General features: G+C 40.1%; 1 protein-coding gene across 1 annotated transcript; it reads right to left on the bottom strand.

The window, feature by feature from the left end:
• Window positions 1–23,009: 23,009 nt before the first annotated feature.
• On the bottom strand, window positions 23,010–26,326 carry LOC103285855 (inhibitor of growth protein 1-like). The gene is given in 4 exon segments (XM_054724263.1): window positions 23,010–23,265; window positions 23,267–23,832; window positions 23,876–23,946; window positions 26,188–26,326. Coding segments are annotated over 4 exon segments (1,032 nt in total).
• Window positions 26,327–72,089: the final 45,763 nt, after the last annotated feature.

Below are 72,089 nucleotides of genomic sequence, written 5' to 3'. Positions count from 1 at the left end.
CGTGTTTTTTGGAGGCCCCTACTCAGGTCTGCGGGAATAGGAGAAAGGAGAATGCTGTGGACAGGGGTGGGCAGCACTGGGTATTATCAGGCAGGCTCCCATTCACATCTTCTGTCAGCCTCACACTTTATTTTCTGATTTCAGAATGGGAAGGTACATTCTGGTGGCTATGGCCTTGGACCCTGGCAGGCATGGGATTGGGGCCCTAGAGTTCTGCTCCAGAAACTTGCAACCACCACCAGAGTCTTAAGTTCTCCTGGGAGGCTCTACATTTGCTGCCTGCTGTTCTGGCCTCCACAGTTCTGTCCTTGCAGAGGTTTTGGCCTAAACCCTTTTCTTGCATCTGGCTGTGCCCCCAGGACAGGTGCTATTGCACTAAGACTCTGAAGGTGGGGGGCAGTGAGGCAGCAATGAGTATTGATTGGGGTTTGGTTGATAAGTGGTGTAAGCTTGACTGTTTAAGGAGGAGTCCTGGAGAAAGGGCCTCGGGACTCAGGGTATCCAAGTGTTTCTCACCCCAGGGCTCCCCAGCCAACCCCTCAGATCTCCAGAGATCCTGCAAAAAGGAGCTTGGAGCATCCTTGGGGAAGAGTGGTCAGAGCACCCTCAGCCTTAAAATCACTGTACTTTGGGCCTCCTCTGACACTCAGCTCATCCCAGCCCATCCTCTCCATGCCCCTCCATCAGGACTGGTGATTACTACCCTCCCTGTCCCCCCACGTTAAGCCGCATAGCGCATCAGGGCTCCTGTTTGCCTTTCTGGAAGCCCCACTCTCCACGCTCCCTCTTCTCCGCCACACCAGGCCTTGGCCCAGCTCGGCAGTCACTCCCGGTGTTCAAAGAGGAGAACATTTCCTGAAGGAGGGGCTGGGTGAACCCCAGGTCATCTCCCATGGCCAGATGCTGGGTGGAAAGAGAGAGCAGCCCTTTCTGGACAGCGGTGCTCAGCATGGAAGCCCTTAGCACCAGCCAGAGCCTGTGTGCTCCTTAGGTGCCTTGTGTTCTGGGGGGAAGGGCCGGATTTTCTCTTGGATCCAAGTTTTGCGGAGAAAGACATTTCTTTGAATGGGAAAGGCACCCAGGTCTAGTTGTGAGAATTTCTACCGAGTCGTAGTTCCATAGTCTGGGGGCAGGGGACCTCAAGGCTTTGTTTTGGAATCTGGGTGTATACCCTGGAAATGTAGGTGCCCTGTGGGCTGTGTAGACTGAGTTTCAGTGAGCCTGTGTCTTGGGTGTGTGTGTTTGGTGGGGGTGGGGGGGGGGTGGGGACCGAAGAGGGCGGATTTCCGCCTATCCCCTGTGTGGGCCCAGACAATGGCAGCACTGAGTGCCCTGCTGCTTTAGCTATCCAAGGCAGAAGGCAGGGGAGATATACTGGAATCTTTATTTTCTTCCTTCCTTTTCCTACCTCACTTCTCTACCTCCTAGCAGTGTTTCCTGGCATTACCTCCCAACTAATCCCCTTGCATTTTTGAATCCTTTTTTCAGATTCCCCTTGTTTTGGGAAATCCAATCTCAGACAGTCCTCAATGAATGAATGAATAAATGCCCAAGTATTTATACGCAAATAATACTTACTGTCTGGAAGTCACCAGGAGTTTACCACCTTGATTTTTAGTGTCATAGTGTTTCTCCCTACATTACATAGCCCATCAGGATGCCTTTTATTTTATTCTATTCATCACAAGGAAAAGATAGAATAACATATATTGTATGTGGTGTTTAAATGATGATCACAGTAAGACTCATTGCATACTCGTTAATTCCAGCATTTGAGTAAGTTGTTGGAGGATGTTTTAGATATAGTCCTAAGCTCTGCTGAACAGGATGCTGATGGAGATATCTCTGGATGAAGGTCTACCATCAAAAGGAAATAGAAAGTACCATTAGATTCAGAATAGTTCAGAACCTTCCATAAACAAAGAACAAGGTCCTAAGCAAAGGGAAACCAGGAAGTGATATGAGGAGAAGGAATTTGTTTACCATCATTCCAACCACACAGGAATTTATTTTAATCAAAGCAAAACCATGGGTAAGTCAACATGGCTGGGCAAAGCCCCCAGAGTGTGAGGAATTAGATTCCTAACTAAGAGGCTATAAATCAGAGGAATTTGAGTACATTTTTTATCCTTGTAGAAGTTGTTTAATGTTTCTCAGAAGAGTCTGGGTTTCCCTTTACTATTCTTTTTAAAAATCAAAAGAACATTTTTTTGGGGGATGTAGCATATCAAATGGAATTTCACAAAACTCAGATTTAAACTTCAGCACCAAATTTCTGTTAGGTCACCCAGTGTATGAGCATGATCAACACCTAAGATATGAATGATCCCCATCATTTTGTTTCCTCTTGGTAACCTTGTGGTATAGAGAGAGCAGTGGGATTCAAGCCAGTCTCTTAATTTCCTTCCTGTTTAGAAAGGGGACTAAAAACCTAACATCTACAGTAGCCAGTGGTTCACAGTGGGACTGTGGACCACAAGGGTGTGTATGTTCTTGCTCTCTTGTGGGAGCAGTGAAGTAGGGTTTCTGACTTTTTATGAGAAACCAGGAATCTGTATTTTCATTGTGGCTATCCAATTGCAATATTTAAAAATTGCTCTGTGTGTGTGTGTGTGTGTGTGTGTGTGTGTGTGTGTGTAGGGGGGGGCAGAGGGGGAGGTCTTCCATCCTGGAGCCTGATTTCATACTTTAGTCACCAGTTTCAGACTTCTATTTTAGAGACTTTAATATCATAATAAAAGAAAGGAATCCTCTGTAATGGGAGCACCATCAGAGATCCTCTGCTGACCCCATGTGTCATAGGCTTGCTATTTAAAGGGTGGTCTCTGGCCCGCCGTATTAGCATCACCCTAGAGCTCCTTAGAGACAGATTCTAGGCCCCACCCAGACTCCCTCAATTAGAACCTGCTTCATAAAAAGTCCCTAGGTGATGTATATGCATGTTAAAGTTTGAGAAGTATTACTTGAGTTTGCCTCTTGAGGGGAAAAAAAAAAATCAGACTCTTCATGCTCGTAGCATCTGTGATTTAAAATCTGCTTATATGGAGAGGAAAGGGAATAGTCCAAATGTTATAGACACCCAATAGTAAGAGCCAGCAAAAAACTTTAAAGTGGCCTACTAGGTGTACCAGTTAATAATGCGGATTTTTTTCAATAGATGGAGTTACACATATGTTTATATATATGCGATTTGATATGTATGCTATTTTGTTGTATTGAAAGCAAGCTTCAAAACTTCATATGTCAAATTTGCTGAAGGTGTTAACATCATAGATATTTTTACACTTAAAGATGTCAAATTTCATGCCAAAAAAAGAGTATTTGCGGAAAGTTTTAATTCACTACTTTATTCTGAAGAAAAGTGCTGCTGAAAGTTATCGTATACTTCGAGAAGCTTATGGTGAACATGCTCCATCTCAAGATACTTGTGAACACTGGTTGAAATGCTTTAAAAGTGATGATTTTGATGTGAAAGACAAAGAACATCCAGGTCAACTGAAAACGTTTGAAGACCAACAATTACAAGCATTATTGGATGAAGATGCATGTCAAACTCAAAAGCAACTTGCAGAAATGTTTAATGTTGCTTAGCATACAATTTCTGATTGTTTACAAGCAATGGGAAAGATTTTAAAGGAAGGAAAATGGATGCCACATCAACTGAATGAAAGACAAATGGAAAACCAAAAAGTCATCAGTAAAATGTTGCTTCAACAGCACAAAAGAAAGTCTTTTTTTGCATTGAATTGTGACTGGCGATGAAAAGTGGATTTATTTTGAGAATCCCAAATGCACAAAATCGTGGGTTTATCCAGGTCAACCATCAATATCGACTGCAAGGCCAAATCGCTGGAAAGAAGACAATGCTCTGCGTTTGGTGGGATCAGGAAGGTGTCGTGTATTATGAGCTTCTAAAACCAGATGAAACTGTTAATACTGATCACTACCTACAACAAATAATCAATTTGAACCATGGTTTGATCATGAAATGACCAGAATGGGCCAGAAGACACGGCAATGTAATTTTGCTTCATGTTGATGCACCATCACACACTTCAAAACCAGTTAAAGACATGTTAAAAGATCTTGCCTGGGAAGTATTAACCCACCAGCCATATTCACCAGACCTTGCTCCGTCAGATTACCACTTGTTCCAATCAATGGCACATGCACTTTCTGAGCAGCACTTCAAAATGTATGAAGAAGTGGAAAATTTGGTCTCTGAATTTGCCTCAAAACAAGAAAAGTTCTGAGAGAAATCAAGATGGCGGCATAGGTAAACACCTAAACTGCTGCCTAGCACAACAATATCAAAACTACAACTAAAAGACAAAACGAACACCATCCAGAACCACAGGAAAGCTGGCTGAGTGGAAATTCTACAACTAGAAGGAAAGAGGAAAGCACATTGAGACTCAGAGGAGCTGCAAAAGGCTGAGGTACAGAAATGCGCACACGCGGAGAGGAGAGGACGGGCGGCTGAGTGCACAGGCGGCTGAGTGCGCGGCTGGCTTTCTAAAGCGGGAGGGAGACGGAAGCTCCCAACTGTGCTGAACTCCAGTCCCAGGCAAGACTCTGGGAACCCAAACTCATTTTGGGGGGAATCTGGACTGTCAGGAAATGAGAAAGCACACTGAGACTCAGGGGAGCTGCGGAAGGCAGAGGTCCAGAGGCGCGTGCGCAGAGAGGATTGACTGCTGAGTGCCTGGGTGGCTGAGTGTGCGGCTGGCTTTCTAAAGCGGGAGGGAGATGGAAGCTCCCAACTGCTCTTAACTCCAGTTCTGGGCGAGTTGTTGGGAAACCAGACTCATTCGGGGAGAAACTGGACTGTCTTGCAGCGGGAAAAACTCTAGGGTGGCTTTCTCTTAGAGGTGCTTGCAGCGATTACTGAGGGACACTGAGACCCAGGGGCCTCATAGGGCAGGGCTGACGGGAAGCCAAGGCTGTCTGCTCTGCCCTGAGACTCTGCCCCATCCAAGCTGAGCACAGAGGCTTTGCAAGTCTTCTCCCATAAGGGTGTCTCCAGCACAGAAGTTCTCCCAGCGTAGACACAGCTGATCCTCACAGCCAATTGGCCTGGAGGTCAATTCCTCCCAGTGATACCAACAACAATCAAGACTTAACTACAACAAGGCTGTGCACACAGTCCACAAAGGGGTGCACCAAAAGTGTCCACTTCAGGTAACTGGGGGAGGCTGAGCCACTGGGCCATATAGGACACCTACCACACAAAGCTACTCTACCAACTCAGGGAAGCAGTGAAAATGCGGAGACAAAGAAACAGATCACAAATGAAAGAAATGGAGGAAAGCAAACGACTGGATATAGAGTTCAAAACCACGGTTATAAGGTTTTTAAAGAATTTCCTAGAAAAGGCCGATAAATTTAGTGAGACCCTTGAGGATATGAAAAAGGACTAACTAGAAATGAAACATACACTGACTGAAATAAAAAAATATTATACAGAGACCTAACAGCAGACTAGAGAACTGCAAGAATCAAGTCAAAGATTTGAAATACAAAGAAGCAAAAAACACTCAACCGGAAAAGCAAAAAGATAAAAGAATCCAAAAATTTGAAGATAGTGTAAGAAGCCTCTGGGACAACCTCAAGCATACCAAAATCCAAATTATGGGGGTGCCAAAAGAAGAGAGAGAGCAAGATACTGAAAACCTATTTGAAGAAATAATGACCGAAAACTTCCCCCACCTGGTGAAAGAAATAGACTTACAAGCCCAGGAAGTGCACAGAACCCCAAACAAAAGGAATCTAAAGAGGACCACACCAAGACACATCATAATTAGAATGCCAAGAGCAAAAGACAAAGAGAGAATATTAAAAGCAGCAAGAGAAAAAAAGTTAATTACCTACAAGGGAGCACCCATATGATTGTCAGCTGATTTCTCAATAGAAACTATGCAGGCCAGACAGGAGTGGCAAGAAATATTCAAAGTGATGAATAGCAAGAACCTACAACCAAGATTACTCTACCCAGCAAAGCTATCATTCAGAATTGAAGGTCAGATAAAGAGCTTCACAGATAAGAAAAAGCTAAAGGAGTTCATCACCACCAAACCAGTATTATATGAAATGCCGAAAGGTATTCTTTAAGAAGAAGAAGAAGAAGAAAAAGGTAAAGATAAAAATTATGAACAACAAATACATGTCTATCAACAAGTGAATCTAAAAATCAAGTGAATAAAAAATCTGATGAACAGAATAAACTGGTGAATATAATAGAATCAGGGGCAGAGAAAGGGAGTGGACTGACAATTCTTGGGGGGAAAGGGGTGTGGGGCGTGCGGGAAGAGACTGGACAAAAATTGTACACCTATAGATGAGGACAGTGGTGGGGGAGGTAAGGGCAGAGGGTGGGGTGGGAACCGGGTGGAGGGGAGCTAAGGGGGGAAAAAAGAGGAACAATTGTAATAATCTGAACAATAAAGATTTATTAAATTAAAAACACACACACAAAAAAACAAGAAAAGTTATATTGGGACAGTATCCACAAATTACCTGAAAGATGGGGGAAATGTGTTGCTAGCGATGGACATTACTTTGAATAAAGCACTTTTTATGTTTCTCTTGAAATTTCTAGTAGCGTGTTTTCTTTGATTACAAAATCCGCCATTATTAACCAGTACACCTAGTAAAGTACTATTCTGTGTTTTGGTATGCATAGTCAATTAGCTGAGGCATGTAGTTCATGAAGGCAGATCATTTCACTATTTTCAGCCAGAGTTGTGTATTTCTGGTAATGATAGATATTTTTAAATTGGGTTAACTCAATAATGTATTATAAGAATCTATTATGTGTATACTGCTGTTGTGAGCACTGTACCCAGGATTGGATAAGGTACAGTTTCTACCCTCAAAGCACTTGGAGTCTTAATGACAAAATATGACAAAGGCAGTCAACAGAGGCATAAATAGAGTGGAAATTCATTATAAAAGGAAGACTTGGCTGAATGCCCAATAATTCATCTGTGTAATCATTCAACACAATATTGTACTTACATTTTTAATTTGTGTTTATTTGCTTAACATCTGTCTACACTTCTGCATTGAAAGCACTAGGCTTGCAGAGACTAATATTTATTGAATGATATGCCCATTGCTTACTTCCACATTTACATAAGCTCTGTTCCCAGGGAATGAGAATGTAAAAGAAATATTATAGGAAACAGCATGCTTGAGTCATTTCCTGTAATTTTGAGTCTCTCTTTCTCTAGAGAGAATATACATGAAGTAAAGTTGAATGTTTTAAATAACTGTATTGAGATTTAACACATATATCATACAATTCATTAATTTAAAGTATATAATTCAATGACTTTTAGCATATTCAGACTTGTACATCTGTCACTACAATCAATTTTAAAATCTTTTCATTACCCCCAAAAGAAACCCTGCACTTCTTAGCTTTCACATACTACCTCAACCCCCAACTCTTCTATCTCTTAACCTCAGCCTTCGACAACCACTAATCTACTTCCTAACTGCAGATGTGTCTATCCTGGACAGTTAATTAAACTGAGTCATACAATATGTGGCAATTTGTGATGGGCTTTTTAAATTTTAGCACAATGTTTGAAAACATCAGTAAAATTTATTTTCATTCTGCATTTCCTCAATTAGGAAAAAGAAACATAGGCAAGGGAAGATGTCAGAATATTATAGATACTATATAAGTATTAATGACCACCATAGTTTGAGCTGTATCAAGCTTTTATTTATAAACTTGGAAACACACACATTTGTTCTGTTTATCTTTCATTTGTTTTGAACTAAGTTTTTATTAGAGGTTTGGTGGGGCTTATGTGAGAACTAACTGGTTCTAGGAAAAATTGTGAAATGAATAAAGTTTACATGCCTCTTCTTTTTACTTTTAAATCTTTATCTTCCTCTTAGATGTCTGGTATTCACATGCTGCATCTTTATTCACCAAAAAGTGTTACATTTTAATAGTGAATGTCATAATTGGTTAACCTTGTCAAATAATATTTTCATTTCCATAGAGGCCTTCAATTTTCCCATTAAAGGAGAATAATGGTGGGTATTTCAGGAAGACAGGGAAAGGGGCAACTATTTTTGGTTAAGGTCAATTTTATAGACATTTGTTGGGAGTTTACCATATGCTTGGTGTTTGGCAAGTGCTCTATCAGAGAGGTTAAGTAACTTGCCCTAAGACAGCTATTAAATGGTGAAAGCAAAATTTGAATGCAGTTCTTCCTGATTGTAGAACCTTAATGCTTAATCATTGTGGTATAATGCCACTCCCCAATGCTCTCTAGTCATTCTGTAGTCTGCAGCCTGTATCCATTTCACCTCTTCCCCCTAAAACAGACACAGGGTGGACATATTATTTTTTTATTTATTCTGTCTTTTGGCTCTCTCTCTAGAGAGGAAGTTATCAGTTCTATCAGTTTTAGTTCCTACTAGTCATTCAAAAGTCGATTTTGTGTTCTGCAACTTTACTGAATTTGTTTATTAGTTCTAACAGATTTTTGGTGGCATGGTTAGAGTTTTCTACACATAAGATCATGTCCTCTGCAAAGATAATTTGTATGCCTTTTATTTCTTCTTTTGGCTCAATTGCTCTGGTGAGGACTATATTTCCTATGGCTGTACTTCACATCCCCATGACCCTTGTCACTACTAACCTGTATTTCTCAATCCCTTCACCTTTTTCACCCAGTCCCCCAAACCCTCTCCTCTGGCAATCGTCAATCTGTTTTCTGTATGAACGAGTCTGTTTCTGTTTTGTTTGTTCACTTATATTGTTCTTTGGATTCTACATATATAAGTGAAATCATATGGTATTTGTTTTTCTCTGACTGACTTATTTCACTTAGCATACTATCCTCTAGGTCCATCCATGCTGTTGCAGATGGTAAGATTTCATTTATTAAAAAATGTAACTTTATTGCTGAAAGTATTACAGATGTCCCCTTATTTTTCGCCTTCCTCCCTGCTACTGCCCCCCCCCCCTCCCTCAGGCCTTCACCACACTATGGTCTGTGTCCATGGATTATGCATATATGCATATATGTTCTTTGGTTAATCTCTTCCTGCCTCTTCCCCCCTGCTCTTCCCTCTGAGATTCATCAGTCTGTTGTATGCTTCCATGTCTCTGGATCTATTTTGTTCATTAGATTCCATATATAAGTGAGATCATGTGGTATTTGTCTTTCTCTGGCTTATTTCGCTTAGCATATTTTTTTAAAAGGCCAAATAATATTCCATTTCATATATGAAGATCTTACATCTATGTTCATCAGAGATACTGGCCTGCAGTTTTATTTACTTGTAATATCTTTTTCTGGGTTTGGTATGAAGGTAACGCTGACTTCACAAAATGAATTTAGAAGTGTTCCCTCTTCTTCAATTTTTGGAAAGAGTTTGTGAAGGATTAGCATTAATTCTTTAAATATTTGGTAGAATTTACCAGTGAAACCATCTAATAAATAAATTAAGTACAGTTGCAGGATACAAAATCAACATAGAAAAATCAGTTTTGTTTGATGAAAGAAATCAAAGAAGGCACAAATAAATGGAAAGGCATCCTGTGTTCATGCAGTGGAAGATCTAATATTGTTAAAATGTCCATACTACCCAAAGCTATATACGGATTCAATGTAATCCCTATCAAACATCTAATGACATTTTTTACAAAAAATAAAAAAAAGACCTTAAAATTCATTTGGAACCAAATAGCCAAAGCAGTCTTGAGCAAGATGAACAAAGCTGGAGTCATAATGCTACCTGATTTAAAAGTATGCTTCAAAGCTATAGTAATCAAAACAGTATGGTATTGGCATAAAAACAGATACATAAACCAATGCATCCCTCTTCCATTGTAGCACTTGGATGGTTGACAGAGTGTTCAGCAACTTCACTTTGTCCCATATATATTTGAAATCAGGGTGTTTTGAGAATGATGATAATGGTCCTAACCCAGCATGACATCCACCGGGTCTGATTCATGAAGACAAGCTCACCAGGCTGTAACATCGTACTAGGTTTCCTTCAACTTTTACTCTTCTCTCAGCCATTTTATCTATGTCACTGCTTGGAAAATGCTGTATTGTTTGTTTCTTATGTGTGTCCTGCTAAAAAATGTTTGAGTTACACGACACTGGAGACTTTTTTTTCTATGACCCAATGCTGGTAAATGAAGTATCCAAAGAACCTCATGAATTTGAGTAGTTCCTTTTATAGGAGACATAAAAGAAATATGAGCATATCAATGCAATAAATCCTAATGTTTTATTTAACCCATCTCCAGACACACATAATTTATTATTATTTTAGCCTTTATGTCCTCATACTCCTTTTTCATACCCTGGTTCTTACTCAATGCAGTGTCTCTTAACTGGTCTCCTCCTGCTTAATATTTTGAATCTTGTCCATCTTAAAAACTTATCTTCAATTATTTTTATAAATCCAAATTTAATTCCTGCACTAATGAATTAGCGAATATAAGGAAAAGAATGATCTCTTATTAGAGATTCTAAATTATGATGTAAATCCCTAAAATAAACCATAGATCTTAAAATGATTTTTGTAGAACCTATATTTTCTATATTACTTTATGTACAAATGTAAAACATTTTTTGTTGAAAAGGATTCTTGTAAAGTATATCATTTTTAAGATCAAGGTTTATAGTATTAATATTCTATACTTTAGCATAATTGTTCACCAAGCTTTTTATTTATTGTTGGCTGTTGTTATATATCAATTTCCCAGGCTGTAAATTTGGTTTAGAATATTTTAACAACCTCACATGAAAGTTTGTAAAATGAGTTATCCCATGTAAATCACTTAAAACAGTATCTGACATTGTTAGCCATATTTACTTTCTCTAGTATAGATGACCAATATCATATATAAGGTGTGGCCAGGTGTTACAATGGGATCATTATCAGAGCAGTCCCACTCTCAAATTTTATTCTTCTTGGACTTAATTCTCTTGCTCTCTAGCACACTCATAGTTCTCTTTATACAGTAGGTTTGAATTCACTACAATCCTTTAGAAAATTGGCTAATGTTCTAGGCCATTACAGTTGACCTGAATTTCGTAGTGTACTTGAGCCAATACTGATGACCTCCTGTTCTTTGGACAAGTATCGATAGTACTGCATATAACCCATATTTTATATTTGTCTTGATCACATCCAAGCCACAGCTGAACTTCTTTTTGATAGAAATGGGAGTTTATGATTCATGTTTTCATTAATTCATATATTCAACAAACTCTTATTAAGAATCTATGATGTAAAAAAAATACTTTTAAAACACTGTATAACATTTGGCTCCCTTCTTCAAGGTTGTTAAAAAAAGAATAGCCTTATAAAAAACTCACTTGAATACAAGGCAGAATGGAGTATTGTAGCTCTCTCAGGAAGATGGAAACTATGTGTTGTTGAAAATAGAAGGAACAATGTGGGAGAAGATGGAACCAGGAACTGGGGAGAACTTGGGGAGCAGACTCAGATGACAGAGGATCATCTGAAAAGGGACAGCAGAATGTCCCGAGGATGGCCAATAGCTGATTTTATTATGGTTAAACTCCGTGAAATCTCAAGAAATACAAGTGTATCTCATCAAGTGAGCAGGGAACAGAGCTGGGTTGACGAGGAGAAGATCTTCATCTGGGGTTCCAAGCAGGCAAAGTATCTGCTCACATCAAGGAGATGTAGCAGTACTTCTTTAAGAGATCTACCCAAAGAACTGAGTTTGGCTTCAGGTCTGTATGTCATGAACAAAACAGGAAAATCAAGCATGGACCCCAAGACACAGACCCAAGATTATGTCTTGATTGTAGGGACAAAACAGAAGATTAGTTATTAAACTTGAAGCAGCAAATTTTATCTGATATTTAATTCCAAGAGTTTGTATAGAGTATCATATTCCCACGAAGGTCCCAGAATCTGGAGTGGGACTAGCCTGTGGCTTGGGACCTGGTCAGCCTCAGCTAGGAGGGGAAAGGAGTGCTGGAGGGGTGGACCCTGGTAATTAGAATTAGTCTCTTTACTTGTTTCCAGTTCCCCGTCTGTTAGCTCTTATATTCACTGTCTGGCAAGTAGGTTGTACTTTTGGATTAAGTCCTTTTGAATCTTATCTGAATTCTCTTTACTCAGGTTTCCAAATTGCTCTGGGTGACATCTGCCTGTCACCAGTAAAACCAAAAGGACAGCAGGGTAGATTGCCTTGCACGGGGCAGACAGGTAATTGCAGCTTTAATTTTGTTTTATTTTTGGAAGGATCCAGGTGTCCAACCTCTTTATCTCACAAAAGAACCTTAATAAATGTGGGAGTGTTGGCAGACAAGATGGCCCAGTGGGCAGTCTGCCCATCAGATGTGTTAGCCTTCTTGCTATTGAAGTAGGACTTCTCATGGAAGTATCACACATCAGGAATTCTCTGCTGGTCCAAGCAGTTCAACAGCTTCCAAGCTAGGAGCACAATTAGAGACACGGAGACCTCCAAGCAGCCAAGAGATACATTTCACCTTGGAAATTCAGATCTCAACAGAGTGCTCATGCCATGTGAACATAAATCATTCGCCTGAAAAGCCTTTCTTGTGAAACCAAATTCTCTGGAACTGGAATCTCTTGGCTAGTTGGTGGGTATGTCTCTGACTTTGAAAAATTGATTGCTTAAGAAATTGTGCGTATATAGGATATAAGCTGGATTTTCTAGAATCTGGGCTTGTCTTCCCTTTCAAAACCTACCTGCTTTGCTGCCCATATGCACAGAATGGAGTCAGCTGTGGGAAAAGTAGGGCTTACTCATAACTCTAATAGGTCAAGGCTTGGGTCCAGGATGAGCAGCGGCCTCAGGAGCCTGGTGAGGTTCCACAGCACTTCGAAGTTCTAGTGGGTCTAAGAAAATCGATGATGAGTGAGAATGAGGGGCATTCGGCAGAAGGCAAAGCCCGAGGCCTCAGAAGTGGGAACTCAGAATAAGGAAATGGTATAGTATACTTTCTATGGGGACTGGATGGAGTATGTGGGCAGAACTATAGTTCCTAGAAACATGGGGGGATGTAAAATACAGGAGACACCAATCAACTCTGGAACTCAGATATGGGGCTAGAATTGAGGATCACAATGGAAGGGGGTAGACTAGAAAGAAATAAAGCCCAGCGACCAGTTCTGATTACAATTAGGGACCCAAGGATCTCAATATAACTGTTCTTCCATTCTGTAGGTCCCAGGGCAGTGTCACTTCAGCTGTCTTCTGAGTCGCCAGAAGGTACTATCTTTTACAGGCAAGAAGGAATTGTTAAAAAAAAAAAAGACCTCTTGAACTTAGAGGATGCAGCTAGATCCAATTATGGATTCTTGCAGAATAGCCTCAATCCTGGATTCTAGCAAGTGTGTTTATTTCCAGGACTTTGGAAACAAGTTGGCTCAGACCTACTGTCCTGAGATGTGGCAGAGTCGGGGGGAGAAGGGGCTCAGGGAAAATGACCTTAGAGAAAAACTTTCTTGGATTAGGAAGATTTCCCTTTTCCCTGGCCTCCTGCCTACTAGAATAAACAAGTGGAAGTTCCTTTGACAGAGTGGAAATGGTTGGCGGTGGGCCTGGTCTGGAAGGGACAACTGGATCTAGTCCTGGACAAGTCAGAGGACTCTCTGAAATTAGATACAACTGGTGAAGGAAAAGTTTCTAGAATGTGAGCTTCACCAAGGGCCTCCTAGTGCAGCCCCAGTGAGAACAAAAGAGGAGGAAGCCAAGAATGAAGACAACCAACTGGGGATCAGTCAGCAAGGGCTCTGAAAAGACAGTATTTTCTGGTTTGGAGGATATGGTTAGGCTTCAGAAAGGACTGGCACAGGATTTCAACACTCAGAGGAGGGAAACCTGCAAAAACTGGGGACAAAGCAAAGCTGATTTTCCATGTTTTTATGAAGGCAGGTCTCTGAAGGCTTTCTTGATTCTAGCAATATCTGCCTGTTGGCAATGTAGTACACATTATTGCATTGTTGGGTCTTGCTCCATTAGTGCATATGTTTATCAAACATTTATCTGGTCAGGTAGGCAAAATATAGCCTTCTTTGATAGTGAGGGCAGACAGCAGATATAATTTTGTGTACACTTTGTCCTAGAAGCTGAAACTAGATTACAGCTGGGGTTCTGTTGTGCTCTTCTGGCAAGTTCTTAGGCACTCCACTCCACTTCATTCAACTTGATTCCACTCCACTCCATGTCATGCCATTCCAATTTATTTAGCTTCTATTCAGGCTGCAGCAGTGCTAATGGAGTGGTGCAGAAGGAGTTCTATAAAGTCTGTTTCATGGGGGACCAATATTATGAACTCCCCTTCAAAAAAGCTCCATTTTATTCTCTCATGCAGAGTCATCATCTGTAAGTGTGTTGAGAGTTTGCAAAAATGGTTTAACCTGTGTTTCCCCAAGATATTTGGCTATAGAAAAGTTTTTTGCCTTTTACCTCCTTACTAAGAGCCCATTGAATTATTTGAGGGGAACCATAGGATTAACACAACCTTGGTGGCTGGTTGAGATCTAGGGATGGCACCAAAATGTAAGTGTCCAGATAGACCGAAAAGGGAAAGCACTTTGAGTATAAGCTGGTGCCTCTGGAGCTTTATGGATAGTGAAATGCTGGGGTAGGCCTTGACCGTGTAAGTGGGCTTTGGCTCCAGGACTTACTCAAGGAATGTCATTAAGGTTTTGGTCAGAAAACCTTGGAGGAAAAAGATGCATTTTTATTTTTTGGCTGTTGCTCAGCTTTAAATGTTGAGAATTACCAGTTGGCTAGTTTAATGGCTCTCAAAATTTTTTTTTAAATAAGAGAATCTATGTCAGAAGACATTCACACGAGAACTCATGTCCATGGTTATACTCAAAATTTTATACGAATCCTGCCTGTCTCCTATGCTCTGGACCAAATCCTTTGTCACTGAGTGTTTGAAGACACTGAAACACAAGATCGAAGGTTGGCTTGTAGGCCAGTGGCTCTACAAAGTGATTATAGGTGTCCTTCATAGGAATCTGGTTATTTCCATGCACAGTGTGTTGTCAGAGTCAGCAGTGATGGGCCTCTTTTGACATGACTGGGCACAGTGTTTCAGATAAACGTGCAGCGATGAGGAAGGTGATAGAGGAAATCAAAGCAGCAGTTGGCATGCAGGTGGCTTGTTGGGAGGGCAGCAGGTGGATCCCATGGCAGAGGGAGGCCTGGGTCTTCATGAGAGCAGAGCACTGACACTCCTTTTGCAGCTGGCCGTAGGGACTAGCAGAGAACCTGTCCTCCTCAGAATGACCTGGTGTCAGGTGATGAGGGACACACTGTGAAGACTGAGTCCCAAGCTTGGAATTCTAGTTCTTGGAAGTTACTGGGCAGACAGTGGAGGCAGGGATCCTGATCCTAGCATCATTGGGATTAAAACAGTGGCAAGTGCTCTCAGAACAAGTAAAAGCCAAGTAACAGATTATCAGACTTACTGTAGGTCTCTTGCTCAGAGGCCTGTGGCCAGGATTTGGCTCTGGGTACTAGTGCAAGGGCTCAACTTTGAGAGCGTTCCATGACTACAGCTGAGGAATTTGCAGAGTCATCATTATTTACACTAAATTAAGTGCCCAAGGGTCACCTCTTTAATTGATTATATTAGACACATTTAAAATTAAATAAGTGTGCTCAAATTATATTTCTGATTCTATTGATAGGTCTCATAAATATTCCAGTATTCCCAAGAACAATTTAACAAAAGCACCAGTAAATCTAAAACAGTATCAGTTTTATAGTGTGATATGATGCGATATTGTATGCAATATTTTTCATGTTTCTAAATGCACTACAACATTATGACCATTATTCTATTTCTCTTTCACTGACTTTTTCAAAATTTCCAATGTTTAGTAATTACAGAAAAAAATGTAAACTTCCTATTCTATCCTTTATGACTTTCTTATAAACAGAATACACTCATGTTATCATTCTTAGTCTATCTTGTGTTTCTCTCTCCTTTCCTTTCTTCCCTCCTTCCTTTTTCTCTTATCTTATTTTCTTCTTCTTAATTGTTTATTCTTCTGGAAGGGGCCTCAAAAATTGTTTTATTTAAGCTACTTAGTGTTTCTGCACCACAAGATTCTTATACCCCAAACAATGATTTCTTTTTCATTTTTTTTTTCTATTTTAAAAACAATTGTGTAAGATTTTTCCTGTTCTCCTATGAGGTATGTAAGGTGAGTGGTTTTATATCCATTTTACAGATAAAGAATTTAAGGGATAGAGATAAGTATTTATCTAGAAGCATGCCAGTGGATCCGGGTGAGGCCTCGCGCAACTAGGTCCGGATGAGGCCACGCGCCCCTGGGTCTGGGAGAGGCCACGCGCCCCCGGGTCCGGGTGAGGCCATGTGTCCCTGGATCCAGGTGAGGCCTCGCGCACCTAGGTCCGGGTGAGGCCATGCGCCACTGGGTCTGGGAGAGGCCACGCGCCCCTGGGTCCAGGTGAGGCCATGTGTCCCTGGATCTGGGTGAGGCCTCGCGCACCTAGGTCCTGGTGAGGCCACGCACCCCTGGGTCTGGGAGAGGCCACGCACCCCTGGGTCCGGGTGAGGCCACGCGCCCCTGGACCCGGGTGTGGCTGGGTCCCTGGGCCCGGGTGAGGCCACGCGCCCCTGGGTCCAGGTGAGGCCTTGTGCCCCTGGACCCGGGTGAGGCTGGGTCCCTGGGCCCGGGTGAGGCCACGCGCCCCTGGGTCCGGGTGAGACCACGCGCCACTGGACCCGGATGACGCTGGGTCCCTGGGCCCGGGTGAGGCCATGTGCCCCTGGGTCCGGGTGAGGCCTTGCGCCCCTGGGTACGGGTGAAGCCGGATCCTGGGTCCGGGTGAGGCTGTGTGCCCCTGGATCCATCCAGGTGAGGCTGGGTCCCGGGCCCGGGTGAGGCCACGCGCCCCTTGGGTCTGGGTGAGGCCACGTGCCCCTTAGTCCGGGTGAAGCCGTGCCCCTGGGTCCGGCCGAGACCAAACCAGAGGGAGTCGGACCTCCGTTACCACCATTTGTCCACCATCCAGAGCAGAGGGGTCAGTGCTGACATGTACACATAAGGAACTGGTGGACATTGAAATTGGGTCTCAAAAGAACTGTTGGTCCATAAAGAAACTCACTACAGACTGATTCATTTGCCTGTCAGCATAACTATTATTGCTCGTCTCACATTCAGTTCTTATAAGTATATATCTAGTAACATATGATCTCGCTCATCTAGGGGAAATGATGAACAACATAGACTGAGGAACAAGAACAGAACCAGAAACAAGGAGGCATCGATCGGACTGTCGGGCCTCAGAGGGAGGATAGGGGAGGTTGGGAGGAGGGGGGAGAGATCAACCAAAGGACTTGTGTGCATGCATATGAGCCTATCCAACGGTTAAGTTCAACAGGGGGTTGGGGCATCCATGGGGAGGGGTGTGGGATGGGAATGGGGGGATGAGAATAAATATGTGACACCTTAATCAATAAAGAAATTTTAAAAAAATAAAAAAAAATAAAAATAAATAGAAGCATGCCAGTGGTTTCTATGGGACTGAAGATTGCAGTGCAGTTAAATGGTCTCTTTTTCAGAGTTTTCTGCAGTATATGGAAGTTGCGATGCCTGAAGAATCTGCCATGGAGAATTTTCAAAATCTCAAAATCACAGGGTCAACCTGACACCCAGAGATTCTTCACTGTTGACCCTTGAGTGAAACTTGGACAACTGGGATTTTCTCTGTTTGCTGAGGGTTGAGAACCTTCTTCCCAAAGCATATCCCATTGAGCTAACTTTATTTATCACAGCGAGGCAGCACATTGTCAAATTCACCTTCTTAAGAGCACAGCACCAGTTTGGCCACACAGATAAGAATGATCCCGGAAGATAGAGCTGAAAATCGGTCTTGTGAGAAGCAGATGTTAACTGTCACCTGCCAAGGAAACAGGAGGACCCGACACTCTTTGATATATTTGGAGGTGACAAAAAAAATGACACTTTAAGTCAGTAGCTCTTCTAGGAAATATATCTAAATACCAGCCAGGAGATAGAGGCTATTGGCCTATAACAGACTGAGATTATGAGTACCTACTGCCATCCATATGTCATTGTTACAAAGTATAGTAAACATATCCACACTGTCTGAATGTTAACTGTATTATTTTATTCCACAATTTGGAGATAAAGAAGATAGGTCAAAGTCTGGTTAACACTTGCAGTTATTTAAATGATGTGAATACGCTAAAAAAACAATTTGTGTGTGTGTGTGTGTGTGTGTGTGTTTTCATTTTATGAGAAAGAGGGCATCAAGTTTCCATCTGTCATGTGGGTATTTTCCTTGGGCTGGAGCTACAGTTTGTATACTTGATTTTCAGGACAGCAGGGAAGCAAATGTCCTTGCTCTGGTTACCATCACCTATTTCCCTTTATTTTTGGTCACAGCTATGTGTTTTTTTAAATTTTTATTTTTTCCAGTTTTATTGAGATATGATTTATATATGACCTTATATAAATTTAAAGTATACCACATAATAACTTAATATATTTATAAACTCCAAAGTGGTTACCACAATACAATTAGTTAACAACCATTAGCTCAAATAGTAACAGTTTGTGTGTGTGTGATGAGAACTTTTACAATCTACTCCCTTAGCAATTTTCAAATACAAATCACAGTATTGTTAACTATAGTCGCCGTGTTGTACATTACATTCCCAGAACTTCCAGAAGAGGGACCACACTAGGAACCTCATCTTCTTCACATGAAAGATGACATGATTGTGAGGGAGTCAAGAAACTGTCCTCTCAGGAAAGAGGAGACCGTCAGGATTTTGCTGTGTCCTAGCCCGAGGAGAATCAGCAGTGAACATGTGATGCTGAGCGTTTGGGCCAGGGACAGGCTCAGGTGTTAAGTGCCTATCTCAGTTTTCATTTCTCAAAATAGACTCTGAGATAAGAATTTGGGTCCAAATAATGATTTGGGAGTTGATGCCAGGAAGGATGTATGGGAGAGGAAGACAGGAGAGCCAGTAAACGGTGTGTTCATGAATGCATTATGAGACTGGGCAATTGGGTGTGCTCCTGCTAGGGACCCTCTGACTTGCTCAACCAAGGGGCAAAGAAATTGGGTTATTTAAATCCTAAGTCTCATCTCTTATTTAACCCTAATGCAGAGATGCATGTGGGAACTTTAGGTGTCTTCTAGGGTAGGCGGAAGGCAGCTGCTAAGGATGTCTTTGGGAAGTCCTCAGGGCGCAGAATCTAATTCTAGATGTGCCTCTGATATGCTGGGCAGTCTGCTCAGCTGGTTTGCTCACTGCAGAGTTGAGGATTGTGGGAAAACCAGCTTGCAAATATCTGTACACTGCTGATAACTCCCATTATTATGATTTTGGCATAGGAGATTTTTATATGTTAATTTTAAAAACCCTTGAGCTTATTTAATATTTTAAAATTAGCAGTTACAATTAGTTAACAACCATCAGCTCAAATAGTTGGGAGACTATGAGGCATGCATTGAGTGTGTGCTTGCATACTCGTATGTTTAAGTCTAGTTAGTGAAGGTTAGTACATATCAATGCATCTATGTTATAACACACCCTGCCTATTATGAGCATGCAAACTTACAAGGAAATGGCAAAACATCTTGATTAGAAAATAGCCCTCTAGGCTGGCTGGCGTGGCTCAGTGGTTGAGTGTCAACCTATGAACCAGAAGGTCATGTTTGATTCCCAGTCAGGCCATATGCCCTGGTTGCGGGCTGAATCCCCAGTGTGGGTCATGCAGGAGGCAGCCGATCAATGATTCTCTCTCATCATTGATGTTTCTATCTCTCTCTTCCTTCCTCTGTGAAATCAACAAAAAATATATTAAAAAAAGAAAATAGCCCTCTATGCAATGTGATATGTTTAATATAAAATATTTTTTGAAATAAATCTGAGATCAATAGTTGCTGGATAGGAACCAAGAACTTTCCTTGGGCCTTTAAAAAAAACTCTATTTCTTACTGAGTGGTCCATGTATTAAAATTAGGAACAGCAAAGTTGACCACACCAAAGGCCTCCCTATACTGAAATTTGAGGCCATTAGTAATGGTCATGAGGCATGAGAGTTGATGTAGACAATCAAGTTGAAGTTAGTCTCTCTTCCTCATGACCAAGGAGAGGGTAGACAACCCAGTAAAGCATAATGTTGAAGGAAACAGTCCCATTAATCAGAGTGAGCATCTGAGAAATATTTTTGTGTCAAAACTGGGCAGAATTAAAAAAAAATATGGGTGGAATATCAGAATGAATTAGCTATCAAAACCACTTTTTTCAAATGACCCATAGACAAAAAATGAAATTATAATTTTTCACTATTTGTCATCAAAGTCTTTCTGGTTTGGCAGGTTGATGACCTAATGATTTTTAAATGGGGTTGGTATAAAGGCTACACATGTTTTCTTGCCACTTGGATGCATTTTCTGTGGGCTTGGATGGAGGTTAGCCTTGAAGAAATACGTAATTCCAATAACCAGTATTGTTTGAATATATTAAAATGTATGTGGCATCATTGTTATTTTAGACTTTTCTATTTCTCTTTATCTCTATGTTTCTGTGCAATTATATATATAAAATATATATGATCATTTATATAAAAATAAGAATATATATAGAGAGTAGACATTTAAAATGCATATACATACTGTGGCAAGTAAAGATCCAGTCAGGAAAACAGGAACCATTCCAGTTATTTTAACAGAGAAAATTTAATATATGGAATTTATTAAACAGATATCGGAAGACTAAATTTTGTTAAATAAATAACAGATGTTGTAAGCAGTTACTACTTCTTAGGCTAAGAAGGAGCTGGGGTTATCAGAAGCTTAGAGGGGGGACTCTGATCTGAGGGGATGCAGTGAGACTATTTCTTGGAGTATGGGGCAAAAATATGTATGTAAAACTATAGGATTGGAGATTGTACTCAAAAGCCAGTGGTAGGGGTAATGTTCACTGGAACAAGCCGATAGGAAGAGGCATGACTTTCTAGTCTCTTCCCACCTTTCAGTCTCCCTCTAGACTAGAGCCTCTTACTTTACAGTCTAGCAGAGATCAGGTGGCAACACAGAAACAAGGTCTGTAGAGTCCGAGCCCCAGCATCCAAATCAGTGTTTAGGGTGGACTTGGAGATGAAACAATAGTAGCTTAATGGCCACCATGCATGTGTATTGGATTGAATCATGTGATGTTGCTAATGTTCAATGAAAATATTTCTAATCTACAAAAAGGGCAGTTTCATATGGTTCATACTAATACAGGCATATACATACTATATTCTATATAATTAAAATATATTTCATGTGTTCATAAACTTCCACCACACCTTATAAATATATACATAAATACATACATACATAATCAAACAGATATTTAAGGTGCAAGGATCCATTTCCACACTTAGGTATGTCATAGGAAGCTGGTACCATTCTCTAAATGAGACAGAACATATATACATATATCCTACCTAATAAAAGAGTAATATGCAAATTAACCATCACTCTGCTACACCCACAAGCCACGCCCACCAACCACGCCCACCAGCCAATCAGTGCGAGTATACAAATTACCCCCAACCAAGATGGCTGCCGCCACAGAGAGCAGGAGGGAGGCTTGGGTTTCCTCAGCAATAGAGGAAGCCAAGCTTTCCACACACCCTGGCGGGCCCAGGCCTCCACTCAAGAATACAGAGTTTCAATTATAGAAGATAAATTCCCAAGAAAAATGGCGTCAGCCACGGAGCTGGGGAGAGCAGGCTAGGGTTGCCCCTGGCGACCAAGGAAGCCAAGCTTTCAACCTGCCCTGGCCGGCCCAGGCCTCTGCTTAAGGGTACAAAGTTTCAATTATAGGAGGTAAACAAATCCAAACAGAAATGGTGGTAGCCATGGAGTGAGCAGAAGGCTTGGCTTTGCTCCAGGCTACAAAGTTTCAATTGTAGAAGATAAATATATCCCAGATACCAGGGCCTCTGCTTGGGTCGCTGGGGGGCATGACTGGCCTGCAAACCACCACAGGCCCCTCGCCCAGGCTGCCCCACGCCCCAAGGGAACCCCCACCCTGATCTGGGACACCCTTCAGTGCAAACCAGCTCACCCCCACCCATGCACCAGGCCTCTATCCTATCTAATAAAAGAATAATATGCAGATTGACCATCACTCCAACACATAAGATCAAGATAGCTGCCCCCATGTGGTCAAAGATCCTGCCCCCATGTGGACACAAGATGGCCACCACAAGATGGCCAGCAGGGGAGGGCATTTGGGAGGGACCAGGCCTGCAAGGGAGGGCAGTTGGGGGCAATCAAGCCTGCAGGGGAGGGCAGTTAGGGGTGACCAGGTTGGCAGAGGAGGGAAGTTGGGGGCAAACAGGCTGGCAGGGGAGCAGTTAGACATTAATCAGGCTGGCAGGGCAGTGGTTAGGGGGTGATCAGGCTGGCAGGCAAAAGTGGTTAGGGGCAATCAGGAAGGCAGGCAGGTGAGCAGTTGGGAGCCAGCAGTCCTGGATTGTGAGAGGGATGTCCCACATTAGAGAGGGTGCAGGCTGGGCCGAGGGACAAGCTCCCCACCCCCACCCCCCGTGCACGAATTTCGTGCACCGGGCCTCTAGTATGTATGTGTGTGTGTGTATGTGTGTGTGTGTGTGTGTGTGTGTGTGTGTGTGTATGTATATATATATATTTTACAAGGAAATGTAACTCTTTTTTTTTTTCTGAGACTCACTAGAGTGTTTAATTCAAACCTATATTTGTAGTTTCTAAAATGTTGATCCATAGACCACTTTCTTGTTACACATGTGTACCAACAAAAACAGAAGGCAGAGAATCGCTGCCATCCCTGCAAAAGGAATGGCTCCTTTTATAACATTCTTTAAAACTATGCAGTGTACAGTTTTTGAGCCTCACCAAAGGTGGCAATGTAATAAATACGCTGGCTTAGTTCTCCCTGTTCAGCAAGGTCCACCAACTACCTGTTATAAGCCCTCTCCTTTTTGGATTTCTCCTGGGCTTTGTCCGTTGTTTTCTCATTCTCCCCTTGACATTTGGGACAGCACCACTTGCCCTTTGGTTTATGATTCAGTCCTACAGAGGAGAAGTGGAACCACTCGATGGGGCACTCGTCATTGTCACAGCCGATCATTTCTCCATAGGAGACCTGATTGCACAGACAGTACATGGGCTCGTTCGGGTGGATGGGAAGGTCTGCAGGGGATGCTTCCCTCTGCTTTGGCCGTGGAGCGTTTCTTCTTCTTTGAGGCCTTTGTTTTCTTCTCCTTAGGTGTTCCTGAGGTGATGTCATCGTGGTAGTGATTATTGCCTGCATTCTCCCGATTTTCATTGTTGTGCAGTCTCTGAGACCTCTTGTTATTGGGCTTTTCTGCCTGTGCGATTGTCTTGTTCTTAGACTTATCCTGGCCAGCTTTGCCACTGTGGCCAGTGGTGTCATTGATCTCTTGGTGTGTCCACCTGCCTGGTCCTGTTTCCACCAGCTCCACCATCTGACTCACAATCTGGATCTTCTTGTCGCCCAGCTCCTGGCTCCGGATCAGGGCTCTCTGAATGCAGTGCAGCACTCTCCTCTTCTGGTTGCTGTCCATCTCCCGTTTAAACTTCTCATAATACTCATCTAGTTCATTCAGGATTTGTTTCTCCTGTTCCTCGTTCCTCGCAGCCACTGGCCTGTCCTGCGGGCCTCTGGGGCCTGGGTGGGAGGCATAAGCTTCGTCCTCGGTGGAGGCAGGAACGCAGCTAACCAGCCTTGCCCCTGGCCCTGGGGCGCCACCATTACTCTACATGGTTGACTCTTGAACAACATGGCGCAGGTTCACTTACATGCAGATTTTTTTTTCGATAAATATACAGTTTGCCCTCCATATCTCCAGGTTTTGCATCCATGGATTTAACTAACAGCACATCAAAAACAGTATTTTCAATCCGTTATTGGGAATCCATGGATGTGGAAGGTCAACTATATGTGTTGATCTATGCCATTTTATCCAAAGGACTTGAGCATTTGTGGATTTTGTTATCTGTGGGATGTCCTAGAACCATTCCCCTGCAGATATTGAGGGATGACTGTAGTTAACATTTTTGAGGGTCAAAGGTTATACAGTGATTTTTTTTACTGTCCAGAGGCCGGCACCTCTAACCTCCACATTGTTCAAGGGTCAACTGTATATAAATTCTCAATCTATCAATAGGTGCATTTTTCCTGGGCCTCTATGATAATTGCACTGACATGATTTTGTATGATGGCTTTTGCCACTGCAGTGTTTTCTCATCATGGATACTTCATTGATTCATCATCCTGCTGCCTTGATCGTGACTCAAATCAAGAGTCCACAGTGAGCACGTTCCAGACACAGGCTTGACTGGAGACGCCTCGGTATCTAGATGAGAAACACAGACATTACATATGATTCCTTTAAGGGTTGGAATCCCCTTACAATTGCTGTTGTCATGTTTTAGTATAGAGGTTCTGTCTCTTAGAAAGGCAGCTGTGTGTTTGGTGAGCTGTACATTTTCGGGCTGGGCTCTCCTAGTCTAAAAGGAGTTTTCTTTATGGGGAGTGATTCAGAGGCTGTTGAGTAAGTCGTTAGTAAAGGCACATGGTGTGCTCATGACATGTGAAAGTTTCTTGAGCACTTGTCAATGGCTATTGTGCTTTTCCTGAGGGCCCTGGTGCAAACTCCTATCTTGTTTATTTGATTTCCATCACTTTAAATAGAATAAGAGGAGAGAGAGAGAGAGAGAGTGAGGCCTGGCAGAACTAGACAAGGGTATGGGGCCGGGAATCTAAAAGATCTCTGAAGTCTTTGTGTAGCTCCCATGTGCAATTCATTTCAGGGAATTCCGCAGACAGCTTTCCCAAAGTAGGCATTTCCTTTAGCACAGCCCACTATCCTTTTCTAGCCCCTGGGGCCCCGAAGTCCCCTCTTTTCTCTGACAAACCAATGCCACAATTTCAAAGTGATTCAGCTGGCGTCCCAGCAATGCCTTCTAATTCTGCCTCTTTCACAATAGCAGGGAATAGAGGAAACTGACAAATGGGCTATTTTTGAACCAGAAGCTGGCCCAACTGTCAGGCGTAATAGCAGCCGACTAATGTTTGTGGGATAGCCCGCTATGAAAGATGACTTTATAATTTCCCTCCAGATCCCAGGATAACAGTGGATGTTGAAATCGGCATAACCCTCTTAGGCTTTTCAAATCCGACCTCCAGAGGCCCAACAGACATGCTGGCAGTGCTTGCACCTGGCTGTTCAGATGGCCGCTATCTCCCCTGTTTGCCTCCATGTGTCCTGGGCATTTTGTTTACCCCTCACATTTTTTGTGTCCTATTAATATGTGGTGGCCTCTTAACAGAGGGATGTGCTATTGCCTTGACTGCTTATAAGATCCTTTTGTATCTAATCCTCTCAGCACTTTTCTTTTTTTCTTCCCATCTGTCAGTGGGCTTTTGTGCCCAGGGGTCAGCACATCAACACTTCACTCTTCCTCCCCTGAAGACAGCTCCTGTTTCTGAAGTCCCTTCACTGGGGAAGGCTGTTGGAACGATTTGCACAGGACAAGTAGGAGAGCTGAAGGAAAATAACCCCACAAAACCACTGCATTCAGTTTAATTGATACCCTAATGAGGCTTCGATTGAAATGGGGATCTTCCCTGGACCATAGTTTCACATTCTTATTTCAAGAGCACTTGCTATGGACTTGGACTTTGGTACAAAGTTAAGGTGAATTTTGGAAACCCATTTTTGCGGGGAAGATGGAATGTTCTGAATAAAATAATGGTGTCTTCTCACATTTATATCTTCTGTTAAACATGTGGGTATTGTGGGATGTTTCTAATCTGGAGGCAAAGTGCACTGAAAAAAATAGGTTCCTAGCTTTTTTTAAAAATAATTCTCAAACCCTTTCACTACCCCCATGCAGTTGAATTTCTTGCATTTTCTCAATCAGGTAGATACTAAGGAGGAGCTGGGGTAATGTTGGCATTGACTCCAGTCAGTAGGTGACTTATGGGAGTGACCTTCAATGACAAGAAGACCAAGTCCCTATTTGTGCTCTTGAACATTCCTTAGCTTAATGTCACAAACAATGGAACAAGGTTGATGTGCCTTGCAGTTTCCAAACTTTCATGTTACCTTCGGAATTGTTCAAGTCAGTGACATTGGGACTAAGAGTTAGCAGTTCAGCACCAGTGGAATGTGGGATGGAGTTATGGAGTCTCAGAGTGCAATCTCCAAGCTTCAGAATGACCTGGAATGTTTCACAGAAATGCATTTCCAAGGCCCACCCCAGACCTGCTTACTCAAAGTATCAGGATGAGGACATTGGAGTCCATAAGTTTAATAGGGCACCTCCAGTTATTCTAACTTCTACCAAAGTTTCAAAACCACTTTCCTAGCGGGGTGGGGTGGGGTAGAAGGGGTCAATGGGGAAAAAAAGGGACATATGTAATACTTTCAACAATAAAGCTCTAAAAATGATTTTAAAAAAGAAAGAGGAGGGAAAAGGATATAGGGGGAATAAATGGTAATGGGGGAAATTAAAATAAAATAAAATCACTTTCCTAAAGGAAATGGTAATTCTAAGTGGGATCAGCAGAGATAAACCATGTTCCCTTGCCATGATTAAAAGAATGCATTGCTTTAAATATGCCAGGAAGGATATTCTTGCTGATCTGTGAAAATTGTTTATCTGAAGGAATATAATGAAAAGATTTAGTTTTGGGAGGCTTTCCTTTCCTAAACTACTTTGAAAAGATCACTTCACCATATTCTCATTTCATGTGTTGTTCACTTTTGTCTCCAGACAGTTTTGCTCATTTAGTATTTTAGACACAACAGAGTAAAAATAATCATCTCTTTATTATCCAGGATGTTGTGTCAATGACGATATGAGAATTAACTAAACATTAGTCAGCAAGCCCTTCTTATTTAAACCCTAGTTATGAAGCATTTACCCAAAGCATTAATCTAGAAAACCTCAGTGAGGATGTTATGGGTCCTCTAGGCAATCTTTTGGATAATAAATTTTCATAAAATGCTAGGACTCAAGTTATAATTGAAGAAAATGTATGTGTTACCTCTTTTTTTTTTTTTTTCTCAGCTAAATTAAAGGTACAGCATGAAAAACAATTTGAAAAAGACAATTATCAAGTCTGGTGACTGGAGGCTTTAAGGTGTATTATTCTGTCACTCTGGCTGTTCTTGCATTTCATGTTGGCGAAAAACCACAGAAAGTAAAACAGGCTCCCAGGACACAGTTATTTCCATACCCTCCCACATAGTATTCTCTTTGGAGCAAGCAATTTGTCTGCACTCAACTTTTCCTTGTTGGTTCTCCGAAGTAGACAGGCTTTCCCCAAACCCCTGCAGCTATTCGTGCTGTTAATGTTTGCCTTTCACAAATGAATCTTTTGTGCTGCTTGTTACTGGACTTGGACTGCCGTCCGTCTTTCCTTCTCTTCCATTCTTTTTTTTTTTAAATGAACAATAAGAGCAAACAGCTTGGGATAAAAGGGTGGGGGGTGAGGAAGGATGACCTCTGGTTGGTCAATAATGATGACGCAGTTTATGGGTTTGGAGGAATCTCTTGTCAAGAGACACAGGGCAGAATCACCTCGTAAGTCAATAGTGTGTTCACATGACAAAGAACTAAGGATGAGAGAAACCCCGAGGTTTCTGCTGCTGAACAATGACCAAGTTCACTGGTGTTCTCAGGTGCATGGGAGAAAATAGGCCCTCATTGTTAAGGCGGCATCAGCACCTGCCTTTGTTTCTGTTTCCCTTGCTGCAGCATTAACACTATCTTGTCAATCTGGAGACAGGTTGGCATAGGACATAATCACTGGTGGATATTTAGCCAGTCAGTGTGCTAAATAGCTTGCCCTTGTTGATATGTATCTTTGTGCACTCTTGGACTAGGTATATAAGTAACTGAAACATTTACTAGACACCAATTATCACAAGGTTCAGTTAACCCTTCATTGAGTAGTTCTATCTGTCTTAATATCATGCTATGCTGAAACCTAAAGGCTTGGCAAACTAAACTTTGTAAGTTATGAATATTGAAATTTAAAATATTTATTTTTGCCTAATTCAAGTGAGATTTTCTTTTATAAAAATCTCTCTATATAAAAGGCTAATATGCTAAGTGTCCATCTGGGTAATAACATCATATAGCAATGCCCGGCTTCCTAGCCTCCTTGCAATTTCTTCAGCCCAGGGACACTACTTACTTTATAGCCAGGTGGAAACATTTCACACTTTAACAAAATGTCTGTGAAGCATTTTCCCATGCCTCATCTCATTTGATCCTCCTGAAGTAGGTACCTAGTAGATAGGAGACTCGGTGGGATTCTATTTTCTTTTCATTAGCCAGAAAACAGAGATTTACAAAGTTTAGAAACTTGACCTGTCTGAAAAGAAGTAAGAAATGGTGGACCTTGAAAATGACTTCAAGTTTTCTCACTGAACAGAATATAGTCAAACACTGCTGCAGTTAAATATTTTACCCTTTGTTCTCCCTGCGTGATCTACAATAATAATGTGCTTCATGTTGATATTTACTGCTGTGTTGCTGACAATGACCTGAAAGAGAAGTTGGGGTGCTTCACTGGGCTGGAAAAAGTTTAGCTACATCAGAAAGCACATCTAATTAAGCAAGTTTATTCTATATACTAGTATATAAAAGGCTAAGTTGACTCTCGCATGCGCAATACATATAAAGCTCTTGCTGGCTCCAATCGCACGTGTGTGTTTTGATCTGTCATTGTCTATTGTGAATTTGGTTGACATTTCTATTATAGAGAAAGGGTGAATAGTGATATTAAAATATTTATTCTAATTAATTTCCTTTCAATGTGCACAAATTTGTGCACCAGGCCACTAGTTGATATATGTATAATAGACATTCTTCATCTATTTATAGCCTATAGCTTAATGAATTTTTGTAATATATAGGGCTATGTAACCACCATCCAGGTTAAGATGTAGAACTTTCTAGCAGCCCAAAAGGCTTCATTCTACCACCTCCCAGTCAATATGTATCCCCACCCCAAGAAAGATTATTCTAGCTTCTACTCTCATATATAAATTTTGCCTCTTCTTGAACTTCACATAAATGGGATACTACAGAATTTATTCCTTTGTGTCTGGTCTTTTAAAAAAACCACCATAATTATGTCTATGAGATTCACCTTTGCTGTTGCACTCTGTTTCATGGTTGTATAATATTTTAACTATACTATGATTTATTTATCCATTGTATTATTGATAGACATTGGATTGTTTACAGTTTGGAGTTTCAGTGAGAATTCTTAGGCAAGTCTTTTGGTGAATATATACAATTATTTCCATTGGATATATCCAGGAGTTTTAGAAGTGGTGAGTTGTAGGGTGGGCATATATGTTTAGCTGTAAGAGATACTGCCTAATAGTTCAATATTCTTTTAAGAAGTTATTAATGTAAATTCAATCTCTATATAAGAAAGATAGATTTAAAACATTTAGATTAGTCCCAATATTAGGAGGAAAATTCCACTCTGGGTCAATATTTATTCCAAAACAATTTCAAAAATCATGGTTAGCAAATTAGATGATGACTGAATGCCATTTTTCATAAGTAGTTGTTCATCTGATTCAGAGCTTTATAGATAAAAGTTGTTTACAAATTAGAATTAGCTGGAACTCTTTCAGCTTCATTATCTCCATGCATTTTAAGCTGTGGGACAAGCCATGATTTATCACTATATCCTGAAACTGCAGGTTGAAACCCTACTAAGGATTATGCAACTCTGCATCTTTGGAAGGAACAAAAAAATGAGGGTGGGATAGACTGAAACAGAAGCCTTTTTCCAAGTTGGATATAATTATCATATTTCTGTGAAACTCACAGACCATGACCCCAAATAAGAACACAAAACTGGATGTTGGAACACCATAACAAAAAAGGGGGAAAGGTGATGTTCTGCAGTTTTGAGATTCAATTTCATGTCTGTTGTCCAAAGGAATAAATCTTAACTTCTCTTATAAATGAAACATTCATTTTTTTCAGACCTAGCTTTTAAAAATCCACACAGTAATAGAGTAATATCTGTTGACTTGATGTGAAAACCTTGACTGTATATCTTTCTTCATGTTAGAGATCATGGGAGGTACAGGGGTAAAGACAGCCCTTACCTGGAGGAACTGTCAGTTTTAGCCAGGAGGAGGAAAGAAATTCAATAAATCACTATGGAGTTAGCCTTAACTACATAGGGCTGATGACAAGAGCAGCAGATGTGTGGAGAAAGGGGAGGTCAGTGTGGGCTGGAGTAGTAAAGTCAGGTATATAAAGAAGTCACATGTAAGGCCAGGATTGAAGAATACAGGGGAATCTAGGTGATGGGAAAGAAGTGAAATCTATTTAGAAGAGGCCTGTGGAGAAAGGGGGGGGTAAAATAATCTGTGAGTAAAAGCATAGGAGAGGAAATTAAAAAACTCTTTAAAAAAAAATACTAGAGGCCCAGTGCATGAAATTTGTGCACTTGGAGGGGGGGGTGTCCCTCAGCCTGGCCTGCACCCTCTCGCAGTCTGGGAGCCCTTAGGGGATGTCCAACTGATGGCTTAGGCCTGCTCCCAGTGCTAAGGATGTCCCATGTCAGTCAGACATCCTCAGCTCTGCTGCAGAGGTGGGAGAGGCTCCTGCCACCACTGCTGCACTTGCCAGCTGAGAGCCTGGCTACTGGCTGAGCTGCGCTCCCCCTGTGGGAGTGCACTGACCACCAGGGGGCAGCTCCTGCATTGAGCGTCTGCCCCCTGGTGGTCAGTGAGTGTCATAGTGACCAGTCGTTCTGCTGTTTGGTCGATTTACCTATTAGCCTTTTATTATATAGGATAATTTTCCCACAAAGGCACCTAGCAGTCAATGAGAACCTTTCCAAGTTAAAATTCAGGTGGTACTTTAAAAGTGGTATGGCTCCTTCCATCACCATTTATCCCCTCTTTACCTTCTTTTTCCTCCCCCCATTACCCCTTTCTTCTGGCAATCACCATACTGTTTTCTGTGTCCATGTGTCTTTCTCTTTTTTTTCTTTGCTTATTCCCTTCATCCTTTTCACCCAGCCCCTAACCTCCTCCCCTCTGACAGCTGTCAGTTTGTTCTCTATCCATGAGTCTGTCTCCACTTTGTTTATTAGTTTATTTTGTTAATTGACTTAACATGTAAGTGAAATCATATGGTGCTTGTCTTTCTCTGACTGGCTTATTTCACTTAGCATAAAATAAATTCAATAAAAAAGTGGTATGGCTTTAGAACAGTAAGGGCATTGTAGTGGATCACAAATTCTATTATTGAGCATAACCTGGGAAATTTGGATTCCCAGGCCATACCTCAAAACTGGGCTGTGTCAGTCACCTATTGCTGTTCAACAAACAAGTCCCAAACTCAGTGGCGTACAATAAACATTTATTCACACATCCAGAGTTATGCAGATTTGACACAGGTGTGTTCATTCTGAGACACCCTCCCTCCCCCCCAGATCAAAGAGGCAGCAGTCACTGGGGGCATATTCTTCTCATGGCAGAAATTAGAAGTTCCCATAGGGGGTTCCTTTGAAGGCTTATGTGGAAATTTCTACCCACATTCCATTGGCCAAATAAACCACATGACCAAGCCAACATCAGTGGTAAGGGGAAATAAACTCTGCCTTTGGTGTGAGGAGTTGCCAAGTCATATGGGAAAAGATGTGGATATGGAAAAAGGTGAAGAATTAGGAATAATTAAAAGAACCGTGTATGCTAAACTTTTAACTTATTATCACACTTAATCCTCAGAAATGCCCTATGGAGTTGGCTCTATTATTACTTCAATAAACAGGCTCAAGAAGAAGACTTACCCAAGATAACCTTGTTAAGTGATCAAGATAGAGTTCAAATGTGTTTAAAGTTTAACTCAACCCCAATGACAAAATATTTACCTGTGTTCCTGGAAGAGGTTCTGAACAGTATTATAATGGATGTTACCTGAGCTGTATTCTCAAAATCCCCACTTGCACCTGAAACCTCTATTCCTGGTTGTTCCCAACCTCTTGTCTGGATCCCCATATCTACACACAAAACAAAACCGCTCTAGACCTTGCTTTCTATTCCCTCGATCCTTCCCTATTATGGATATCATTGCCTCACTATGAGGTGCTAAGCTAATCATTAAGAAGGTATATATTTCATTGTTCCTACAGTCTCTTGCTTCTTACCATGAACACCTGCTCTTTATTTCTCCATACTCTAGGATGGTGAAGAAAAGTTGTTGTTTTTTAAAAAAATTTTTTTAGTTTTTTTATTTCTTTTTTTAAAAAAATATATTTTATTGATTTTTTTACAGAGAGGAAGGGAGAGGGATAGAGAATGAGAAACATCGATGGGTGAGAAACATCGATTAGCCGCCTCCTGCACACCCCCTTCTGCGGATGTGCCCGCAACCAAGGTACATGCCCTTGACCGGAATCGAACCTGGGACCTTTCAGTCCGAAGGCCGACGCTCTATCCACTGAGCCAAACCGGTTTTGGCTAGTTTTTTTTTATTTTAAGAAAAACAATTTTAAATATAATAATGTTACATGCAGTAAACCTTAATATTTCAAGAAAAACAATCTTAAATATAATAATGTTACATGCAATAAACATTAATATCTCAAGAAAAACTATTTTAAATATGATGTTACATGCAATAAACACCAATTATTCAAGAAAAATGATCTTAAATATAATAATGTTACATGCAATAAACATTAATATTTCAAGAATAAAAGGATTTTAAGTATAATAATATTATCAGAACTGTACTAACATAGTATGATATCACAAAAGTTGTAGGAAATATTAAAAAATCTGCAAATAATAAGATTACTTCTATTCTAGAATAATTTTCCCCTCTGGCTCTATTTTTGTTCATCAGTTTATGTTGCTAATTATATTCCACAAATGAGTGAGATCATATGATATTCATCTTTCTCTGACTTGTTTATTTCACTTATCATGATGCTTTTAAAGTCTATTTTTTTGGATATGAGTATTGCTACTCCAGCTTTTTTTTTCTTTTCCATTTGCATGGAAAATTTTTTTTCATCCCTTTACTTTCATCCTGTGTGTGTCTTTTGTTTTGAGGTGGGTCTCTTGTAGACAGCATATAGTTGGGTCATGTTTTTGTATCCATTCAGCTATCCTACACCTTTTGATTGGAGCATTTAATCTATTTACATTTAGAGTTATTATTGAGAAGTACTTATTTATAGCCATTTTAATTCTGTATGGCTACATTTCTCTCTCTGTTTCTTCTTCTCAGCAATCCCTTATAGCAATCCCTTTAGCATTTCTTGTAATGCTGGCTTGGTGGTGTTGAACTCCTTTAGCCTTTTTTTTTGGTCTGGGAAGCTCTTTATTTGACTGTCTATTTTGAATGATAGCCTTGCTGGATATAGTAACCTTGGTCTCAGATCCTTGCTTTCCATTACCTTGAGTACTTCATGCCATTCCCTTCTGGCCTGTAGAGTTTTTGATGAGAAATCAGGTGTCAGCCTTATGGGAAGTCCTTTGTAGGTAACAGTTATCTTTTCTCTTGCTGCCTTTAAGAGTCTCTCTTTGTCTTTAATTTTTGGCATTTTAATTATGATGTGTCTGGGCGTGGGTCTGTTTGGGTTATTCTTGTTTGGAGTTCTCTGTGCCTTCTGAACTTGTGTGACTTTTTCCTTTACCAGGTTAGGGAAGTTTTCTATCATTATTTCTTCAAACACCTTCTCTATTCCTTTCTCCCTTTCTGCCTCTTCTGGCACACCTATTCTAATATTGTTACATTTCAAATTGTCCCACAGCTCTCTTAAGCTGTCCTCCTATTTTTTAATTGTTTTTTTCTTTTTGGTTCTCTAATTGAGTGATATTTTCAACTCTGTCTTCTAATTCACTGATTAGATCCTCAGCTTTCCCTAATCTGCTGTGTTTCCTTCCAATATGTTCTTTATTTGTGTTATGTCATTCTTTATTTCAGACTGTTCTTTTTTCATAGTTACTATATCTTTTTTTATACTATTGAGTATTTTTAACATCATTACTCTGAACTTTGTTTCAGATAAATTTCTTATCTCTGCTTCATTTATCTCTTCTTCTGGAGAATTTGCTGGTTCTTTCATTTGGGGGTTGTTTCCTCATTTTGGTTGTCTGTTTGGGTTTGTGACTATGTTTTAGGTAGATCCTCTACACCTCTCAATCTCTAGTGCAGGACAGTGTTAAAGACTGTTTCTGACTAATTGGATCAGGCAAAGACTTAAAACCTCCAGAGATTGCCTCTGTCTACAGACTAATAGGATTCTGACTTGAATTGCCCCCAGGCAATCATCCTCAGGTGTGGTGAGTTTTTTTAGGGGAGTTGGTTCTGCCTGGAGGCTAATTGTTACTTTTAATCTCTTAAGTGGCCTCAGGGCAAGGCATTTTCCAACAGGGTGTGTCAACTATCTTCCTCCCCAGGCAAGGCAGATGTCTATGTGGGAAAGATGTCCTCTGCTTTGTGAGAAAATGACTCAGCCCAGGAGACTTGGGATGACTGCCTTCTGAGGTTTATCCTCTGAGTCCCCAGTCCTGGGTTCTGTTCTCATAGCTCCAGTCCATTTCACTCTCCCTCTGCCAGAGCACAAAGTGGATGGCTCCAAAGCGAATTTTTGTGTGTTGGCCCTTTAAGAAGGTGCCCAAACTTTCAGCTGCCACTCCCTGGCAGACAGCACCCCACTGTTTTTCACAGCTAGATGTTATGTGGGTACCCTCCTCAGTTTGGTGCTCTCTGCTGGGGAGCCCAGCTTTGTTATTAGATCCCAGACTTCTCAGTGGCACCCCCCCACAGCTGTGATATCTTTCCAGGTCTTCAGTTGCTGTCTGTGGGTGCCTGGCCAGCTCTTTCATGCCTCTGCCCCTCCTACCAGTCTCTATGTGGTCTCCACCTTCGATCCTTGGGTATCAGGATTCTCTTCTGTGAGTTTTCCATTGATTATTCAGGAAGCCTTTCCATATTTCAGTTGTAATTCCAGCTTGTTCCTGGGAGCATGTCCATGCAGCATCCTCCTACTCTGCCACCATTTTTAATCTCTGGAGAAAAGTTTGACTCACTCATTTTGCTAAATGCTAATAGCTCGACTCTCACCCTGAATATTTGATCCTGTTTCTCTTCTATGCCTTTGACTCTGCTCTATCTCACTTTTACTTCTAAAGATAATCAGTTTTACAATCTGAACATATAGATCCTAAATATTCCCAAATATTAAAACATCTTTTGGGCAGCACATCAGGGTCAAAACCAAGAGAATTCACCAGCACTCCTCACCTATACATTCTCATTTGCAGAGGCCACTAACTCACTGACCCAACATGAGTTGGGATGTTTCAGAAGACATTGTTTTGTTTATTCAGTATCTTATGGTGATGCTTAACATTGTTCAATGATGTAGATTGCTTAGGTCTCAGAGTTCAAGGGAATGGTGATTAAGGACTAGTTTAGAAACTGCCTGATGATGTTTTCTGACACACAGCTCATTGAGGAGGGCATCTCAGCAGATAATGCTCAGCAGTGCCTTGCCCTTTGGGTCAACCTAGAAAGTGGCACTTTAAAGAGTGTTTGAAGGACCACTTGGCCTTTCTTTGCCCTCTGGGAGGTAATCCTGGATCTGGGCAGAGGCACCTGACCTTCTCAAGGGCCCATTTTCCTCTTCTACCCTCTGCTTTTCTCTCCCACCACTATTGCCCATTTTAATTTTGGTTGACTTGACCTTAATATTTGTCTGTTACCTTACATTTATGAACCATGAAATAATGGGACATTTGGTCCACCAACCATTATTAGTATAGTAAGCAACATTGGAAAATGTGAAACCAATAAAATTTTTTAGAACTTAGAGGAAACAATGGATCAGGGACATGAAAACTAAATTCTAGTTTTTATTTAGAAATTAATTTTTTATAGCATTCAAATTTTTGTTGATTTTTAAAGGCCTTTTAACTGAAATAAAATCTCATTTAGTAGTTCTTTTACATTAAATATATAGTTATTAACATTTCTAATTTCATAAATGTAAAGCAATTTTGTAAATAAATACATAGATTTCTCACTGGATGTTTCTCATTTGTTTTAATGAAGCAGCAATATATTGTTATTGCTGCTTCACTAAAACAAAAGAGAAACATCCAGTGAGAAATCTATGTATATGTTGCCATAGGTATAGTATATCTATATTTGCAAAAGATTACTTTAAAAAATGAAAAATACTTGCTCATTTATTAGCCCTTAATACAAACTCATTTTCCTTGGATAATTAATTTTATAGGTGAGTTGGTTAGATCTGTCTTGGAGCATTCTTTATCAGTCAACTGCAAGATGAACTAGTCTTGGCTTCTGGAAATACTTAAATCTTGTAGCAACTTATTGTAGGCCAAAAAAACACACTAAAAAAGTTCCCCAAAACTGGAACTCAGGGGAATTAAAACTTTTCATTTGTTTCAAAATGAAGAGCAGTAACTTTTTCCTATATTAAGCTTATAGAGATGTGGCTTATTTTTTATGTTAACCTTGTCACTCAAAATTACAAAAGAAGAACTTCTTTGGGGATCTTAGAATTTGTATAACAAGGAAATTTTTTCTTCAAATTACTCAAATTCTATAAATTTTGAGAGTCATTCACAATGGAAGTAAACAGGCAATCATTAGACCATCTATAAAATGATATCTACATTTTGCAATATATATCCTATATAATAAAAGACTAATATGCTAAGTGTCTGGTCATCCGGTGACTGGTTCACTGTTCAACCAATCAAAGCGTAATATGCTAATGATATGCTAAGGCTGCTCAACTGCTTGCTATGACGTGCACTGACCACCATAAAGTTTTGTTTAAGATTTGTGATTGTTCCTCTTTTTTTTTTTTTAAATATATATATGTTATTGATTTTTTTTACAGAGAAGAAGAGAGAGGGATAGAGAGTTAGAAACATCGATGAGAGAGAAACATCGATCAGCTGCCTCCTGCACACCCCCTACTGGGGATGTGCCCGCAACCAAGGTACATGCCCTTGACCGGAATCGAACCTGGGACCCTTGAGTCCGCAGGCCGACGCTCTATCCACTGAGCCAAACCGGTTTCAGCTGTTCCTCTTTGTTAAAGCAACATTGTCAGCTTCATTGCCCTTAAGCTGTTTCCAGGTGAAAAAAAGAGGCTGTTTTCAACCTGGTTTCCAGCCTGGTTTCATGATCATGCACTGGTGGGGTCCCTTGGCCTGGCCTGCACCCTCTAGCAATCCGGGACCCCTCAGAGGATGTCAGAGAGCTGGTTTCAGCCTGATCCTGCAGGCCACTCCCCTTGGGAGGGCACCAGATGCAGGGCTCATGGCTGGTGAGCACTGCTGTGGCAGCTTGAACCTCTCCCGATTGGGACTGATTGGGCGTGAGCTCACAGTAGGCACAGTGGTGCCAGGATGAGCAGGAGTGGGAGCAGCAGGTAGGAGCTGCAGGTGTTGTTGGACTACGGGATTTGGCCCGATCCCTGCAGGCCACCCAGAGGGATCCCACCTGTGCACAAATTTGTGCACCAGGCCTTGTGTGTGTGTGTGTGTGTGTGTGTGTGTGTGTATAAAATCACCCTGTTATACACCAGAAACTAATATAATGCTATATTTCAATTGTATCTCAATAGACTTTTTTAATGAAAAAAATGATATCCACTCTTAATGTGCTGTGCCCCAAATGTGCATGGTAATAAAATATTCACACACATTTCAGCCACTGTTTTAAAATTCCATGCCTATCAATCATAGAAAAATCAAATATCAATTTTGTTAGTGTACTTCCCAATGCCAACTCTATTTTTCCCAGAGGAATCACTACTCTGAAAACAGAAGATTCTGTGATATTGTTTTATGAAAGCTCTTTTGACTTCAATATTCTGGTCACATGTTAATATCATGACCTTTGTACAGCCTAGACTTATTACTAGTAAATAAGTTCTGGTCCTTGGTTGGACCTTAAATAAGTTCTGGTCCTATCTGGCTTCAGCCGTGACTTGGTAGAGAGGAAGACCAGGGTCAAGCGAGGCAAAAACAAAGATGCTGGTACCATCGGTTCTTGTTTTGGCTGCTGACATTGCCTTTACCTCTTACCAAACTTTCTATGTTTTCATGATGGTGGCAGAATCAGGCTATTCCTAGGAGCCTATATGCAGGACTTGGACAATCACACATTCCCCAGTGCTTTCCACCTCTTTTGAACTAGGAAAAGCTTCAGTACAAATACCAGAAAGAATTGCCCTGCTCGAAATGCAATCTGAAGACAACTCAGTCTCAAATTCAAAATGTCATCCCCTTCCTTTGAGAAGACTTTGTTGGCCTCTTCATCCATCAGTAATCTTCTGCTCCATTATTGTTTAGTTCATTCAACAAAAGATTACTGAACATTTTTAGCCAGGAAAATATAAAACTAAATGACCAAAATGTAAAATAACAACAACATCAAGTGATGCCCATGATGTGAAGCAACTAGAACTCTCATACAGTCCTGCTACTAATGCCTTATTTTGTTAATTGAGTTTGATTTGTGTATGTATTTACTTCTAAATTTGCCTTGATTCAGAATAAAATAATTCCAATTATTTTTGTCTTATTTATTTATATTATATCCCTTCCTACCTACTTCCAACTATATTTATAGTTTAGTAAATAAAATCCTAAATGTGCACACTGCTAAATAATAAAACCAGTTAGTGTATGGTGTATTTTAAGTAAGTGAAAGCCTTCATCTTTGAGCATAGCCTTCTAGGAACTTGATTTTTGAAGGCTGTATAAAGTTTTGTTTAAGATTTGTGATTGTTCCTCTTTGTTAAAGCAACATTGTCAGCTTCATTGCCCTTAAGCAGTTACCAGGTGAAAAAAAGTGGCTATTTTTCAGCCTGGTTCCCAGCATGAAGACAGTGCTGAACATAGCCCCCCAGCTTACCCATGATGCCAAGCAGCCTGAACACTAAATTAAACCTTTGATGTTCTAGGTCACAGAGTTTTCTTTGTTGTTTTTTTTGTTTTGTTTTGTTTTGTTACTGCAGCATAACCTAGTTTATTCTAAACTTTTCGGATGAGTCCAATAACTGGACAAATTTTATTAACATGCTCCAAACAACAGGGCTTCATACACCATAGAGCGCAGTCATTTTCAGGAGACCGATGGGCCTGGAAAGACACCTGATGATTCAGAGTCCTGGGGCACAGAGGGAAAAACATCCTTCCATGCTCTGCCATTCTTTGCCAAACTCCAGAGCACAAGTGAAGCATGGTTCAGTGATTCACAGTGTGAGTAAGATCACAGAAAATCAATAAACAATTGCACTTCATATTAGCAGTTCAACAGTCTTCCCAGCTGTCCATGAGTGAGGGTTTTGAGAGTTTAGTGGAATTTTCTGGTAAGTCATAGTTGTTTATTCTAATTTAGTCTTGAAACTATCTAGGTCCTTCCTAATGCATGATAAAGAATGGAACTTACTATGAAGGTAGTTGTGTAAGTGATAATATATAGATGCTCCTATTATGTATTCTGTAGCCCTGGTTAGTCCTTTTTAGGTCTTCCTACTCTGATCTGTCATTTTTAAAAATGCTTTTATTGATTCAGAGAGAGATAGAAACATCAATGATGAGAATCATCGGTTTGCTGCCTCCTGCATTTCCCCTTATGGGGATTGAGCCCACAACCTGGACATGTGCCTTCCTGGTTCATGGGTCGTTGCTCAAACACCTTGCCACACCAGCTGGGATGATCTGTTATTTTTAAGATTGAGAATCTAAGATCTAGACAAGTTAAGTGGACTGGTCTCAGCTGCATGGCAAATGAGTGGCAGATGGTGGCCTGGGACCCAAGGCCCCTGTCACCATTAGAAGATTCTACACACAGTAGGTTGTGTTTGCTTGAAATAAGAACAGAAAGAGAGAGTGGGCTCTTGCTCTTGTTTTTCATAACACCTAGGGAATAGGGCATGAGGGCCATTTACACGAGTGCTTGGTTAGGACCTGTAACCAATAGAAAGAAGATAGATAGTTTGGGGATCGGGGAGAGAAGGTGGATAAGAGAAGGGAAAGCAAAGGACCTTACGACTTAGACTTTACCAGCTGTAGAAGAAAGGAGTTATCTCAGTAACTGCTAGTTATCACTGGGAAATGGCTGGAATGGAGAGCAAGATGAGGTCAGGACCCTCCTGACAGATTACAAGCATGAGGTCAGCTCTCAGGTCTCAAGAGAACTGCTGTAAATAATGAGTGGCTCAGAGTCACTAGCTTGGATAAAAGGAAAATTGGCTGGCTTCCCTTCTGCTTATCAGTGAGCTTGTGTGTCAGAAACTGGCTAAAAGGAGAGTTACAGAGAGCATCTCTGAGGGTGATGCCCCAGGTAATCCAATGCCTCATAGGGTCTCTTCCTTTCCACCCCTCCAAAAGGTTTGGCCGATCACCAGAAATCTGATTTCTTTTCCACCCTATTTTTTCTCAGAGAGTAAGATGACAAAGTCAGTCATCAAAAGGAGAATGGATGAAAGGGTATGTACACATGATCATTTATCCCAACAAAACAGTTCTTGCCTGAAACATAGGATCTCCTGATTCGGACACAGATTTCATGTGTGTGTGTGTGTGTGTGTGTGTGTGTGTGTGTGTGTATGTGTGTGTGTATTGTGTTGTATCTACTTTGTACTTCACCTTAGTCCAGAATAAAATAATTGCAATGATTTTTTTATTTATCTATCTACTTATGTTAATTTGCTTTTTATATATACCTGCCGTTATATTTATGATTCAGTAAGTATAACCCAAAAAGTACACTCTCTGCTAAATGATGAAAGTGGTATAAGTTAATGTTTTGTATAGGCCTTGTATGTTCCTATTATTGGATTGCTTTTACTTGTTAAACTCAAGTCCCTCCCACATGAGTCTAATGATGGGAGATGCTTTAAGGCATTTGAACACCAAGGAAGTGCTGAAAGCATTGGTTGAAAACAGGGAACTTCCCAAGCAGTGAGAGTCAGCCTGCTTTCTCACATAGCCCCTCTGTCACACTTATCTCTGGAAGGCTTTGTAATAACATCTGTCACTTTAACCACAAACATCCTCCAGTTAAGAAGTCCAACTTTTCCCAGGGAAGGTGATTTGCTGGGATGTGCCAACCTGGTCTGTGACCTATTTTATAACCTAGACCCTTCAAAACCAAGTTCACAACCTCAGGCTTGCTCAAGATAGATTAGATTGAGACTGTAAGAACAAAATTGCACCATATAGTAAAAGGAATTTTTACAGTTTTTTACAGGCAGCCCAAGAGGGAAGGGGGGCAGTGTTCATGAAAGTGAGGGAAAGGTGGGGTGGTTAGAGGCCACTGGGGCCCCAAGGACAAACCAGATCCAATTATAAGATGTGATTATAGCTTATGCATTTTAAAAAACTCCACAGGCTTACACTAAAGTTAAGATGTTTTCTGCTCTGAGTTCTGTTTCCCCCTCTCTTACCATTGATTTTACTCTTCAATACAATTCTGCATAAATCCTGCCTTATATGGTGACATATTAAGGAAATTGATCAAGTAGATTTTAACATTTGGGTTAACACAAAATGGAAAGAGGTGAATGCCAGCCAGGGGCTATGAGATGAGAAAGTTTTCAGAATACATCAAAAGAAGAACATTGGAACAAAAGATGAGTAGGAGAAAGATAACTCGTCTCACCTCCTCCCCAATCCCATGTCTCCATGGAGGAATTCCCAAGTATATAGAAGATGAGGGTAAAGAAAATTGAATTTGGGACATCTTTTTAAATTTTGTGGACTTGGACATCTTTTTTAAATGTCATGATACAGGGTGACTCCTGCTATCTGGCAAAGAGTTGATATTCAAGAGGTAACACCTATTTTATTTTTGTGCTGAACTACCATTTTCTTTATTTTTAAAGAAACAGAATGCACACATATAGCACAATCTATACTAATAAAAGAGTAACATGCTAATAGACCATACCTTTGTGACGCACACCAGCCAATCAGGAGTGAGTATGCAAATCAACCCAACAAAGATGGTGGATTAATTTGCATACACAGGTGCCTAGCAGCCGGGGGCGGGCAGCGGGGACGGTGGAAAGACGGCTCCAGCCAGAGCGAAGGTCATGCCAGCAACCAGGGGAAGGAAGGCCCATTCTTGCATGAATCTTCATGTATCGGGCCTCTAGTAGAAAATAAACCCTATTGGCAATTCCTGCAAATTGCCATAAACGATTTTTGGTAATTTAGTTATTCTGTGTATTTCCAGCTCACCTTGATATTCTGCAAAATTTCAATTTAAGTTTTGATCCTGTGGCCTTCTGGCTTCTAAATATTTTATTTGCATTTTGTTTTTCTAGAGAGCATGAGAACCGACACATTGAGGTTTACAAACAACTTGTTTCACCCTTGGGGTTTGTGGATGAGTAATAAAAATGTCTGAACTGGTTAATCCCAGCCAAAGGACTCAGTCTTATCCTTCCAATTGATTGAGATACAAATCACTCACAGAAATTTAAACCATTTGGGGAGGTATCCTAAAATGAGGGGATGGAGAATTGGGGGAGCGTGGCAACAAGTATAGTCATTAAGGATATTGGCTTTGTAGTCAAGTAGATCTTGGTTCAAATCCTGGTTATTAATTGTGTTTATCATGTTGCTTAACCTCTGAGTCCCAGTTTCTTCATCTGTAAAGGGGGATAATAATGCCCAGATTGGTCTTGAGAATGTAATGACATTCATCTGGCACAGTTCCTGGCTAAAGGAAGCAGGCAACAATAGTAGCTGTTGTTTTATTATTATTGATAATGTAATTACTATTATTTAATTCATGTCCCTCATTTCAAGGTGAGAAAACTTAGGCTCATGGTGGCTTAACCAAGGACACAGAGTTAAGAGTTAGATCTGGCACGAGATATTCCAATTTGAAATCCAGCTTTCATTCAATTACTTCTTGAAATTTCTCACAGCTCCTGCCAAACTGTTCACTTCTACCTTGCATACCAATATTCTTACCTGGGAAACAAGATGATGCAGATAGATATGGTCCAATGGGTCTGTGGAGCAGTGGTTGAATGAGGACATGCTGTGTTGGTGAGCTCACTGTGGAAGCTTTCTGTCTACCTTTCCTATTCTGCCCTTCCCATCTAAACCAAACACACTCACCTGGAAACTATGCATCATTCTCGAACATGATGTTCCACCACCCTTCCGACCCTACCTATGGTTCGAGCAGCTGTTTACTTTCTTCAGACCTCTACCTAGCTTTTTTATTTTTTATAAATGAAGGAGAACAGTGTGATGTAGTGGAAAGAACAGTGAGATGAGAACTGAGAAATGTAGTTTCTAGTTCTGGTATAGACACAATGCAGTAGTTTTTTTTTTTTTTTTTTTAAATACGTGGGTATTGGATTAAGAAATCTCTCTTGAACAAGAACTATTGAATCTATGAAAAGAAAGAAGTGAAGACATGCTAAGTATACAATATGGATCTATTTAAACTGCTGTTTTATGTTTCATTGTTTTATGAAAATGGAGAAAAAGCAGTGTAGTGAATTTTTAAGACATAAAAACTTGCTATATTGGGAAAATTTTAAAAACCTCTTAAATATATGATTTTTGGTTAGCCTTTAAAACATAATAGTCATAAGTATATCTTTTTTCGGTGGTTTTTGTGTGTGTAGCAAGTAAATAATTTCCTGCATAAAATGAAAATGATAGCCCTATTCTTTAGGCCAAGATTTCTCAACCTCGGCACCATTGACATTTTGGGACAGCTAAATCTTTGTTGTGGATGCTGACCTGCACATTGTAGGATAGTTGGCAGTATTCCTCACCTCTACCCACTAAACACAAGTAGAACAGCTCCCTTATGCCTAGTTGTGACAACTAAAAATGTCTACAGACATTGCCAAATGTCCCTTGGAGAATGGGGGAAGGAGACAAATACCTCCCCTGGTTGAGAACCATTTCTTTAGGGACATGTATATGATAACTTGAATGGAAGCTTCTCTCTTGTCCAAGTCAATGTATTTTTCAGCTGTATTAGTCAGTATAGGATAGGTGGGGTTGCATTAACATACTCCACATGTCAGTGGCTTAATGGGATACATTTATTTCTTGTTCTGAGGCAGCTGTCCTCCATGTAGTGATTGAATGGCCCAGTCTGCTTCCATTTGGGTTCCACCATCACAATACCAGGCCTCAGAACTGTTGAGACATATTAAGAAAACACAGAGAACTCACACCAGCTCTTACTGCATTTGCCCAGAAGTGATATAATTCTCTTAGATCTGTAGACCATGATGTGATCTAGTCACTTGGCTCTTCTCAACTGTAAGGGGGCTAGATCTGGAGAACATCAGGGAGCATGTGGACAATTTGGTGAACATTACTATATTTACCTCACCAAACATTTACAACTTGGAGATTTGGATGCATATGGTGAAAGCCCAGTGGGAATATTCCATTTATCTATCATCTTTCAACTTGGGAGAGGCCAAGGTGAAAGGTGTATTTTTTTTGTTGTTAATCCTCACTGAGAATATTTTTTCCTTTTTTTTTTTTTTTTAGAGAGAGAGAGAGAGAAGGGAAGGGAGAAGGGAGAGAAAGAGAAACATTGATATGAGAGAGACACATGGATTGGTTGTCTCCAGACTGCGCCCCTACCAGGGCCAGGGATTGAACCTGCAACCTAGGTACATGTCCTTGACCAGGAATCGAAACGGTGACCCTTGGGTGTGCAGGCTGATGCTCTAACCACTGTGAAACACCTTCCAAGGCTGTGATTTACTTTTATTGTGTGCTTTGTGCTTTACTTTCTATTAAAATTATACTAATACAAATCATCGTGGTGATATTTTAGCTGCTTAACACTATTTTTTTTTAGAAGTCCCACTCCACCTTTTTTTCTTCAAATAAAAGTCTCCAGAGAAGCCCAGAGTAAAAGCAATTGGAAGGTGAGCTGGAGTCCTTGAAGTGGGGATGGTCCCTGGCTCTTCTAAGCCTCCTAAATCACAGTGCCTAGAGGAAGGGTGGGTGGGTGGGATCGACCAAAGGACTTGTATGCATATATGAATAACCCATGGACACAGACAATAGGGTGGTGAAGGCCTGGGGGTGGGCTGGGGGCGGTAAAAGAGGTCAATGGAGGAAAAAAGGGGACTTATGTAATACTTTCAACAATAAAGATTTAAAATAAATGAGCTCAAAATACAAAAACAAAATCACAGTGCCTAATGGGAGCATAGAGCACACTTTGCAAACCTGTGACCGATAGCATTTTAAACCACTTGCTCTGAATGAATACACCCTGTCTGATTTTGTGGTAATAGCTGTTACGCTGCTTGGAAAAAAGCAATGGGAGGATGTACTTAGTATCCCCGCTCATAGGCTAGGAAAGGTCTAATTCCTCCTTGAGTCCCTATTAGCAAAATTGTTGGGATCTCAACTGCCCTGGCAGTCAGTCACTTGTAGCTGACAAGACTGAGGAGCAGGTTACTGGTGATCCAGTCAGCACACTGGTGCTCTTGCCAACATTCTTACCTCAATGTCCCAAACCTCACCCTAGCCATTGTCACCTTCCCTGACTATACATTATCACTGTCCTTGGGAACATCTCTGTCTCTGAAGACGAGCAACACAGATTGGCATAGTCTCTTCCCCAGGCCTTGGCACACCAACAGACTCCCTCACAAACTCAGTCTCCCTCTACTTCTGGGGCTCGGAGGCCATATGGAAACTGTATTTCTCCCTAAATCTCCAGGGCAAATTTGCTTTTACCTTCCTGACCCCAATCCATTTTCAATCTTTATCTCCTCCCCCTGACTGGATTTTCTGGGTGACCTCTGTCTTTATGATCCTTCCCTTTTGGGGGAACGTTATCAACACATCATTTGATTTTATTTAGTTTAAAAAATTCCAAGCCACATCTTTGCTGTTGAAAATAGGTAGTTTCTTTATACTGATATGAAGTTAAAGCATCTTAGAATTGGAGAAGAAAGAATTTGTGCACTGTGAGGAGGTAGCATTTTATAATGGTTTAATAGTACACATTTCTGGAGCCAGACTGCTTTGGTCCAATGCATTGATCTTATAAGCTGCTTGAACTTGAATACATTACTCAAGTCCATTGCCTCCATTTCCTTATCTGTAAAATGGGAATAACAATAGTACCTACTTCATTTGATCATAATAATCTCTTAAAAGGGTTCATATTCGTAAAGCAATTAAAAGTCTGTCATATAGTATATGCTGCTTAAGTGTTGTTAAATTAAAACAAATAGATAGGTAGGGATATAAATATATTGGTATTCCCACTGTAACTCAACCCTGCTGTACAAAAGAAATCTGCTATGTCCTGGGGAATCCTCAACAAAAGGTCTAATTATGATTCTAGAAAAATCTCAGAGGCCAGCCAAAAAATCCTGACACAACAGGTTAGCTACTAAAACAGATGCCAGGTTGTTTGGCAACCCTAACATTGAAAAGTACATTTGCTAGTTGGCATTCTATTGTAAGGAAGGAGTTTCCCTTCTTTTGAAGGAGATTGGCAATCATAATTTTGTAAGACTTACCAATGGGTGCTTTAAAAAAAAAGGTGGAAGTTTGATGAGAAAGAGGACATTTATAAGCCTCAAATTATCTCCTAGATTTTACATATTAATTACAAAAATAACAGTTACTTGTAGTGGAAAAACTTGATAGACACCATGGTAGCTAAATGATTAAAGTTGACATCACTAGCAATGGAACAAGTTAACATTGTATGTCCTGATGGGATCTAATAATAAGAACACATCATTTGTGAACACAGAGCAACTCGAACTCAGAGTCAAGCTATAAAATGATAGTCCTCTACTCATCCAGGTTAAATCCTTGTGCAAAGAAGAGGCTAAAAAAATCTTATTTTTAATAATCTCTTCTGCCTTCTAAGGGTATGAGAGAGGAGGGAGGGTCTCTGTAGCTGAAAAAGCATTTATTTCCTGGGCCAGGGGTTGGGGACTTTATCCAATTTTAAAGATACTAGAGGCCCGGTGCATGAAATTTGTGCATGGGTGGGGTCCCTAGGCCTAGCCGGCAATCAGGGCCTATTGGGGCCATCTTGCCTAGTCCCAATTGGCAGCCAGCTGCCAGGGCTACTGGCTGCCAGGGCTGCGGGCTACTGGATGGGGCCTGCCAGGCAGGGCTGGAGGGATGGGGGGAGGGACCGTGGGAGGTTTACCGGCCGGGAGGAGAGACTGGGGGAGGTTGGCTGGCCATAGGAGGTTGGCTGTGGGAGTACACTGACCAGGTAGCTCCTACGTTGAGCGTTTGCCCCCTGGTGGTCAGTGCATGTCATAGCAACTGGCCGACCGGTTGTTCTGGTCATTCGGTCATAACGGTTGCTTAGGCTTTTATATATACAGATAGGCAATTTCTGTGCTTAAAAGAGGAAAGCCAATGGAATTGAGGGAGAAGGGAGTTCCTGGGGCAAAGAACTATCAGCTAGGAAGTTTGGGGAGGTCTATGTACAAGAGGGCTTTTTAGGGACACATTTCCCTCCCCCCCATACAGTGCTGACTGGTTCTCTCCCAGAGCTCTCAGGTGGCTGTTCAATATTTCTTTAGGGAAACGCAAATCCCTGGCCACTATCAGAGAAATAAACCAAAAGGTTTTATCTGTGGATAAAAGGCACTATCCTCCTAAAATAAATTATTCCTCCCAACACACCCTTTTAAGAGTTTTGTTATGAAAACAATTTCATGAAAACTTTTTAAGCAAATCCTCCTAAGCTTCCAGGGCATTTGCTGGATTTAGGGGCCACCCTTTTGGACTTTATCCATAAATTCACTTGTAAGAAAAAATATGTAATTATCTTCATATACAATTATCCTCACTGCCTCTGATTGGTCCACTCTCCACTTTATGACTGTCTTGACTTGTTCAACATTTGCAATCAACATTCACATGTTCCTTTCAGGTCTCCTGAACTGCTGATGCCATCCATTTAGAAATGATTGGACAATACTCCATGTCACTGCTAGACTACCGGTCAGAGGTACCAGGACTTATTAAGAGTCTTTGTCTGGCCAGGCTGGCATAGCTCAGTGGTTGAGCATCAACTTATGAACCAGGAGGTCATGGTTTGATTCCCGGTCAGGGCACATGCCCGTGTTGCGGGTTCTATCCCTAGTGGGAGACATGAAGGAGGCAGCCGATTAATCATTCTTCCTCATTGATATTTCCATCTCTCTCTCCCTCTCTGAAATCAATAAAAATATATTGTAAAAAAAAGAGTCTTTGTCTGGCCTCCAGTCTGTATAAGTGTCCCCACACAGACAGAATTAACTAGGTGTGCTTCCCCCAATATGTATTTAATCAAATCTCAGAGGGGCCCTGTCTGTCCCATCCCCACTTTAGCTAGCACAACATGAAGACTTCTCAAACCATCAGTATTTGAGCTGAAGAATTCTAACCCCATATCCTGTTAGAAAGAAGGTGATTATTTTGGTCTCCCAGTGAAGATAAAACTAATCATTTAATATCAAACTTTATCAACTTTTCAGTTTAGCTCAGCACCCAAGACTGTCTTGTCAGCATACTTTAATGTTAAGTATCTACTACTGGATGCATTTGTATCCAGTATAGAGGAGGAGCTATACTACTAGCACTGTGGCCTTGGCAGGGCACTTCCAAATGGTTAATTATGAAACATTTCATAGGCTCAGCCTTCCACTGAGGGGACATAGGCTTAGATTAGCTTAGATATTCAGCCAGGCAGCAATTTGGTATGGGTCTAAGAAAAGCAGCATTGTCTGAGAAGGAAATGACCCTAGCTTAGAAGTACTTTATCACAAAGTGTGTATGGATGTTTGAAAAATCCCTCATTAACACACATTCTTAAACTCCTTCCTCTTTCTTTTCTCTTAAACACCTTTTCCCTACCTCAAGTTGGAAAGGGCTTCTTAGCTGGTGAATGCCCTCCACAATCTGAAGCAATTTACTATTATAGACAATGTCAGTGGACTGATAAGTAAGCTGTTGTTAGGACTCTGCTGATAGCAGGCTCTAGCTATGCTTTTTTGGGACTGTTGATAACTTAACTTTGGATATGAGCAGTGAGTGAGTGAAGTCCTTTATGTTTGTTTTTTTTTAATCCCAAGGGCACTATTTTCTTATCTTTCCTACTGTTATTCAATATGTACTTATAATCACAGCTTTCCTTCCTTCCTTCCTTCCTTCCTTCCTTCCTTCCTTCCTTCCTTCCTTCCTTCCTTCCTTCCTTCCTTCCTTCCTCCCTCCCTCCCTCCCTCTTCCTCCCTCCCTCCCTCTCCCTTCCTCTCTCTCTCTCTCCCTTCTTCCTCCCTTACTTTTCCTCCATCCATCCATCCATCCATCCATCCATCCATCCATCCATCATCTGAGATACTGTAGAACTCCTAATATGTACCAGGTACTGTAATGCTTTAGAGTTTATGTAGAAATATAAAGCGACCACAGTGATAACATCCTATTATCAAGTATAGGAGATTCATAGTAGCCCTACTTTGATCCCCATTGTATCTTAGTCTTCTTGCTGCTACACTTTTACTTATAACATATAACTCTCACCAGGTAAGTAATTACCCACTAATGATTTTCCAAATGGCCAATGCTGGAGGCTAGGAACAGTAGTTAGCATAATAAATGCAGGAGGTCCATCAAATGTTGATGGACAGCTTCAGCAGGGCTGAAGATTTATTATTATTGCCTGCTGCCAGACAGCTGAGGGCAGTTCCCCCAATCTGATGGTCCTTTATTGTTTACCAGGCCTTACCTTTGATATGTATATCTGCTTTGCTAGAGGGCAAAATGTGTGAACAAAGAGAGCTGGGTGCAGAGATTCGAAGAACTTAATCACTAGAGCTAAGCTTCCTCTGGCTCCCCCTAAATGCCTTCCAAATTCATATTTCTTCTCTAGTCTCTTTAATCCATTTATGCACAGCCCCTTTTCCAGATTCCTGAACCTTCTAGATGCTGAGTAAGACCCCAGCAGGCCAAGTTTATCTTTTCCTCAAGGATGACTTTCCAGCTCACATTAAATTCTTGCTCCTGAATTGCAACCCTTATTTAATCATAATATATTCTGGGGGCAACTTGTCCTGATATCTTTGTTGGACTTTAAATTTCATGCCATTATTTATCATTTCATGTTTGTATTTTATCTTCCTAGTTAGACTGCAAGTTCCTTTAGAACAAAAACTTGTCATACCTCTCAGAATTGTATCATAGAGGAAGCACTGTTCTAGATTTCAGGAGTCTGAGTTATAGTCTCAGTTCTACAACTAATTGGCTTTGTGGCAATGAGCCAGCAATTTAATGTCTTGAGTTTTGAATATTCTAATATAAAAACGCAGTGTTCAGCCTGACCGGCATGGCTCAGTGGTTGAGTGTCAACCTATGAATCAGGAGGTCTCAGTTTGATTCCCAGTTAGGGCACATGCCTGGGTTGTGAGCTCGATCCCAAGTGTGGGGAGTGCAGGAGGCAGCCAATCAATGATTCTCTCTCATCATTGATGTTTCTATCTCTCTCTCCCTCTCCTTTCTTTTCTGAAATAAATAAAAATATATTTTTTAAAAATGTGATGTTCAGGCTTGATAATTTCCATAGTCCCTCTAAGTTCTAAAGTCTAGAGAGAATTCTACACAGTACTCAGTTCAGTGCCTAGAACAGTGCCTTAACTGTAGCAGGCACTCATACACATCTGGAAAATTTTTGAAATAATTGCTTACTGTCAAGGGCACTCAAATGCGGTTGACTTTGAATGAACCATCATTTTTCTAAAGGAACACTAAAATGTTGGGAATATTCTTTATACCAAGGTCTTTATTGAGAAGAACCAATGGTTCTCCTTCCAATGATGACCATAACTATGGAATTGAATTCTAGATCTGCTCCTAATTAGCTGTGTGACCCTGGGCAAGTTACTTAATGTCTCTAACCTTCAGTTGCTTTATATATATATTCATAAAAATATGAATAATTCTTAGCTGCTACCTTGAACTGAAGGAGATATGAAAGTTAGAAATATAAATTACTTGCATTTTAAATTTCTTATCTTTTTTCTTTTTTTAAATATTTTTATTGATTTCAGAGAGGAAGGGAAAGGGAGAGAGAGAGTGATAGAAACATCAGTGATGAGAGAGAATCATTGATCAGCTGTCTTCTGCAGGCCCCACACTGGGGATTGAGCCTATAACCTGGGCATGTGCTCCTGACCAGAATTGAACCTGGGACCCTTCAGTCTGCAGACCGGACACTCTATTCACTGAGCTAAACCAGCCAAGGCTAAACTTTTTATCTTTTAACTTGAAGCTTGGCATAATTTACCCAAAAGTCTTAAAGAAACTGTGGCAAAAGTCTTAGAGTAAATTCTGAATTTTTCAGGTGAGATTATTTCAAGATCCCAGAGCTTCATTAAGTCAAATGGCTGTCTTGACTTTCTTTGGGTGGGCCTGTCACTCCAGTAGCATCATTTCTTTGAAGGGTAGGTTGACAAATGGAAAGGCAGTGAAGTCTAATTGGGCAGTATTATTCTTTAGCAGAAATCTTTTATGGTATGTTGATGGACAAAAACACTGAAAATAATGACTATACAAAGATTGAAATATCTGGGAATGTACTGCTATTGCATTTGTGTTTCCTTCCCTGAACAGCATAATTAGTGGATTGGAATCTGGTTTCATTGCCTGGAATCCTCCTGAGATCTTTTACTTTCTATTTCTCCAAGGCCCGATTCTCAAGCAATCATAATCAGAGAGGCCAATTTACTTGAAATAAATATATAACTTGTTTCAAAACTAAATGTATTTGGTTATTGGATTGTCAGTCTCTTCCATTTGTGTGGCTGCAATTTTCACTATTAAGAGTCTACTGTTAAAATAGCTTTTGTCCACTTATATTAGAGTGTAAGGTTCACATTTAATAGCCTCGAGGGAGAATGCCTGGCACTTACTGAATTACCCAGTAGAACCATTCTGGGTACTTGGTGTCTTGCAGTCATCAAACTGCCTTCTTGGGAAACAGCCAACCATCCCCCCAAATAACAGAGAAGTCGGATTCCAGAGCTTGTAGTAGTAAATGTTTAAAGAATGAAACACATTATATTTTAGGGGAAAGCTACCCTTCAGGCTTTTTCCCTGGAAACTTTAGACGTAATGACCAAATTAAAGCAACAATCTTACAAACAAACAAGTCCACCTCTGGAGATGTCATTTTAATCGCAGCATATTGAAGAGAACATGTAGACATTAGCCAAACACATGATTTTTCCTTACAGCAGGCTTGTTTCTTCTATTTAATAGCAGTAGCTAACACTCAGCCCTGAAACCTGGAGTTTGTTTTATTGAGGAATGTATGGAACTAAGCTATTAGTTCCATAAGCATTATTGTTTTCTTAAATTGCCAGCAGGTGGTCTTTAGAAGACTCAGCAACTCAATTAAAGTAGTGTGCAAAGCTAAGTAACTCATGTTTGTATATAAGTCCATTCTGATCCTCCTTCTATCTGTGATTGCTCCTTTATTGCAACTTCTATGTGATTATTTCCCTTTCACACCTTCATGGTGGTTTTACTCCTGACCTTTCTTAAGTCAATTCATCAGATGTCCATTGGCACAATAACATTTCAGGTAACAGAGGAAGAAACTATAAATTGATCATTGGATCTGCCTTCAAGATTTCCCCTGCTACCTCTGTCTGGGCTGTGAAAAGAAGCATTAGCCCAAAAGTCCAAGACGTAATGACACTTGGATAACTGGCCCATCAAAAATGTGATGAACTTGGCCTCTTTTATGAGTGTTCTTTTGGGATAACTTTTATAATATTACTAGAGGCCCATTGCACGAAGAGATTCGTGCAATAGGCCTTCCTTCCCTTGGCTTCCAGCACCGGTTTTCCTCTGGCACCCGGGACCCAGGCCTTCGCTCTGGCCAGAGTCTGCCTTCTTCGTCTTTGCCGCAGACTCCAGCCAGAGTCTGCCATCTTCGCTGCAGACTCTGGAGTCTGCAGTCTTGTCTTCACTGTGGTACTCCGCTCCTGTAGATCCCTTCGCCCCCTGCCCTCCCTCTCATAGCAGGCATCCTGCCCCGCCATTCCGTGCCTGGAGCAGCTGGGCGGCCGCCATCTTTGAGCTTCTAATTTGCATACTCACTCTGATTGGCTGTGGGTGTAGTGGAGGTATGGTCAATTTACATGTCTGTCTATTATTAGGTAAGATAGAAGGGCTCCGAATAGACTTGTTAATGTTCTCATATTTCCAACAAAAGGTGACGTGGAATAAGGAGAACATACACTGAAATGAGAACATGCACACAAATGAGGAGACCACAGTGGGAAACATGGGTCATTTTAACATAATCAATGAGTCAGAGGGCCTTTCAGTATGCCTTCTGTACTACAAGAAGATATGGGCTCCATTGATATAATTCTGACAACAGTTGAAAGGAGAGCATCCAGAGATGAGTTTAGAGAGAGAGTTTACTGATATGGGAAGGGGACTGAAGTCCTTAGAGGGATCCCGTTGAGAGTCTTGGGTTTGCCAATTTTACTTAACTTAGTTTTCTAACCTAAGAGTATAGTTTTCTACTTTTATCAATAGTAAGAAAGATTGTCTTGTAGAAGCAATTTCATGTTACATTTTTATTTATTTATCTTTATTGCTTGAAAGTATTACAGATGTCCCCTTTGTTTTTGTTTTTGTTTTATTTGTTTGTTTGTTTTCCCATTGACCCTTTCCTCCCCACACAGGTACCTCCCAAGCTTTCCCCACACTATTGTCTGTGTCCATGGGCTATGCATATATGCATATAAATTCCCTGGTTAATCTCTCCCCTCCATCCCCACCCTTAATTTTCATGTCAATATTAGAGCTAAAAACATAGACTAATGATCTCTGTTCTGTAGTAACCTATCATAAATCGACCATCCATAAATTAATTGCTTCTTGACCTTCTGAGTAAAGTCATGGTGTTATCAACGTCATAATCTTTTGAAACAACTCTTTTTTTAAATCTATGGCATCTATTGGAAAAATAAACTTGATATGCTTATTAACCACAAAGAAATTTTCTCTATTCTTTTTAAAAAATATATATTTTTATTGATTTCAGAGAGGAAGGGAGAAGGAGAAAGATAGAAACATCAATGATGAGAGAGAATCATTGATTGGCTGCCTCCTGCATGCCCCCTATTGGGGATTGAGCCCACAACCCGGGCATGTGACCTTGACTGGAATCAAACCTGGGACCCTTCAGTCTGCAGACAAAGCTCTGTCCACTGAGCCAAACCAGCTAGGGCTCTATTTACTCTTAAATTTGACTTTTTAAAACGTTGAGGGAAAACTGTATTCTTGCTAGCCAAATGCATTATGCTTTTAGACTCTTTGCTATGTTCTTTTAAAGTCTTTGTCTTTCCAGACTGAAGAATATTATTTCCCAGTCTGTTCTCATAAAGAAGTTCCTTGTCCAATTTAATAGCTCTTCTCTGGTTTTCTCCATGCCAGTTCTCAGTTTCCTTGAGCCATAATGACCAAATGATACTCATGACTCCAGGTGTGGGTAAACCATGTTTCCATAGATGGGATGGCTTACGTTTTATGCTGCTTCCAACACTCGTTCTGATGATGCTCACTGCAGCCTTCTCAGCCACAAGAGCACATTGTGTTGATTTCTTCAAGTCTGCAGTATGACTCTTTTCTGAGTCATGATTGTTCAGATTATTTTGAGAGTAAGGTACACTTCTATCCTTTGTTTACCTAACTTCTGTTGCTACTGAAACATCTGATAATTACCAGGGATCTTTGAAATACTGCAGAAAAACCTCAACCTATTGGTCCCACATTTATTTTCTCCTGTACAATGTTCTTATTTTAATTGAATCATTTTTTCCATTACTAGCATTTGGTCTTCTAAAGCAGTGAAGTTTCACAGTGGGAAACACTTTATAGATAGCCTGGTAGTAAAAACTTTTTCAAAGTTAGTATATTAAATACATGTTTGCCTCATTAGTATTTTGCTCTTCATAAGATTATATGTATAATGTCTCCATTAAACATAAAGATATATAAACATTGTATGAGGCATAAAAATGGGATTCCATGCAGACGAATTCTGTCAAGGCAATATTAAGTTCTTTCTATCTGAAAGCCTCAGTCGCCATTCACAAGTTAAAGAACCCAACTCTTGATAGACATTGTGAAATTAATAGTATGATGCCTGTGGGGTATTTGGAGATCTTTGAGAAAAAGGAACTGTTTAGATTTAATTGATGATGGTAACAGGGAATGAGTCAAAGGAAGTTTACATGTTAGTTAACAGAATGGCTCCCTGGACTCAAACTTAAGTTAGAATCTGACCCTATCACATACTGATGCAATGACCTTGGGTGAGTATGTTGACGTTCTAAAGTTTATTATCCTATTTGTATTCTGGGAGTAATGGTAATACTCATCTCATAGGTTTTTGTAAAGATTAAAAAAGGGAATATGTGCAAAACACTTAGCATTGTATCTGGCATATAATAAGTGGTACATATACTAGGTGCAATACTATTAATAATTACTGCTCTGGTTATTATGGGATCTCAGAATTTTTTTTAGTAGAACTAATTATTGAAATTTATTGACTGATAGAATACATTAAATTAAAATCTGATTGCTAATAAACTGGCCTGAGGAAAAATCTTTTCCAATTACTATTTTATATATCAAAGTAAAATTATCATTAAAGCTGATGGAGGAGAGATAAACATGTAAAACTACAATATAATAAGACAAGGATTATCTTAGAGGTATGAACAAGTGGGAGAAGTACCCTGTGATTATTGTAAATATCTATCACTTTTGAAACTTTTTTGGGGAGTAGTGTCCTTATTTTCATCTAGGGAACCACTCTTATGTGATCTTGACTTCACCCTTGATTCCAAAGTTGGATATTTAACTCTGGCCTGGCCAAGCAGAGCACTGCATCCACAGTATTTGCTTCAGAGAAGGGCACGTGACTGAGAATCAGGTTTAAGACTTGGTTAAAATTTCTGGAAGAGATTCTTTTTATGCTCTCCTGGACTTGGGATTGTGAGGCTGGGAGCCTGGCATTATTGACATCCATGTTACCATGATGAGGAAAGGTTCTGTTTGTCAATGGAAATAACACAGAAGACAACAGACAGATGGAAAGAGTAGGTCCTTATGACCCTGACATTGGTGCCTCCATGTTTCAGCTGGCATGAATTGGGTTTTCTGTTGCTTTCAATGAAGAAAATCTTGACATATATTAATTAATTTTATTTGGACAATTAAGAAAGGTTCTATAGGGGTTGATTCTAATGTCACAGGAGGGGGTGGAATAGAGGAGATTCAGAAATAAGCAGCAGGATTGGCAGGACCAAGGCACTAGTAAAGTGTAAAAAGTCATGTACGGAGAATACAATATCAGCATGGCCAAAGCTTAGAACTCTCTCATGATAATGCTTGGACCAGCCAGTTTCCTTCTATCTGTGGTTATCATGATATAGTTTAAAGAAAATGGGCTTGAGAGAATATATGTCAATAATCAAGTGGGAGACTTTCAGCAGTTACCTAACCTCATTGAAACTCACTTTCCTATTCTTTGCTATGAGAATAAAAATCCTACTATATATATATTTTCTTTTTATATATATATCCTACTATACACACACACACACACACACACACACACACACACACACATACATACACACATATATATATATATATCAATCAATGGAAAAAAATATTCTTAGGTGAGGGTTAAAAAAAGTATATATATATATATACTTTTTTTAACCCTCACCTAAGAATATTTTTTTCCATTGATTTTTAGAGAGAGTAGAGGCAGGCAGGAGAGGGAGAGAGTAATAATAATGTGAGAGATACATATCGACTTGTTGCCTCCCTGACCAGGGTGGGGGAACAAACCTGCAACCCAGGTATGTGCCCTTGACCGGGAAGTGAACTTGCAACTCTTTGTGCACAGGCCAACGCTCTAACCACTGAGAAACAACGACCAGGGCCTTTGTTTAAAAATGGTTTTAAAAGGCTAGAATTAAATATGAAACACTCCTAAATAGTGTTTGCCTGCTCCTAGGGTAGGTGCTCCATAAACATATGATCTATACTGACTTCTAATCCTTGCCACCGGTGAGATGACATCTTCTGATGAACTTAAATGGAAAATCCTTGGTGTTTTCACATTTTTTGCTAGAAACCTTTGTAGAGTATGCTGGCCCACTTTTTTGTCTTATAATTGAGTATGCTAAACACAAATATTTCTCTGATGAGTAAGAATCTCTTGCTGTGCCCAGCATGGCTCCTTTGAGCAGCAGACGATAATCCTTATAGTGTTGTAGATGTCCATTGTTGGGCAAAAGATATCTAATGATTCCTCAATTCCAAAACCATGAAATATTTCTAAACTAAAATTTCAATAGGAGCTTGTATCCTTGAATCTTGCCTGCTTCTGATGAAACAAATAATAAACTAAAATTCTGGTAGAGGGCCCAGAACCAGTTGGGTACTTGTTAATACACGTTTTGCTATTATTGGTGTATTTTCTTTTTATCCAAGACTAAGAACAGCCAGGAAATGTTTCATGTCAGTAAAATACTAACCTTTGAAAGTCAAGAATTTCCCCCAAATCTTTGCCTGGCCAGATTTACAACCACCACCCAATTGTGAATTCCTTTAACAGACACTTTCTGAGCACATAGTATGTGCCAGACCATGTTCTGGACACCGACAATGTCTGTCAGAAATGGGGTGCTTGTTCATTGGATGAAGTTGTGGTCAGTTAAAAATGTGGGGAAATGTATCAGATGTCATAGTATTTATTGTAATATAGCATAGGAGAACGTTTTAAAAGTGATTTAGGTTAAAACATTTCTGTGATTATTGTCCAGAATAAAAATGCATTTTTATAGATGCATACATTTTATATAGTTACATGCATACATATGTATAACTGAAACAAGTTTCTTGAGTTAATGTTTATCTTACTCCTTGAATACAATCTGATGTTTTCTATTCTGTACTATTTTATTTTATTTTTTAAATGCTGCAAATACTGGTTAGCAATTCTTTAAATTTATTTTAAAACCCATGACTGAGTGTTGATCAGCTATAGACAAGTTAAGAATCATCACTCAGGTAACAATCATGTGAAAAAGAACTGTTTTTTTCTAGATCAACTTTTATTGTATTCAGTTAGGAAGGACCTTCATTGGAGGAGAAATTGACCTAACAGATATAGATCACTTCCGGTTGACTAAGAGGAATACTTGGACCTACAGTTGGCAAGCTGTATGTTAAGTGCATGCAGGGGTAAATTAACATAACTGGATTAGTTAGAAACCATAGGAACCAAGGTTTCTAATGTAACCTCTGGCCACTCAATCACTAATTAGGTAAATGTCGGCAGTGAAATCATAACAGAGATCATCAACATTGAAGACAGCACTAATCAAAACAGGTGAAAAGGAGATGAAATTATGTGATTATTGTGACAATGTAGGGACACTAGTCTAGCAGTAAAGAGAAGTAATCTACTGGGTTTTAGTGCTAATATTTGAAGGTTGATGCTTTGGTTGCAGAATGTTAACAATCCAGACATTTTATGTTTAGCTAGATTATCAAATGTCCACAGATGGATTCTGCTTTTCTTATAATATTGACCTTCTTAGCCTCCTCTTGGCAACTATTATTATTTGCAAAATGTAAAGATTAATAAAAAAAAGACAACACATGTGGGAAATACCTTCATTAAGAGAAAAATGAGAATTAATGACATGTTCATGTTTCCCTATGAAGGCCCTGCTGGCAGTCCCTTTGTTGTTGCTTTGATTAACTAACCCTGAAGATAGAGTATGTTGTATTTGGACTCTTAGCTCTTGCAAGTGAAAAGCCAAGCGAATTACCAAAGCGTATTGCAATCCTAATAGTGTGAGGATGCTATACCCTGCCATTCAGAAGGGCTCCTTGTGTCACTTGCTTCAGGTCTGCTAGAATTAGTGGCCTCGGCTTAGAAAGAAATACTGAACTAGGAGGAGAAAAATTGTAGTCCACAAAATATTTACTTGGTTAACATTTTCTCCATTTTTAATAGCCACATGCCATAGGATATACATATCTCTCAATACAACATTTTTCAGGTGACTGTTTATAGGAGGGGAAGGGAGCTTTTGGTGTAATGTTTAAAGATCAGTCTCTTGGGGCCCCCCAGTAAGATGGAGAAGAGTGAAGAGTACATCTGGGATGGGAAAGGGAATATTCAATACATTTCAATATGAAATACTATGTTGATTATTGCCTCTGCTCCAAACTATTACCATTAGTCATAGCTTTATAATTCATTGTGATATGTTACAGACAAATTCTACCACCACTGGTTTTCCTCCTCCTCTGGCTTCTCCTCCTTCTTTAAATGTTGTCTCCTATTTATGAAAGAATTATTATATTGGTTTTTCTAGTATTTTTTTGGGGTAATCTTTTCTTTTAGTTTCATCTTCTGTCCTCCATAGAAGATATGTTGGTAGTCAGTGCTCTACATATCACTTAAGATAGGTTATACCACAGTAAGAAAACACTTGCACATCTCAATTGCGTAACACAGAGAAAGTGTATTCTTTGCCTTGCACAGTCCAGTGTGGGTCAGGCACCTCTCCATGGCTGCTGCTTCATGTGGAGGCATTTTTGTGAAATGGGTATTTGAAAACAGTTGGAGGTTGGCAGACATTTTGTCTCAGCAGTTTGAAGGTAAGTCTTCAGCTTTGTGTTTCTGTTGTTGCTGCAGAGAAACCAGGTAGGAGAGTAATTGATTTTTATAGATCTTCTCTCTTTTTTACCCATGGCACACCCACTCCACCTCCAGTTGCCTTTAAGGTCTTTTTTTTTTTTAAATTTTAGTGGCCTGTAATTTAATTATACTAGATCTGGGTGTGTATTTCATTTAACTATCCTTGTTGGGATACCCTCAGCATCATGAATCTAAGAACATATGTCTTTCATTTATTTTGGAAATGTTTTATTTTTGAATATTACCTCTTGTCTTTCTATTATGTCTCTCTGGAATTTGGATCAAATATAGATTAGAGTTTCTCATTCTAGACTCCCTGTGTCCTAGCAGTTCTTTCTATTTTCTGACCATTATCTCTGTACTACATTTTTAGTGAATTTTGGGGGTTACTTATAATTTATTTTTAACATAAAATATTATTTTGTATTAGTTTCAGGTGTATAGCACAGTGGTTATACAATCATATACTTTCCTAAATGTTCCCTTTAATAATAACTATGTATGTTACCCACCTGGCATCATACCTAGTTATTATAATATTATTGACTATATCCCCCTGACTATTTTGTAACTACTTAGCTGTACTTCTTAATCCTTTCACCTTTTTCACCCAGTCCTCCAACCTCCCTCCCCACTGGCAATCATCAGTCTGTTCTCTGTCTCTATGAGTCTGTTTCTATTTTCTTTGCTCATTTATATTGTTCTTTAGATTCCACATTATAAGGGAAATAATATGCTATTTGTCTTTGTCTGACTGACTTATTTACTTACCATAATATTTTAGTGAATTTTTTTAGATCTATCTTTTAGTTAAATTAATTCTACTCAGTCAATGTCTCATTGGTTTTTCTAATTTGAATAATAATATCTTTTTATTTTTACAACTTTTGTTACTTTTCAGCTTTAACTGGTCACTCATTCTAGTCATAATTTTGATACACTCTTATATTTCGCTAAGCATTTTATGTATATATTCTGATAATTCCAACATCCTTCAGATTATGTGTGGTGTTCCTTGCTAACCAAGAAATAATATGGTTTATTTCTTCATGTGTTTTGTGATTTTTGATTGTGATCTTATGGTTCCTAAAGCTCTATCTATGGGGATTCTTTTTTTTTTTTTTTAATAAATCTTTATTGTTCAGATTATCACAGGTGTTCCTCTCCCCCCCCCATAGCTCCCCTCCACCTGATTCCCCACCCCACCCCATGCCATTACCCCCCGCCACTGTCTTCATCCATAGGTGTAAGATTTTTGTCCAATCTCTTCCCACACCCCTCAGACCCTCTTCCCCCTGATAATTGTCCATCCCCTCCCTTTCTATGTCCCTGTTTCTATTATATTCACCAGTCCATTCTGTTCTTCAGATTTTTTATTCACTTGATTTTTAGATTCACTTGTTGGTAGGTATGTATTTGATGTCTTTTTGTTGTTCATAATTTTTTACCTTTATCTTTTTTTTCTTCTTCCTCTTCTTAAAGAATACCCTTCAGCATTTCATGTAATCCTGGTTTGGTGGTGATGAACTCCTTTAGGTTTTTCTTGTCTTTGAAGCTCTTCGTCTGACCTTCAATTCTGAATGATAGCTTTGCTGGGTAGAGTAATCTTGGTTGTAGGTTCTTGCTGTTCATCACTTTGAATATTTCTTGCCACTCCCGTCTGGCCTGCATAGTTTCTGTTGAGAAATCAGCTGACAGTCATATGGGTAATCCCTTGTAGGTAATTAACTGTTTTTCTCTTGCTGCTTTCAAGATTCTCTCTTTGTCTTTTGCCTTTGGCATTTTAATTATTATGTGTCTTGGTGTGGTCCTCTTTGGATTCCTCTTGTTTGGGGTTCTGTGTGCTTCCTGAACTTGTAAGTCTATTTCTTTCACCAGGTGGGGGAAGTTTTCAGTCATTATTTCTTCAAATAGGTTTTCAGTATCTTGCTCTCTCTCTTCTTCTGGCACCCCAAAAATTCGGATGTTGGTACACTTGAAGCCGTCCCAGAGGCTCCTTACGCTATCTTCACACTTTTGGATTCTTCTTTCTTTCTGCCTCTCTGGTTGGGTGTTTTTTGGTTCCTCATATTCCAGATCTTTGGTTTGACTCTTTGGGTACAGTGATCTACAGTTGAGTTTCTGTATATTCTTTATTTCAGACAGTGTATGCATAATTTCTGACTGGTCCTTTTCCATTTTTTTGGTATTCTCATTAAGGTCCTTGAAGGTCTCTTCAAGTTTCTCAGAGGTTTTTAGAAGATTCTTGAGTAACCTTATAAATGTGGTGCTGAACACTGTGTCATCCATTAGTTTACTTTCTTCCATCTCTTCTATTCGTGACATACTTCGGTGTCTCCACATTTTGGCTGCCTCCCTGTGTTGATGGAGTGGCTTTGTGTGGTCAGTGACCTATAGGGGCCGGTAGCTCAGCTTCCCCAATCACCCTAGGTGGTCGCTCTTGGTACACCCCTTTGTGGGCTGAGTGGAAAATCTTAGGTAGTTAAAAGCCTTGATTGCTGTTGGTACACTGGGAGGAATTGACCTCCAGGCCAATTGGCTGTGAGGAACTGCTGTGTCTATAATGGAAGCACTGCTGCGCTGGAGACACACTTGTGGTACAGGGCTTGTTTGAGTGGGGCTTTGGTGCTCACTGAGTCCGCCTCCCGAGTGTGTCACTTATGGATGTGAGGAGTTGAAATCTGGTGCCACTAGGTGCATTGGCTTCTGGATCTCCAATGAGGTGCAGTTCAGCTGCTGTTTGAGGCTACCCTGCAGGAGCTACAGCTAGAACCACGGCCCTCTCCTCCCTGCTTGGAGCTTGGAGGCCTTGGAGCTGTCTGTATCGGGTTGCAAGTTTACTAGTTTAAACTGCAATAGAGAAGGCCATTCATATGCAAAAGCCACTGCTAGGAGCTTGGGTGTGTTTGTAGATTTTGTGGGTGGAGTCTCAGGGAGTCACTAGGCTAGGGCGTGGCCAACAGCAATGGCTGGCAGTGAGCCGCCTCCAACTGCATCCAGCAATCGCGTCCCCACCATCTCGCGTGCCCCAGCGCAGCCAACAATTCTACCTCCACGCAGCTCTGCTAGTAGCCACCCTCACTCCGACCCAATGGCAGACAGCCCAGTCTCTTCCCAGAAACTGGATTTCAGAGACATTGGGGGCTTGTCTCTCTTCAGATTGAAGAAAGCCCGCCTACAGCTGGGCTCCGCCGCCAGCTCATAACATGCGCATGCTCCCCTGTACCTCAGTTTTTCAGCGTTTGTGTCCTGATTGCGCCTGTCTCTTTCAGTCTAGTTGTAGAGGTTCCACTCAGCCAGCTTTCCCGTGGTTCTGGGTGATAGACGTTCTGTCTTTTATTTGTAGTTTTGGAAATTGTTGTGGAAGGCAGCAGCCCAGATGTTTATCTACGCCGCCATCTTGGATCTCTCCTTTATGGGGATTCTTGATGCCACTTGGAGCCCAGCTCTACTCAGATTTCTCCATTTGACTTACCACATTGTGGAGGCCATTTGCTTTACCTTCTATGGCAAAGCTCACAAAACTAGAGAACTAGAGACCACCAGGAATTGGTTGGTGAAATGTGATAGCGCATTGTCTTGATTTGAATTTGATTCTAGTACTGGTGAGTTTTAATGTTTTTCTTATGTTTATTGATTGTCAGTATTTCTTTTTATGTCTGTGCCTACCTTTTATATAATTTCTTTTAGGGCATTCATTTCTTTCTAGTAAGCTTACATGGTGTTTTTTATACAAAGGATGTTAACTCTTTATCATTAGTTGCAAATTTATTTTTTAAAAAATTTAGAATTTTTTGTTTGTAATATGTGGAATATTTACAGTTTTATATATATTTTTACTTTAAAATATCCATTTTAAATGGTTCCATCCTTTTTCTTTCCTGCTTGGACAAATCTCCCCTAATTTATAATACGATAAATATCAATACTACGTTTAAACTTTAATCACTTTGAAATAAGTCTTAGTATATGTTATAAGGTAGTGATCCAAATTTATATGTTTCCAAACAGTTAGCCAATGTCCCTAACTGTTTACTGATATCAATTTCATCCACTTATTTAAATTGCCACTTTTATCATATTATAAACTATATTTTTTATTTTCTTCTTTGCCCAGTAATTATTTATTATTGAACCTTTAAATTGCCAATCTTTAATAAAAAACTTGTTGCATGCAGAAACTATGGCCTCTGCAATTTCTATACTTTTTTCATTTATTGAGTTTTCCATTATAACTCAATATGAACTTAAATTTATTTAGTGTCCAGTATATTCTGACAATGAAGATATTTATTATGTTGTTTAACTTATCTATCATATTAATTCTAATATTTTCTTATTAAAAATGGTTAAGTTTAGTAAACTTAAAAATTACTTGGTAAGATTTTTATTTGGGGATAATATCCCAGGTTCTTTATAGTGTAATGTACCTTATTAGCACTTGGCTGGTGTTAATAATATCCACTAATTGAATTGTAGTGAAATGTGTACAGTTCTTGCCTATGACTTTTCTGGGTATAAAGTTCATGCCTTATACTGGCACATGATTTGCAGACAATAAACATTTTTAAAATGCAGTTGAAGTTTAACCAAGTAAACTCAGTGCAAACCTACAAGAGAAAATTCCTAAAGAGAGTAAATCCCAGAAATAGTAAAAAAAATATTGTCCTCGATGCTAGACTTATGCTCATTGAGTAGAAGGTGACATGACTTCAGATATGGTTCTGGTGACTATTTCTTTTCCCAAACATACACAGATATTTTGTCTATCCCCATAAAGTTGTCCTCTGAAGAACTCAATCTCGACAGTAGATTGAATTTGGTGGGCCTGGAATATGAGATTTCTGTTCCTAGAAAAACAGATGTCCATCAAATCAATCATAGTACTATTGAAATAACCTTCTTCCCGGGTATAGTAAATGAATCCAGAAGTAGAGCCAAGAGCCCTCTCAACTCCCACTGTAAAGATCACTGCTGATGTCCTCATCTGGCTAAGCCCTTATGAGACTTGAAAGACACACTTCTGCCCTTTCTGTGATAAATTTAAGCATAGACTTCTACACTCACTTTAGTAAGCCCAGTATCCAGCTCCAGCCTTCCTTGATCACAGCCATTCTCCTCTCAGGTCTTCCAATGATGCTCTCAGTGTGTGGATGGTATGGGATGCTCTGGGATCCACTGACCAGCCTCACTTTTCCCAGTCTGGGGAAGTCTTTCTCCCTCCTCTCCTTTGGTCTCATCCTAATTTAGGAATTCTCCCCTCCTCTTCCCTGAGTACTGGCCATCTAGCATTATTACCTTAAAAGTTTAGGATCATTAGAAGGACAATTAGAGAGAAACAAGAAAATTAGAAAGATGATCTGGAAGAACTTCCTTTTCAGCTGCTACACAAACCTAAACATCCCTGAAGGCAAGAGAGCAGAAAGAGCCTGGCCATCCTGAGGGGAGTGTGTGTGTGTGTGTGTGTGTGTGTGTGTGTGTGTGTGTGTGTGTGAGATGGGAGAGGGAGGAGAGAAAGGGAAGGTGTGAGGTTGGAAACACAAATTAATATCTTAATTATTCTGTGAAAGATGGTAGATCTTCTCAATTCTCCCTAGAGACAATCTAAATTAGTTCTTTCAGGGCCTATGAGTGTGATAGACAAAGTGAGCTCACTCTCTGACATCCCAGATGGCTTGCTCCCAGGACAAAGCCGGAGAAGGCTGCGCTGAGGCTGTGGAAGGTTGAGGAGTCTGTTGAGCTTTTCCTGGGCTGCTAACCAGATTCAGATTCATTCTCTATGTGAGGTCTCTGATTTCTTCTCTCCAGACCTTCCTGTCTTCATTCCTTGCCTATATGACTTTGACACTTTCTTTAATATTGCCTCACTCTTTATCACCCCCATCCCCACCCCTGCCCATGAACCACAGAAGAAACAAAATGCTGGCCCATGTGTGAATCTGACCTGCTCATTTGGCCTGCACTATGGGGACGCCTCACATTGGCGTGTAATTTTAATTAGTGACCAATATTTCAACATTGGAAAATTTTGTGTAAGACTCCAGATTTCCAACTTCTCTTAAAGTTTGGAAGATCTGGCTACACTGGGCCCACATTTGTGGCAAAAATGTGTTGGAGTCCTTAAAAACATTATGCTAATAGTGCTATGAAAGAAATCAGTCACAAAAGACCACATATTATTATAACCCATTTATATGAAATGTCCAGAATAAGCAAATCTGTGGAGCTAGAAGGTGGATTAGTGGTTGTCCAGGGGTAGAGGGGGTTGGAGGGAAATAGGGAGTAAATCTAAAGTGTACAGGGTCTCTTTTGGGAGATAAGAATGTTCTAAAAGTGAATATGGTAACAGTTGCATATATCTGTGAATATACTAAAAGTATTGAATTGTATGCTTTAATTAAAAAAATTGATTTGAGAGAGAGAGAGAGAGAGAGAGAGAGAGAGAGAGAGAGAGAGAAACATTGATTTCTTATTCCAATCATTTAAGCATTCGTTGGTTGCTTCTTGTATGTGCCCTGAGTGGGGATTGAACCCGAAACCTTGGCATATCAGGACATCACTCTAATCAACTGAGCAATCCAGCCAGGGTAATTATATGCTTTAAATGTGTGAACTACATAGTATGTGAATTATATCTCAATACAGGTGTTATTTTTAAAAAACATGTTGAAGCTAGGTAGCATATACCACATATACCATCTTTAGGTGAACTCTAGTTTGCCACAGTCCCCATCACTCTACTGATTCTACCACACAGGGGCCCGCTAGCTTCTCTATTTATGTTATATGACTGGCCTCTGCTGGCATTTGACTTTTTAGTCTCAACTTAATGTTCATGAGCATGTTTTTCCTATCATCTTTCCAATGATAAGTTCTCTTTTCTCATACTTTTTCCTCATGAAAATTACCTTTATCAATCTATCTCAGAGCATGTCTACTATGGAAGAATTAAGAAATTTTCTTCCTTTCTTATTAGTAACAATATTGCTATAATATTAAATCCTATCAAATCCAAACTTAAAAAAGTACAATCTGCATTTATTAAACAAATACTGTGCACTATGTCAACAGAAGAATAACAGGAAATGGTCTATAATCCCAATCATCCAAAGATTCTGCCCTGAGCAGCCCTGCAGCATGATGAGGCAGGAGATGCTGCAGGACTAGAGAGAGAGCTGGAGTAGCTGGCATTTTTAAACAGCTTGTTGATGGGCTGGCTGGTGAGAAAAGCAACATTACATTGAAACTCTTTGGGATCCTTTAAATTGGTGGATTATATGGTCGCTTGATTAAGTTTGGGTTATGTAAACAGTGGAGTGTTTAGATTTAGGCTTGGCTGTTGGAGTCCAGGCAGCTGTTTGTACTTAACTCCAGCAAGAAGCCTTGTTAATCAAAGAACTGACTGAATTTCTTTCTTTCTCCCACCCCTGCCCGCTGCTTTTTTTGTACCTGCGCTGTTTTTCCTCCTGTCCAAACCCTTTGGGCTCAGGACTGTTGGGAGGCAAGGCAGAGCATTTTGAACTCTCCTCTGAGGACCGGGAACTTTTTTTTTTTTCTTTTTCTTTTTTGATTACATGGATGTGCCCCACAGATTTTCCTCACTGTGAGGTAATCACTTCATTTATCCAAGTTTTACAAAGCCTTTATTATCCCGGTTAGTTCATATTTTTGAAGCTAAGTCATCAGTTTGATGCGTTTTGTTGTAAAATGTGGTTTAACAGCTTGTTAGCACATTTATTTTTTTTTTAATGGAACCCAAAGATATTTTATGCTTGAGCAGCAGTGGATTTAAGAGCCAATGAAAAGGTCTGGGAGTTGTGTGCCTTCAGCACAAAACAATGGCAGGAGAGGGTTGTGGAGCAACGTGCTGGCTGGGGCCACGGGGCACAGGCTTTCTTCCTCAGCTCCAGGTTGTTTTTTCCTGACAGTGTCCTATAAACACTCAGTGTTGCATGCTGCTTGTTGGTTTCAGGTCGTCTGGGATGCTCTGGATCATTTGAGCAGTCTGAGTTCATGTGGTTTTCCTACCCTCTGAGATGATTCTATTTTATTTTGTGTAGTCCGCAAAGCAGAGGGGGAACTTGGACTGTTGTTTTCTGTCTTTCCCATGTGGCTTTGTAAAGTCTCAGAACTAAGGGGTTGGAACTGAGAGCTATTGTGGAGCCTGGTGAGTGTCAGCGAGCCTTTGCAAAGTAGAGGTAGGGAAGCCACAAGCTCTTTCCACAGTTTCATCACAAACACAAACAGGGTCATTTTCCCCAGAGGCAGCAAAAGTGAACATTCTATGTTTGACCCAAACCAACATGTTGGTGGAGATTTTGACAATTTGGGGATGAAATATTTTAATTTGCCTAAATCCAGATCTATCTTTGTATCAGGTTAGGCACTTGTTGGGTTAAACAAGCTGGGTTAGTTACTCCTTGGGGAGAAACCTCATGAAAGTGGGATTGGTGAAAATGGACTTATTTTCCGATTTAGTTAAAATGTGTTACCTTGTTAGTTTTGCTCTGCAGTTCTATGCTGTTAATGCATAAACCAGAAAACTGTTTTGTTTTTTTACTATTCAAGTCAGAAGTCAGAACTCATATTCCCTTTTTTATTCAAATAATTATAGAGTAAAGAAAAGCATTAAGAGAAAGAAGACAGGTTTTTTATAGAATAAGGTTCTTAAATTAGGTATTATATAGTTCTGATACATTGATTAGGGTCTAGATATTTTTTTAAAAATCAGGGAAGAGGATAAAACCATATGAAAAAAATTACTAATTACTGGGCCTAAACATTACCTAGCAGTGGTTGAGATTCATATGTCTAGTCTGCCCACAATGTTTCTTTGAGGTTGAGAACATAAAATGGAACTCCCATAGGATTGCTGAATCATATGATAATTCTGTGTTTAACTTGTTGAGGAACCATCAAACTTTTTTTTACAGTGGGTGCATCATTTTACATTTTCACTAACAAATTCCCTACATCCTCACCAACACTTGTTATTGTTTGTCTTTTTTATTCGGCCATCTTCATGTGTGTGAAGTGATATCTCACTTTGGGTTTGAGTTCCATTTTCCTCATTGTAATAATGTTGAACATCTTTTCATGTGCCGATTGACCATTTGTATATCTTTTTTGGAGAAATGTCTATTCAAGTCCTTTGCTGATTTTAAAATTAGATTCTTTGACTATTTTTGTTATTGTTTAGTTTTAGTTCTTTATATTCTCTGGATACTAGACCCTTATATGATATATTGTTTTAAAATATTTTCTCTCATTCTGTGTCTTTTTACTTTCTTGATAATGCCTTTTGGTGCACAAAAGTTTGTCATTTTGATGAAGTCCAATTTACTTACTTTTTCTTTTTTTTTTTTGCCTGTGCTTTTGGTGTCATGTATAAGAAATCATCGCCAAATCCAAAGTCTTGAAGATTGATCTTTTGTTTTCTTCGAAGAGTTTCATAATTTTAGCTCTTATGTATGTCTTTAATATATTTTTAGTTAATTTTTGTTTGTAGTGTAAAGACTTCATTATTTCTCATTTGAGTATCCAGTTCTCCTGGGACTATTTATTGAAGAGAATATTCTTTCCCCCGTGTGTGTGTGTGTGTGTGTGTGTGTGTGTGTGTCTGTGTGTATGGGTTTCTTTCTGGAATCTCAATTTCTTTCCATTGATCATTGCCTATCCTTATGCCAGTACCTAGAAATTCGATTATGAGTTCCTCTTTATCCTAAGTAATTTATAAATTATTTTGAAAAATTTTAATGGAAAGGTTTTATGACTAATACTTTTATTGTTAAACTACATTTTTCTTTTTCTGGGTTTAGAGAATATGATGTCCACATAATCATTTCATTCTCGTTGAAGTTTAGTAACTGAACCAGGTAATACTGATGTTGCTTGTATCAGTTTTTCCTGGAACATAACATGTTTTTTTTTTAAGCAGAAGATTCAGGTTTACTTTATTTCAGGCAAGTTTTCTTCTATTATATTTCTACCTATTTCTTGTTTTATTTTTTCCTATCCTACCTAATAAAAGGGAAGTATGCAAATAACCATCACTCCGCTACGTCCACGATTGGGTTGGCGGCAGGCTGGGGGCGGGACTTGGGGTGGCCAATTGGGCTGACAGGATGAGCATGGGAGGACCAACGGCTGGCACTGCGGGAGGACCGATGGAGCCAGAAGGCTCTGGTGGCGAAACTCGGGGTGGCCAATTGCGTGGCTGCCAGCACCAGTTTTCCGCCAGCAGCAGTTTTCCTCTGGCCACCCGCTGATCGGAGCGCCTCCCGATCGGAGTTCCTCTGGGGGTGGCAGATCGCGCTGGCGGGAGGCGCTCTGATCGGCAGGTGGCCAGAGGAAAACTGCTGCTGGTGGAAAACTGGTGCCGGCAGCCAGGTGAAGGAAGGTCTATTGCACGAAACTTTGTGCAACGGGCTTCTAGTTTTCTTATAATATTTCAATTATATGTGGTTGATATACCTTTTGTCTGTCTTCTACTTCTGTTATTTTTAATCTTTGTTCTTTTTCTTTTGTGATTTCTGTTTGTCCATAATTTTTTTTAAATTATAATTTTTTGTGTTTTTTTGCATCAAATATAATTTTCATCATTGTAATGTATTTATATTTATTTTAAATACGTTTATAGTGACTGTTTTAAAGTGTTTATAATGTCAGATACCTGTGGCCTTTTACGTGCAGTTTCTGTTGTTTGCTCTTCCCCCACCCCCCATGTATGGGACACATACGGAGAAACTTTCTTGTTTCTTTGCATGTTTCTTTGTTGTTGTTGTTGTTGTTAAAAACTTGGCATTTCAGATCATATATTTTAGCAGCTCTGGATAGTGATCTCCCCTCCAGTGTTTGTTGTTTGCTTATTTATTTGTTTAGTGACTTGGCTGGACTATTTAGAGAAGTCTACTTTCCCCACTCCCAATGTGAAGCTTTGGTGTTGCGCATCAGAGGGCACATCCTTGGGCATGCACACAGTCATCTTTGATGACAGGTTGTCTTAGCAGGGATGTTTTCAACTGTGTCTCTCACTGATCTCTGTTAAACTATCTGCCTCTATTGCTATCATGCACAGTGCTAGGCTCTGCTAATTGCTTAGGGATTGCAATATTGCTTTTGACAGTGCCCTGGGGCATAAATTGCACTACCGTCTCGTCCAATTAATTTTCATCCCTGTTTCAGGGTTAGGTTTTAGGCCAGTCTTTGAGGTTTGTTCTTACCACAGGAGGGTTCTTCTTAGCTGTCCCCTTCTCTGGCTCTGTCTGGTGATCTAGCTGACCTACAGTTTAGCTTGTTGCTCTTACCTGAATTGCTTACTACCAATATCTCCACTGATTTTGAGAGTGCCCTTAGACTTGAACTTCCCCACACTCTGTTTCAAATAGTCAGATGCTTTGGGTGGGGCTTAGAACCTCTCGATTCTTACGGCCTGCCTCTCTCCTGGGCAAAATCTCTGCTCCACCACAGGTGGTAGAGACACTGTCTTTTCTTGGAATAATATTCCTGATTTATCAGCAGGGCACTAGGTAGAAGCAGTAGCTTCTTATTTTCTCAGCTTGATCCTCCTTGTCTGGAACCATCACACTACGAGTGAACAAAAATGAGAGTGATTGGGTCCCCAGTGTTCTCAGCCTGGTATAGAGCCCCTGTCCTGCTCGGTGGAGAAGGCTACACTCACCTGCAGTTGATGGTCTCTGCAATGCGATATTGGAGGAGATAAAATGATGATGGGCTGGCTCTAGTGGAAAGGTACTATAGCCCTTGACTGTGAGCTGGAGCTTCTATCGCATTGAACTGGGGGTGGGAGGTAGCAGATCATGGCTCAAGTGACACTGTTCTTAACCAAGATTTAGTAGGTTTTCTTGAATGAATTTTTTTCCCCCCATTTGCTGTATGCCCTTTGGCCAATTTACAAATAATTTAATTTAAAAATATTTTTCAGTTCTAGTCACATAGAACTAGAGAGCACTTCTGTTTTCTTCTATTTCTTTTCTTTTTACTATTCCTTTTGGAAGGTTTGCTTCTTACTTTCTCCTATTATTTGAAAACCTGAATCTACATATTTTGTGCCCTTAAAATTTTTTAAAATCATGTTTATAATCTATCTGATTTCTTAAATAGTTTCTCTTAGGCTGTGTGCTTCATGTTTTTT

The sequence above is a fragment of the Eptesicus fuscus genome, chromosome 12 (genome assembly GCF_027574615.1).
Source record: "Eptesicus fuscus isolate TK198812 chromosome 12, DD_ASM_mEF_20220401, whole genome shotgun sequence".
Lineage (NCBI taxonomy): Eukaryota > Metazoa > Chordata > Mammalia > Chiroptera > Vespertilionidae > Eptesicus > Eptesicus fuscus.
Note: the sequence above shows the minus strand (reverse complement) of the source record. Positions and strands in the feature narration are given on the sequence as shown.